This window comes from Micromys minutus, assembly GCF_963924665.1.
Source record: "Micromys minutus genome assembly, chromosome: 1".
NCBI classification, from domain to species: Eukaryota; Metazoa; Chordata; class Mammalia; order Rodentia; family Muridae; genus Micromys; species Micromys minutus.
The window spans coordinates 77081400-77153488 of NC_137969.1; the positions used below are offsets into that span (position 1 = coordinate 77081400).

At 41.4% G+C, this 72089-nt stretch overlaps 2 protein-coding genes across 2 annotated transcripts; both read right to left on the bottom strand.

Moving 5' to 3' along the window:
* Positions 1 to 9457: 9457 nt before the first annotated feature.
* On the bottom strand, positions 9458 to 27532 carry SELL (selectin L; the record flags this gene model as incomplete). The annotated part of the gene is made up of 9 exons (XM_080930728.1): positions 27438 to 27532; positions 26583 to 26661; positions 24039 to 24425; positions 23457 to 23564; positions 20585 to 20770; positions 18793 to 18978; positions 17307 to 17435; positions 12832 to 12850; positions 9458 to 9479 (listed from the first exon to the last, which is right to left on the bottom strand). The coding sequence occupies exons 1-9, from the start codon at positions 27438 to 27440 to the stop codon at positions 9458 to 9460; spliced, it is 1119 nt and encodes a 372-aa protein (XP_080786854.1). The 5' UTR covers positions 27441 to 27532.
* Positions 27533 to 32899: 5367 nt separating this feature from the next.
* On the bottom strand, positions 32900 to 39755 carry SELE (selectin E; the record flags this gene model as incomplete). Its single annotated transcript, XM_080939890.1, has 12 exons — positions 32900 to 32957; positions 33055 to 33076; positions 33847 to 33957; positions 34570 to 34746; positions 34841 to 35029; positions 35377 to 35565; positions 36481 to 36669; positions 36777 to 36962; positions 37636 to 37824; positions 38288 to 38395; positions 38843 to 39226; positions 39719 to 39755. The coding sequence occupies 12 exons, from the start codon at positions 39753 to 39755 to the stop codon at positions 32900 to 32902; spliced, it is 1839 nt and encodes a 612-aa protein (XP_080796016.1).
* Positions 39756 to 72089: the final 32334 nt, after the last annotated feature.

The window sequence follows — 72089 nt, forward strand, 5'->3', positions numbered from 1 at the left end:
ACGAGACCACATAGAGCCTCCAGCTCTTCCCCCATAGGAATCCTGGCTCTGAAATGATGTTCAGGGTGGAAAAGATTAAAGATGTTGCCTTCTCTGTCTATGGGGCTATGCAGTGCTTTCAAGCTCCACGGGATGTCAGCCACTTTTCTATGATTCTTTTACACATGTTCCCATGTATCCTTTATCGTGCTGTTACCTGACCCCTGGCTTCACTCATTGCCTGATTAATGACAGGCAAGTTTATGGGGCTCTCTTGTTGATGTCACTAATATGGTCCTCTTAAACCATGAGAAACAAGACATACTGTGAACTCTGAACCTAAGGTTACATTCCAATCTGTAAAATCCCCTATATCCAGGAATGGGGGATGAAGGCTATTTTAAGCAGCTTCCTGAGAAAGCTAGTTAGTGACCTGTTTGTATGATATGCTTACTTAACTGTTCTTTCAACATCTTTCAGGATGCTCATAGCTAAGAGACAACCGACTGCATTCAGTGCTTCCTCTTCCCTGCATCTAGAAATAGATTAAGTACAGCTAGTACTTTTTGGTCAGTGGTATTCACAGAAGAATGGAATGTCACAGCACAGCTAGCTACTTGTCTCATTGATGAACAGTAGATGAATCAGTAGCTAATCAGATGAACAGGATACCGTAACATAATGAATTACCACCGAGAAAAGATGAGTCTGTTGGCATGCTCTTTGTCAGCAGCAGTTCAAAGCAAAAAGCTAAATCTATTGTCAGTTTGCATTGGTTTACAGCACTGCACCAATGCCTCGAGCATTTGTTTACATTGCTCTGCTGTCTAGCTCATGAATCTGGAACAAACCTACCCGTTTCCCCGGGCCTCTCTTACGGGCATTGTCTTAAAGTGTTTGGGAAATGTGGAGGATAGTCATAAGTTAGTACACAGGAGAGCTAACCTAGGGAATTGTTAGGGCTTTGCCAGGGATTGCATGTCAGTGTGGTAGGAAGGGGAAATGGTGGCCTATAACCTCAGGGAATATTGCCAAATGTCCACCCCCTTCTCCCCCCCCACCTCTAAGAGCCTTAGAGCAGGAGTGCCAACACTTAGAAGAAAAGCAAACCCTAAGCAGCCTTAACTGTCACCTTGTGCCCAGAGGCAGTTTTCACCAATACCACCACCTTCTATTAAAACTACTTAAAGCATTTAAATCTTAGCACAAATAAATTCATCCATAGCCACAATCTGTTTCATAAATCAGCCAAATCACAACTGTTTGGGCCAATGCTCCCTCAAAAAACAAAATAACAATGGGTCACCACAGCCAAAGTCAAAGGAACTTCCTGAACACCTAGCTGACTGACTGTTAAAGAGTTTTTTGTTTGTTTGTTTGGTTGGTTTATGTTTTGTTTTTGTAGTAGTTGTTTTGTTGGTTATTTGTAGTTATGGATTTTGTGATAGAAGTTTCACTACTTACATTTTCATGAAAATGAGTCTAAATTGGGTATCAAGTTATATATGTTTATTGGATTTGACTGCTAATATCACTTTTGAGATTTTTCACATATAGTCAGTCTCATAAGCGAGGTTAGTCTGGAATTTTTATTTGTTGATAAGTGCTTATTTGGTTTTTGAATCAGAATGTTCCTGGATCATAATATTTGGAGAATATTCCTTTTTTGTGTCTAAAAATGTGAAGAATTCTTAGGAGACTTTTTTACTGTTGCTTTTTTTTAATAGGAAAAGCTTCGCTGTTATACTCAAGTTCTGTGATGAATCTGTAGTTTAAAATGTATATGTGTAACAATAATAATTATGAGAAAGAATCTATCGTATTAAGATTTAGAGAATATGGCAGGGCTTTATGGAAGGGCATCTGGGACAAGTGAGAGGGAAGAGAGAAAGGAGGAAAGTTAGGTAATTCCATTTGATATCAAAAGTAGTATTTTTAAGTAAAATAGAAAAGAAAAAAAAGGCTTGGCTCTAGTTTGACAAAGAATGGAACAATACACAAATGAAGGCTAGCATATTCTATTGCTAAGCACTTTGATGTACTGATTCAGTTTCTCTGCATAGCCCTGGCTTACCTGGAACTCACTTTATAAACCAGGCTGCCCTCGAAGTCAGAGATCTGCCTGGCTCTACCTCTACAATACTGACATTAAAGGTGTGCACCACCACCACCAAGCTTTGTAAAATGTATTCTATCTTCAATATAGGAGATGTTTTGGCTTCCTATTTCTTCAGGAGTATCTTTGAGAAGTGAAAATTTAACGTATTTGTTTATTTGACTGTTGCAGGTGTGTGTGCGTGTGCGTGTGTGTGTGTGTGTGTGTGTGTGTGTTTGTGTGTGTGCACGTATGTATGGATGTTTGCATGTGTGTGCATATTTATATAGAGATTTGAGATTGATGATGAGTAGCTTCATCAATCACTCTCCACTTTAGAGACTGAAGCAAAGTCTCCTGCTGAACTCATAGCTTAATTCTTGTGCTAGTCTGGCTAGCCAGCTGGATGGAGACATTTCTGTGTGCAGTGTCTCCTGTGGAAACAAGGATGGAGGAGGAGGAGGAAGTGAGAAAGGCTGAGTCACAAACCCAGGGAAATAGACTCCAGAGACCAGCATCGAGTGCAAATCTACTGTATTGTGCAGCAGCAATCATTGTTTATACAGCCTTTGGACCAATGGGGAATAGACAGGAGCTCCGGAGCAGCCAACCATCCCACGCACTAAGGGGAGGTGCCAGGCTGCCAGCACCAGAGGGGACTTCTATAAAAGTGAGAGAAGCTGCCCTTGCCCTGTTCCAGGCTAATTTAAGGATCCACTGATTTGCTAGGATCCTCTATTTTGTGCCACATGGTATGCCAGCGGACATAGTTATTATTAGGGCAGTATGGAAGCCTCCCTCATGGTCCTTTAGGTCCCACCCAGGGGCCATAGCACCCACAGTCTGTCATGATCATCCTGCTTTACTGATGGTTCTGGGGATGCTAACCCGAGTCCTCACAGCTGCACAGCAAGCACCATACCCACCGAGTCATCTTCCCGGCTCCCCAACATGTCTTCTTTACAGCTTCAAGTCTCCTGTTATAGTAACCCACCAAATCCAATCAATGCTGAGGGGCCATCCCCTGGGGCATGGGCAACCAGACAGTGGCCACCTCTCCCTACTCCCTCCCCAAGTGATGATTTCTTCTCTAGTAGCCACCAATTGCCAATAGTTTCTCAGCTAGCAGTGAGGCCTCAGGAGCTCCTCCTGTTCCCATGTTGGAATTTGTAATTGTCTTGGGCAATTAACCACAGTTGCTGTCAGTTCATGAGTGCAATGGCTGTGTCACGTTAGAGAACAATATTCTTCTTCATATCTGGCTCTTATATTCTTTCCACCTTTCTTCTGTTATGTTCTCTGAGCCTGGGGGTGTGTGCACGTATGAGTGCATGTGTGTGTATGAGTGTGCATGTATATGCCTGTCCATCTGTGTGCATACATGCATGAGTGTATACTTGTGTGTGTATGTGTGTTTGTGCATGCTTGTACATCTGTGTGCATGCATTTGTGTGTGTGTGTGTGTGTGTGTGTGTGTGTGTGTGTGTGTGTGTGTGTTTGATGCAGAAGTCCCATCTATGGCTGAGCATTCACAGTCATTTATTTTCACACTTTGAGCACTTATGGCATTCTCCCTGAACAGCTATCCACAAAAGCATCTGTTATTAATCCTACCTTACAAATGAAGAACCTGGGCACTAAAAGTAAACCTGAGTCTGAACGGAGCATGTAGAATGTACTTTTGCCAAAAACAAACAAAAAGCATCGAGTAGTCATTGTGACTCACAATTCACCTCAAATCCCAGAAGAACAAACCTTTATAGGATGGACAGGTACCTGTGATGGTGGGTGGGGTGCATGAGTAGAGAAGTAATTGTCTTGCAAGACTTGACCAGAAGCCACTTAACTCCTCATACCTCTTTCCCCTATACTCCAGTTCTTCCTCTGTTTAAGAAGAGAGTTCCTGTCAGTAGTGTGAACATGGGTTTGGGGTCATTGAACCCCTTTTGTTTTTTTCCTTTCCCCAGTGTGGCCACATCTCTCTCTCTCTCTCTCTCTCTCTCTCTCTCTCTCTCTCTCTCTCTCTCTCTCTCTGCTTTTCACTCTTCCTGGGAGAGGATCCACACAAGGTCTCTTATCTTGGGATAGTGCATAGGGTAGTGGAGAAGTCCAAGACATGTTCTCGGATGCCACAAACACAAATCTTTGAAATTAATGATGATACTTATTATATCACCAGCTGCTATTTATCTGGAGCTTTCTATTTTCGAGTTTCTTTCTTAAGTTCTTTGTATGTATGGACTCACCTAATTCACATAGCTAACACACAGCTAACACATGAAGTTAGTCTAAACTGAGCAACATTTAGTGATGTGAAAACTGGCAGACAGGGCTTCAGTAACTTGTTCAAGCCACATAGCACAGTGAAGCCTCAATGTTGCTCAATTTACTAGTAAACTTCAAAAAACATGAGAAAGAGAGTTGAGGTCCCATAGTTATTTTGAGTTAAAACTAGACCTAGTAGCTCAATGGTAAGGCACTTGTCAATCATGCACAAGGCCTCCTATTTAATTCCCAGGACTGAAAGAAAACAAAAGTGTAAGTTCTAGATATTCTCCCTTCCCATTACAACACAGAGCTCAAGAGAGGTCCTGTGCTGCTCAAGAGTATTTTGATGTGTAAATCTCCAGGGAAGCTCTGGACTTCTGCAGCATGAGTTAGCCCTTGAATGTACTGCATGGTGTAAAAATCTGTGGTTTCTTAATCTCCAGAATTTACATATTCTCAGGATGAAAAATATTAAATCAAAACAAGACAAAACCCCAAAGCACTTGTCTATTATTGCTATCAGCAAGAGAAAAATCTCTCAAAATAGTTTTCATTGGTGACAGAAGTTCGGTCAGAAATATTACTCAACAGCTGTTGCTAGTGCTCAGTTGCTGAGTTGTGGCTGGCTCATCCACACCATCAGCCTCAAGAGCTTCTTAAAGAAGAAGAAGAAGGAGAAGAAGAAGAAGAAGAAGAAGAAGAAGAGGAGGAGGAGGAGGAGGAGGAGGAGGAGGAGGAGGAGGAGGAGGAGGAGGAAGAGGAGGGAGAAGGGAGAAGGGAAGGAGGAGAAACTTTAAAGTCACAGAGCACAGCTTGAACATGTGTGAGTTCCTGTTTCCCTTAAATGCTTAAATATTAAGATGGAAGTACCACCCTGCAGCTTAATAAGTATGTCTATAATAGAAAACTATGGCAACTATTGATGCAGGTGTTTGCTTTCTAAGGAGAACCAATCTATCTAGAAGGTTATGACATACTCCACCGCTAGTAGTACATGATCCAACATGCTTGCTACCCGCTTGCTCTAAATCTACATGAATCTGACTTCACAGGCAAACATAGCCCAATGAGCAGCAGTCACTGCAGGCCTCCCTGACAGGGGCTGAGCAGTCTGTATCAGTGTCTCTATCTAAAATGTATTCATGAAACTTCAAAACCTGGCTTGTTTCCTCATAAGTGGGTAAAATTGACCACCACTCTCATTTTAAAGAACGATTTAGATCTGGAGCTCTTCCCCTTCCTCCTCCTTTCCAATTGTCTTTGTGAGTTTGCAGGCATTTGGGTTACATCCTTGACTCAATCCTGTATTAAGAATAAAGGAGATACATTCATGCAGAGGAAAAATAACAAAGGAGGGACTTTCCTACAAGATCTTTGAATAAGGGAAGATTTGCATAAGCCATATTTAACCAGAATCTTTGTTTTATGTTTTTCCTTTCTAAGGGCTTTGGTACACTCCCTCCCACTCTCCACCCTCCAATTAATCAGAGAACAAAGGATTCAGGATGCTCACAGGGACCTTCCTGGCTCATCATTGTAGTGCCAGGATAACTGCATTTAATGGCGTGCCTCTACTGCTTCCATTTCCGTTCCCTCTTAAACCATCAGATGTTTATTTTTTTCCCAGAATGCTACTGTGGCTCTGTCTTTCTCATGCTCTTTCTTTCCAAACACCATGGTACAAACTTCATGAGCTTTGCTTTGGAATTTCAAGCTATAGGATGATGTTTCCATCTCTGCTTTTCTTTAAGCCTGCAATATTTGTCTAATAGCTCTGATGTCAAAACTTGGTCTCTACCTAAAAACCTTGATTCTACTGAAGTCTTATCTAGAATCTAATTTTGACTGTGAATTCTGTTGCCCTTTGTTAAGTGTTTATGTTCTTAATGCACACTGGCTCATTTCCAGCTTCCTCTCCCTCCAACAGTGAATCTCTGAGAGCAGAACTTCTGTCCATGCATTGCAATGGAATACTTCTCTCTCTCTCTCTCTCTCTCTCTCTCTCTCTCTCTCTCTCTCTCTCTCTCTCTCTCATTTAACTTTTATTCTTTTTTCACACATTACATCTCTTTCCCCACCTCCCCTCTCCCCTAGATTCATTTCTTCCCCATTTCCCTTAAAAAAATGAGTCCTCTCAGAACCAATAGAAGGAAAGGGTCCTAAGCGAAGGCAAAAGAGTCAGAGACACCCCTGACTCCCATTGTTGTGAGTCCCACAGGAACACCAAGCTACACAACCATAAGGTGTATGCAGAGGACCTCGCTCAGACCCTCACAGGGTCTGTGTTGTCACTACAGTTTCTATGACCCCTATGAGTCCTGCTTACTTGATTCTGTGGGCCATTCTCTTGTGGTGTCCTTCACCCTTTGTGTTTCTGCAATCCTTTCTACCTGTCTTCTGTGGGGTTTCCATGGCGCTGCCTGGTGTTTGGCTGTGAGTGTCTTCATCTGATCCCATCAGTTGCTAGATAGAGCTCCTCTGATGACAACCTGGCTAGGCAGAGTCGATTCGTATAACAGAATGTCATTAGGAATCATCTCATTAATTTTTTTTCCCAGTCACATTTAGACACATGTACCTCCCTGGGAAAGAACAGACTTTGCAGGTGGAGTGGGATGGATGGAGATGGGAAGAGAAGGGATCAGGCATGGAGGGTGTGGAAAAGGATTCTGAGAAAGATGATTGGAATTGAGGAGCTTTGTGGAGGTAGTGATATAAAAGCCTGGCGTAGTGGCAACTCCCTGGAATCTATTAGAGTGAACCCAGAGAAGTCTCCTAGCAACATGGAATAGAGAGCACAAACTGGCCATCTTCTATAATCAGGCGAGGTTCCTAACAGTAGGACTGGAACAACGCTGGGGCCAGTGAACTTGCCCAAAAGCAGCTTCCCAGTAAACCGGTATTTAATATGATCTTGTCTGGCTTCTAGTATTTAGTATGATCTGATCTGGCTGGAATTAGCTCATTTCACTGGCAGAAAAATAATTTATCAATAACATTTTTTTCAATTATAATATTTTAAGTTTCAGTCCACAAGCAATCTCACATCCCAATAACCCTATGAGGTGAACAGGTAGGCTTCCTTATTTTATAGGCAAATAAACTAAATCTCATAGTAATAAATTCTATAGTCTTTGAGGGAGATTTAACTAATCAATCTAATCCAATTCTTCAAATTACATATTAACTTTATATCATGCATATAAGACTGTATTTTGAAATCTGTGTACATCATATACTCCAAGAAACAGTCATTTTCTTTCACTTCAGTGACCTCAGTGTTTGAACTGAATCAGCATCAGGCAGGGCAGTGAGCTCCTGTGTCTCTTCTTTGTACACTATACTTCTGCAAAGGATGAACCAGTCCTAAGCTGTGTGAGCAAACACACAGGATAAAGGAGCTTTTGCAATTACAATAGAATCTAAAGTGACTTTAAAGAAAAAACAGGATCCCTATTTTAAAAAATGCTTGAATAAGATGTAAAATGTGCATAAAAGCAGCATTGGTCATGAAATGGGAAAATATTTCTAACCAATCTCTCTCTCCTCTGTCTCCTCTTCTTCTTCCTCCTCTTCCTTCTCCTCCTTCTCCTCTTCCTCCTCTTCCTCTTTTCCTCACTCTCTCTCACTCTCATTTATTTAAGTCTCACCATTTGTTTGTCTCACTCTGTAGCCCTCCCTGACTGACCTGGAACTCACTCTGTAGACCAGGCTAGCCTTGAACACACCAGGCTCTGCTTGCCACAGTCTTTGCCTTCCAAGTACAAGGATTAAAGATCTGCGCCACCACAGCCAACCCTAGAGAGTTTCTAGCAATGTCCTGTCCTCCCACAGGAATTCAGGCACTGAACTTGACTGAATATTTGTCATTGAGCTGTATATTTTTCTAATTTATTCAGATGTGTTTTACTCGTTTATTGTCACCTCTCCAGTTGGTAGTGTGGACCTGGGAGAGTGGAGCCTAAAGAAACGAGACAGACCAAAAACCTCGTGCAATTGCCAGCTTTATTCAGGGCACTGGAAAGTTTCTATTCTGAGGGTATTCTCAAGAGTTAGGCAAAGCTGTATAAGCAAAGTTTGTGAGTTTCAGCTGTACACAGTCCTGAGGGCAAGGTCACACGAGTTTAAGCAAGATCACATGAGTTTAGGAAAGGTCACATACAGTTAAGCAAAGTCACATTAGTTTAGGAAAAGTCACATGAGTTTCAGCTTGTACCGTCCTAAGGGCAAGGTCACATTAGTTGAAGCCATATACAGTCATGAGGAAAACCTGTGCTGGAAACATCTAAATACTATTGGTAACTGATGGGCAATCCAAAGTAAACCCATTCCATTTACACCCGGTGTTATCACTAACTCTTAATAATCATCAGAGCACTGACTTTAAGAAACCTAAAGGGATCTAATAAAGAGAAGGGAAAACTCAAAACTAAAAAATCTCTATGCAGGTTATTTTCTCTTCTTTGATGTTTGGCAGCTCTCATCAGGCGTGATGTGTGGAATTTAGCCACCCAAGAAAAGTAGCTGGGGGAAGGTTCCTGTGAACAGCTCCCGTGGCGGCCACTCACAGATAGTGGGCCTCCTGAGAAAGCAGGACTTTCCCAACTGGAATAGAACACTGTTCTTTGGAGGTGGAAAGCAAAGATTTTTGTCAATATTATCATAGGATAAGTGCTACATGCAAGGAATCCGAGCTTCCAATCATACATGTAGCACATTTTCACTTGTTTGGCATTAACTTTGGTACTGAATTAAAATAGAAAACAAGAGTTAGGAAAGAGTAAAAGCAGCTACCTTTATATCCTACAGTAATTCTTTTGCTCAGTTGTCTTAGTTGGTCCTCCACATAAAAGGTAATAAAATACTGATCTGTATAGACACAAATTATGGGATAGGGTTAATGGGATGAATGAGCAGGAGGAGGTTAGGAGGAGCTGATGGTCATGTAGAAATCCTTCCAGATACATTGAGCAAACCCTGACATGGGAGATGCCTGTGTGCAAAATCTTCACAGAAGGAGTTGAAGTTATCTTCCAAGGTTTTTGTTTGTTTGTTTGTTGTTGTTGTTGTTGCTGCTGTTGCTGTTAGTACCTCATGACTTTCACAAAGGATGGATCAGTATGGATCATCATCCATCCTGAAAGAGAAGCAACAGATGGTAAAATTAAATCAAGGAGCTTTTCAAAGGGGCAAAACAATGAAGCTATTAGTAATACAGGTGAACATTCTCCTGTCAACAGACACAGGGAAATCACAAACACGGAAGTGCTGGCAATGGAAGTAAAGAGCCATTAACTCGAAGAAGAGAGGAAGGAACGCTTCCAGTTGGAGGTATGGACAAGATGTGGAGCACTGTAAAGAAACGCAGAAGAGACACTACAGCAACATTTTACACAGCCATGTGATACCACCCCAAGTTAACGTTTTAAAGATTGTTCTTGATTATCAGTGTGTGTGTGTGTGTGTGTGTGTGTGTGTGTGTGTGTGTGTGTGTGTGTGTGTGTGTGCTCATGCATTGAATTTCCTGGAGCCAGAGTTAGAGGCAGTTGAGGCACTCAGTGTAGATGCTGTGAACTGAGCGTGAGTTCTCCGAAAGAGCAGTACACACTCTCAGCAGCTGAGCCAGCTCTTCAGCCCCTCTCTCCAAATACATATCTAAAATGTAAATGCTGATTCAGCCTGAAGTCCTGATTCTCTAAGCAGTATGAGAACATCTGGTCAGAGTTCTGCAATTCTGCTAATTCCCATGTCGGATGTTTGGAGGGCACTGCATGCTGATTTTACAGTGGAGAGGTGGGGAGGTGGGATATAAAAGGTGAGACCAGAGAAAAATAAAAACTCTGGAGAAGAATTCTACTAGTCCTAATGCCAGTTCCTGGTGGAATATGATTTAAAGAGATGAGGACGAATTTAGATTCATGAAAGAGATGCCCCCGTGTTGTTCTATGATACAACTGTGCCATTCCTGGAACGGGTGGAAGAGAAGTATATTCCTGTGCCTTTGCACCTTTCAAAAGGAGAGCCAGATTCAGAGGCTCTGGTCTCATTCTGAACTGTCAGGGCAAACCACTGTGGCAGCTGCAAACGTGCTTGCCAAAGTAGAAAGAAAAACGTTTCTGAAAGCAGAATCTTGCACATACCCTCCTCTGAGGTTGGCATCGTATCCTGTGTCTTGTGGGTGTAGCTTTTACCCAGGTAGAATTTAGAAACCAGAAACCAAATGAGGTGATAAACAGAACCAGTTTGCAGAAGAGTCAAAATAACCAGCAAGAATCCAAACCACAAACACCCCAGGAGTCATTCATTCATTAGCCAAAAACTAATAGGAACAAGAACAAAGACCTGTGAGAATCAGCTTAAGTTAGAAAAGAAAAAAAAGTCATACAGCATTTAGTGAGATAGTGTTCACCACCACCCCCACTGCTTGTTCTAGAGACACACCCTATTTCTTCCACCACACCCTTCCTCAGTGCCTTCACACCATGGGTGAGTGTGAAAATAAATCATTTTACTAGAAGAGGAGGGGACCTGGTAGTAAAACCCCCAACATGGGGGAAAATGGAGGAGCCTGAGATCCAGAAGCACAAGAGTGGCAGGGATGTTGTCTCTGGATGCAGGTGTTACAAAATCTCAGCCTTTCCCTTCATTCCGTGACCTCCCTTCAGCCACTGTCCTTCCCCTTCTGTTTCTTTGCTGTTCTTACAAGGCCTGTGGTAAGTTATTTACCTAAGTACAAAGACGTTTTAATGTGATGTCCTCCATTTTTCGAGCCTAAAATTTTATGAATTAGGATCACCTTAGTTAATCAGTGAGATTAACTCTGAGAGCCAATCAGCTTCGAGGTTCTAGTACACCTAGCGAAGCGTTCAAGACATGTGCTGGCATGAGGAAGACCACCTTCCTTCTAACTTCCATTGCTCAGTAAACCAGGGGCTCTAGGGAGTCTACTCTTGGCCCTGGATTTGCTTTTAGATGCATCTTCTCATGCCGTTGTCTGAGTTCCCATTCTGAACTCTTCGATGTTTCTCTCCCAGATTCTGCCTTTTTTTGCAATGATTTTTCTTTTTATAGGCACAAAATTTATCAGTCATTGCTGTTTCTGCCTTTATTGTTCTGCACTTCTAGACGTTTCTATATTAATTCCACAATTAGATAAGAACTCCCCAGGGGTTAGAGTCAAGGACTTGGCATTGCTCTAATACAAAAATGTTCAATAAACAATGATTGAGTAATTATCAGTTACTCAAAGTCAACAAACTTAAATTTAATAGGCAATTTTAAGCCAATTATTTTTGACTAGCATCTCTGGCTGGCCACCCCATCCTTGAAATGAAACGGACTGCTTCCGTGCAGTAGCAATCAAAGTGGGTGTTTCTGTGGCCAAAACACTGCTCTGGGTAGAATATGCCAAAAGAACTTTCACTTGTCAGGAGGGAGCACAAAAGAAATCTTTACATCTTGTGGGTTTCCTGCTACAGAGACAGGGAGCTCAGTCCCCATAGAGACCCTTTTCTTACTTGGACCCCATCCACACAATTACAGTAATAAAAGAGTAAAAAGGCTCTATTGTCCCTGCGTCCCCAACTTTACTACTCTCCCCCCCTTTCGTGGCAAATTCTCAAGAGAGCAGAGCATGGTCTGCTTCCAGCTGACTGTCCTAAACGGTTCCTCATCCTTGCCCCAGCTGACCTCTGGCTTTATCTAAATAGCCTTCCCACTGATGTCCTTAATGCACTCAGTGGAAATCTGATGGTCGTTCCGGCTGCATTTGAGACGACTCCTACTCTCATCACCCCCAGTTCTTCTCCGTCCTCCTCCATCTGTCTCTCTGGTCACCTCCTTTCATTTTCCTTTTCTCCATTTCTGCCAGATAGACCAGGCACTTCCGCATGTCTGCATCTCCTCTCAACAGTCTGCATTATTACTCTACTGGAAGAATCGCAGTGCTGAGAACCAACTGGGGCAAACCCTTCTGCAGGGAAGTGGTGGGTAGGTTGCATGCTCCACTGCCTTTTCTCATTTCTGAAGGTCATTCACCCTCCTGAGTTAAGACTGAAGGCCTGCACCTGGACAGTTTTGTTGTTGTTGTTGTTTGTTTTAGTTTTAGTTTTCTCACAGTATGTTAGTTGTTGGAAATGCTAGTTGAATTGACTCTTTCTCAATTGTTAGATGCTGGTCTGTAAGCTAAGAAGAAACATAACAGCATGGTTCTAACCCTCAAGGAACATTTGGAGACTACCAGGGAACATTCCCACCATGTGAAATCTCCTTTCTTATTAGGCATATTTGCACATCCACCTGTTTCCGTCTACTAGCATCGAAGTCACAAAGATTTTAATGGAGACAGCACTCAATTCCCTTATCTGGAAATGCCATTTGTGTAAGTAAATAACTACCACTGGGTTGGTGTTCTATCTATACCGGGAAGCACCCTAAGGAAAATAGAGATGAGACAAACAGAGGTGCAAATGCGTCATTGAAAAACTTACCTTTCCTGAGATTTCTTGCCTAAACGTAGAAAAGAGAATAAAAAAATATGTATCATCAAAAAGTAAACAACTCCAAGTTTTTAAGCAAAGGATATGCCCACCTCCTTAACTGTCTTTGGAAGTACATTACACATTTGATAAGTGGGCACCCATCTGTGACTGAGTGTGTCTGGGATACCAGTGGGCACCCATCTGTGACTGAGTGGATCCAGGGTACCAGTGGGCACCCATCTGTGATTGATTGGGTCTGGGGTACCAGTGGGCACCCATCTGTGACTGAGTGGGTCTGGGGTACCAGTGGGCACCCATCTGTGATTGAGTGGGTCTGGGGTACCAGTGGGCACCCATCTGTGATTGAGTGGGTCTGGGGTACCAGTGGGCACCCATCTGTGACTGAGTGGGTCTGGGGTACCAGTGGGCACCCATCTGTGACTGAGTGTGTCTGGGGTACCAGTGGGCACCCATCTGTGATTGATTGGGTCTGGGGTACCAGTGGGCACCCATCTGTGACTGAGTGGGTCTGGGGTACCAGTGGGCACCCATCTGTGATTGAGTGTGTCTGGGGTACCAGTGGGCACCCATCTGTGATTGATTGGGTCTGGGGTACCAGTGGGCACCCATCTGTGACTGAGTGGGTCTGGGGTACCAGTGGGCACCCATCTGTGACTGAGTGGGTCTGGGGTACCAGTGGGCACCCATCTGTGACTGAGTGGGTCTGGGGTACCAGTGAACACTCAGAGCTGTGATGCACCTGCTTCTTGGGACCCCACCTTGACTGGATTCCCCACTGGTCAGGCCCTGTGTCCCATGCACATCTCTTCCTCTCGCCAGCCCTCCCTGAAGGACTTCAGTGTCTCTCAGCTTCTCTCATGTGAGTCCTAAGTTTTATTTTGGTCTTATTAGTGGGAATCAGCAGGGAGCTTTCTGCCTAATTTGAGCAGCATGTTTCCATGCATCGTATGGAATCATACATACAATTCACATGTCATAAAGACTTGTTTCCCCCTTGACATACTGCATGGAGCTGGATGTGAGTGTTGCTTCCACTGAGTGCGTAGGACTCTGGGACCCACATCCGTGTCCTGACATAAAGCTGGGCTCCCACTTGGCTGTGCCCACTCAGCTGGGACTCTCCTCCTCCTTACTCTTTAGGTAATGTTAGTTAGCGATACAATGTACGTTTTGTGAATGAATCACACTTTTTAAATAGGAGAGAATGTAAATATTGCTTAATTAGTGAAAAGTGAGCTGTGTAGGAAACAGTGGCTCTGGTGTGTTTCAGTGGCTGTAAGCAACTAGTCTAGAATTGTCCCACACAGATGTTAATGTTGGGGTTAAAAAAGGCATTTAAAATGTTTAGACCAAGCCCGGCATACAAAAGACAGTACTCAGTTGTGGTTTTGATATTTTAAAGCTCTAAAAAGTTAGTCTTTCAAAATTTAGCTTGTAGATGATATGGACCAAATATACGAATCAGGTAGAAACAAGCTTCAGGCCATTTGTTCATTTTCACAAATAAATATGTGTGTATGTACACACACACATACACACACACATACACATACATACATACACACACATACACACATACACACACATACACATACATACACACATACACACACACACATATACACATACACACAAATTACCTTTTCTGAGATTTCTTGCCTAACATATATTTTTTTTTTTCCTTTTAGGAACAATGAAAGCAAAGACAATAGATAAATAAAAATTGGAGCCACTGAGGGAGTGTCTTGTCCTACTGAGGAAGTGTCTTTTTTAAGAAAAGGGAACTAAAAAGGAATGCATTCAGGTTCATGTGCTGGACTAACCCTGTGTGTGGGGTCAGGTAGAGATTTCTTCCAGTTGAGGAAAAGCATTGCCTTATAACCCCGAAAGCAAGCACTTTTTAGGGGTGCTATTTCAGAGGAAGCAAGCACTTTTTAGGGGTGCTGTTTGAGAAGAAAGAGCCACTTCTGCCTTGAGTTCCTGCTAATTAGGGATTTTAGAGCTTGGCCTAAAACTGGCATTGCCTTGGAGACTGGGAGAAGCCAGGAGTACCAAGTTTCTAACTGAGCCCTCGGCCAGGGTACTTGTTTGTGGAACCAGGCGAAGAGGTAAAGGGAAGCTGCAAGCCAAGACCATTAGGACAGGCGCAGCCCTTGCACCAGGTCATAACCTCCATCTGAGAGAAGAAAGTCTCATCACCCTATTGGCCTTCATAATCTGAACTGTCACATGTCCCTTTCCCAGTCTGATGAACTCAATAAAATTATAACATGTTTGTGATACTGTATAGATATAGAATTATTATTTTCACCATGATTCTTATCAGTGTGTTGATTTAATATCTATGGATTTATCTTGGGGACCTAAACCAGTTTCTCTATAGAAAACAAAAGAATATTATTCATGTTGTAAAGAGCCAACTTCTGGCTAAAATGTTTGGAGGACAAAGCTATTTGCTTGCAAGCTTGAGAGACAAGTGGGTGTTTCACAATTGAAGACTATTGAACACAGCATAGTTACCCCGAGTTTTCCCTCCAGTGTTAACAAGCTCTGGGAGCTGCCACTCTCTTTGGTGGCATAACTGTCACTAGCCCAAGTACCCGTTATCTGTTTCCTGTTTGCCCCACTCTGATTCCCACAGCAGGGGCATGCTGTTTTCTCGTTATCAGTTTGAGATCGTGTACAGAAATGACTGACTCCAAAGTTAAGACTTTAAAAACAACCTACTGCTTTTCTCTGCTGGCGCACAACAGAGCTTTATCAGCTACCACCCACCAAACATGGGTGGCTTTAATTAAATTCCTTTGTGACTACAACTGCCTATGGGAGGGATGAAATTTGGGGATCGTTATCTGCCCATCAATAGAACTTACAATCCTTGAGGTTTCTGAGCTGACATCTGCCTTGCTCAGGGGGCATGCTTAATGACTGCCTTGCTCCAGTCAAGGCAGCAAGACAGTTGGAGTGAGGTTTTGAAGTCTCAATGGAAGGACTGATCAATGGTGAAGAAAAATGTCATTCTTGGTTTTGTTCTGGTGCTGTAAGCAATACTTAGTATAGTCCTGTGTGTTAGCAGTATCCCAGGTCCGTGGAATTTCTATGAACAGAAATGATCAGTGCTGACATAGTTTAGTGGTGTTCTTGTACACAGATAGTGTATCCTCTGTTGGATGTATGGATTGGTGGGAAATGAATTTATCGCCTATTTTTAAATTTGGACAGAAGGTCAAATCGTGGTGGAAGAGTGTTGGAGACTGGTAGGTGGCTCTCCTTCATTGCCAGTGTGGGTGAGCTGGGTGGCCTGGGTGACTGAGTGCACACTAGTGAATCTGATGGAAGTAAGTGGCCATCAGCTTATCCCACAGGAAGTAGCACAGAGGAGTCAGGAAGGTTATTTATAGTACCCGACCTTAATACAGGGGGATCTTCAAAGCTGCCAGGATATATGAATTTTACAGTTTTGAATAGATCGGTTAGATAAACATGGACAGATGTGACAGTGCACACCCCAAAAGTGCAGCAGACTGTGGGCTTGTGGCTGGTATGTTGATCTCACCTGAAAGCAAAGTCAAATTTAGGAAGGAGGAAGGGGGCAAAGAGAAGAATGTTCTGTTCTCATGTAATGTTTATACACTCCCTGTCTGACAGAGAGTAAGATTTGGAGGAAGCTCTTCAACCTCCCCCCTCCGCCCCATTCCCCAAGTTTCTGCCTTATTGGATATATGTATGTGTATGTCTATGCCTCTCTCTATATATAAATGTATATATGTGTGTGTGTATACATATCATTGGGATGTGTATATATACACTGTAACCTAGTACATTATATATGTGTATACAGTACATATGTACACTTACATATATACATATAAACACACATGTATATGTTTACACACACAGTTTACTAGATTACAGTGGTGACCTCAGTGAGTAGATTTCAGGGAGAATCCAAGGAATTTTCCCAAGGCCAATGTAATTTCCCAATGTCAATGCCCAGAAAATGATATAACTCTTAAAGAGATCAGATGTTTGATCATAGATCTTCCTAATGCTACTGTAGTGGTAAGATCAAAGTTGTACAGGCTCCTGTAAGACAGTGGCAACGCATATCCGTTCACACAGAAATAGGACCAAAGAGTCATTACAGTGTCTCATCTAGCCAAGTTCCTTATAGCAAGGCATCTTGAAAAGATCTGCCTAATGTGAAACATTGACCAGCTCTTTTAAATGAAGCTGTCTATAAGGCCCATTCTCTCTGGGGACTTATGCATACAGAGAACAAAAGTCACTTGGTACCTGCTTCAGTTAAATCTCTTGCACCTGATTTTCTGTGGGTCTCTCTCTCTCTCTCTCTCTCTCTCTCTCTCTCTCTCCCTACCTACCTCCCTCCCTCCTTCCCCCTCCCTCCATCCATATATATATCTTAAAAATTGTTTTACATTGATGTTATTGAACACACCTACCTTTTTTTAACCGCCTTGCCAACCAAATAATAAATGACAGCCCCGAGAATGCAGTGACCATGACGGCCACTGGAATGAAAAGGGGGTTATAGCTGCCTTCCTTGATCTTCGAGAAACTTCTGTTTGTCTCTGAAAGAGGAACCAGTAAGGCATATAGCATGAGCCACAGAATTATTTTCTTAGTCGAGCTCATGATTGTTGGCATTTTGGTCTTCTGACACCCCCCCCCAATAACATAGACAACAGATGAGGGGCATAGCATGGGAAGGCCTATGATATGTATACAACTGGCCTGGCCTCTAGCCTTCTGCTTATGGGATCACAGTTCTTAGATCTGGGACTCATGGGATTCCTGGGGATGAGTCTCAAACCTAGGACAAGAAGTAGTGGAGTTTTGTTCCTGGTCTTGTTTAAAGGTTGACTTCTGAGCACAGAAAAGGACTAGAAAGCCTACTGTACGTATAACTGCAAGGAAAATGAAAGGGTGATCTGAGCTGGGTAACTTGTTGACCAAAGGAAGCTGCTACTGTTACGACACTGAAGGTGGTACACAAAAATCTTATTGTTTATATGCCCAGGGTCTGCAATGATCTAAAGCAATGTAGTTGGACCACTGCCCTTTATTTCCACTCAAATCAACTAAAAGGACATTTCTACACATCCCTTTGGAAATACAAACCAGGTTGGCTTACAGCCTTTTATTGAAAAAAACAAATCTATCTTCTGATACCTGGAGGTGAAAGAATCTACTTTTACATATTGGCAACTGTTGGTTTGCTAAAGATGAGGAAATGAAAACTAAGTCAGCTGGAAAGGAAATAAATGTATTTGATGAGCCTGGCATACAGCCTTGCTGTAATGTCCTCTCTACCTCCTTCCTGCTCCCTGCCCCCACTCTACTCCAAAGACCCAGAGATCTTCTCTGACAGCTTCTTCAGGGCCTATCCCTTCTAGACTCTGTGCAGATGGTATACATTGGGCTGACATTGGTCACTGTTAGTTCATACACTAATGTAATGAGCAATTATTTTAACACTTTTTAATGTACTCTGGTGCAGGGAAGGTGAGGAAGATGTGGTCCGTCTCATGCACAGACAAATTTAGGAGGCATCAGTTTGCAATACTAGAGAACTGTCTATTTGTTGGGAATCAGGTAGTCACTGGTGAGCTTAGAGGAGTCATTTTAAAAGACTAACAGAGAAATAAACTTGTGGTAGAACAGAAAATATGGATCATACATAAATATGACAATGGGTTTAATCGTTAAAAGTAATAGGAGAGTTGGTGCTGAGAAAGAAAATAACCATGAAAGGAGAACCCAAGAATAGCCAAGGATTTTATAGTACACAACCGCATGTACATTTCTTTCTTAGGCCACATGTATTGAAGCAAACAGGACTTAAATGTTTGTTATCTCTTTCCTGCCTTCTGCTAGTCGATCATCTCCACATTTAAGCCTTCGGTATTTCTGAGCAAAATTACTCACTTTGACATATTGGACTAGGACTAGACCAGATGCCAGATGATCCGCAGACAGTTCTTCTCTCCCCAATTAAGTCAGTTTCTTCTGAGCAGGTGAAGGTACAAGCAGAAGTAAAACTGAAGTTGGCCAGGGGGTGACTGCATTCCATGACGCCCAGATCGGGTGCTGTCAGAGGCGTGCACTGCGTCACTTCAGTGAGGACATAACACACAATAGCAGTCAGTACCAAAGGCAGTTTTCACCTTCTTATTACCACCAATTCATCATACATCGTGATGGATTCCATTATGGCATTTTCAGAGATGGTGTATGCATTGTACTTTGGTTATATTTGCACATCCCCTTAGCCTCTCCTGTCTCCCCTCCCAGTCTCATTGCCAGTCCTGAAGCTTTCTGTTTCATTATGGTTTTAACTTTTGTAGGGGTGAGTACCTACACATATGTGTGTGCTGCACAGGAACGGGGATGGTAGGTAGTAATGAGTCATGTGACATGAACCAACCTAGGTCTTTGAGAGGAGCAAGTGCTCTTAAACACCGAGCCTTCTCCCCAGCCACCAATCACATGATTTTGACCAGAGCCTCCAGACTTAATCATTGAAACCATCCCTACAAATCTAGAAATTTCTAACTTGTAGGAATTACTTTTGACAATATTTTCAGTCTTGTGATATGGAGTAATAATTGATCAGAGATAGAGCCAACAAGGCATTGACAGCCCATGGTGGTACAGGGTAGCTGTTCCAAGAGCCAACAGTGCTGGAAATGTCATGCCATACAGCCTTAGACTCGAGGCAGACTCTGGCATGGGACATTCTCAGTGATTAAAAGGATTTCAGCCTTCTGTGTTTGACATCTCCTTAAGCAGCTTTGACAGATGGCCCCACTCCCTGAAGTAGAATGACCACTGATACAATCTATAACTTACTCCAACTCAGTTCTATGGTTTCAACAAGGGGTTTTGGCTTCTAGAGAATTGAACTAGGGTAGTAGAAATATAGATTTGTTGGCCTGGAGAGATGGCTTAGAGGTTAAGAGCAGTGTCTCCTCTTCCAGAGGTCCTGAGTTCAATTCCTAGCAGCCACATGGTGGCTCACAATCATCTGTAATGAGATCTGATGCTCTCTTCTGGTGTGTCTGAAGGCAGTGACAGTGCACTCATATAAATAGAAATATAAATGTAAAATTCCTATTTATAACTTTATAATTATGAACCCCACAGTTTTTCTTCTTTATCTATGTGCGGCAAACCCTGTCAGTCAAAAAAGGATGAAAACCTACTCTATCTCAAATGAAAACATTCAAGAGTTTTGCTTTCCGAAGCAGTTGCTATTCTCCTGAGAGCTCACACAGGAGGAAAACAAAGAAAAGATGGCTTTAAGAACCTACCAAATGAAACAACCAAGAAAGACCTGTAATTCCCCTGAAGGAAACTGTTGGTGCTAAGTTGGGTGCCACATAAGATGGGTGTCAGGGAAGGAAAAGAAGCAAAGTTCAACTGGGGTTCATCAAGGTTTTATGTGATGACAATGAGAAAAAAAATACAGAGTATAACTTTAATGTATTGCTAGAAATCATATTATATAATGCCAAGTGGCTTTAAAGACTTTTGGTTTGGTTTAGAGTTTTGAATTTCATTTTAGTAAAAAAAAATCTTGATAATCATCAAACTACAACCCAAGTTGGGTTAAATTATGCAGCAACAGAAGAAACAGACTTTTAGGCAAGACTTCCCTGTTTTCTCACACTATAAGCACAAGTTTGCTACAACAAAGATCCACTCTGAAGTCACTCACCTTGGCAGATTGGCTCTAGAGATGACCAGTTTCCAGATGCTCCACACTGTGTTTCTGCAATCCCACGTAGCGCTCTCCCCTCAGAACAGTTGAAAGCACATTGTGACTGAAAGCTGAAATCTCCCAAGGGGTGAATGCAGTCCATGGTACCCAGCTCAGGGGTCTTTAAAGGCTCACACTGGACCACTTTCATGGAGAAAGAAGAAAGGTTGAGAGGAGTTATGAGGATCCAATGGAGTTGGGTCTTGTTTCTGCTGCTTGATAATTGTTTGTCTCTATTGGGGTACAAAGAAGTATTCTGAGAAGAAATGGTCTCTGAAATATGCTTTGGAGAGAATCAGGTGTGTTGCCCACATGCAGAATGAGAGAGAGAAGGCCATAATCAAAGCCAACAGAACTCAAACTGTGTCTGGTAAGTAGAAAACTGCCAAAATGCTCATATTGCTATAAAGACAATCAGGGCAGAATATGGGATGTGTTTAGAGAAGGAGGAGCAAAGAAAAAAATACCCATTCTTTTCATTGCATTAGTGACCCTGTGTTATGTACTGAGCATTATTTTGGAACTTAATGAGCTCAAATTTGACCAAGACAAATGGTAGGAACAAACTAAAGAGTGAATAGTCGTATGAGTCTGGTGTTATTTTTAATTGGTCAGCTTGCCTGCTGTAAGGGTAACTTCTTTGAAGGGAGCTAATTCAAACTTCTGGAGCCCATCTAGTGACCACAGCAGTGACAGGGGAAAGGCAATGAGGGTAAATGTAGTAGGCAAGTAGGAGAGAAACTGGAGAAGTAACAAGTTATAAAATGTAATTACCAAGGGAACTAGCTGAGAAGAAGGGGCTTAGCAGATGTGGGATGGGGAGAGGGGGTAAATATGATCACCACGCATTATATGCAAGTGTGATAGTGCCACAGGTTTTAATTAATAAAAAATGTTTTATTGGATTGTGCAGGCATGGGTGTTTTGCCTGCATGTATATGTGTGTACATTTTGTGTGCCTGGAGCTCCAGGAGGCCAGAAGATGGCATTGTATCATCTGGTATGGCATTACTGATGCCCGTGAGCCACCATGGTTACTGGGAATGAACTCAGGTCTGCTGTAAGAGCAGCCAGTGCTCCTAAGCTAACCCATCTCGTCAGCCCCATAAAAGAAAAAGAATCTTGAAAATTGAATTAGCAATGTGTTATCTTACACAGGTGTTGGAGTAGGTGACAGTTTCACACCAGAGCCATTCCACGTGTCCTTTCCGTGAAATGTAATTATAGCCACAAAAAGGAGGAAAAATAAAAAAACTGGCTGGGGACACTTGAGTTGTAGATATCCAAGACAACATCCTTAGCATATTTTGAGGTCATGGCTAAAAACAGATTTGTTAATCCAGAGATCACATAGATATATAAATCCATAAAATTCAGAAATTTTGAAGAAAGAAACAAAACAAGTCAAAACAATAGAAAAGACAGATGCTGAGACTAAGAGTTTATGGGCTTGGATAAGTACAAATAAAAGAACCCAAGAGAAGCCACTGTAGTCAACAAGACGATCAGAAGCCAGCTGGTGGTGGCGTGAGCCTTCAACCCCAGAAGCAGGTGAACCTCTGAGTTTGAGGCCAGCCTGGTCTATAGAGGAAGTTCCAGAACATCTAGGGCCACACAGAGAAACCCTGTCCTGAAAACTAAAGACCAAAAACCAAACCAAAACAAACAAAAATGACAGTCAGAAATGGATGTGATGGAAAGCAAGAAAGAAAACATGATGTTTAACGGGGAGCAAACTAAAGGGCAGGCCAGCAATGAAGTTCTGAGGAAGAGTCGGTTTTAGAGATGAGTGAATTAGTCAGATCTAGTCCAGCTGGTTAATACTGAAATTCATTTTAGTTTCAATCCTTTATTCCTTAAAGACATTGCTTTTCTTCTTCTTATGATTTTCTATTGTATGCTGCAGACACATCAAAACACATTTTGAAACTCAGCCAGTCTCAATCTGAAGTCTCGATTCACCTTTCTGCAGCAGTTGGCTGAGCCCAGGTCTGTCTTTGCAAGTGTGTATTCTCTGATTTCCAGCTCTCCCACTAAATCTCTGAGCGACTTTCTAGGGTTCTGATGACCCTGCCCTCTCTTTCTTGGCTATCCTCGCAGGGACCCTCAGTGTTGGCAGTAAGGATACTGAGTGGCCACTCATTGCAAATAAAGGACACACATGTTTTAGAGGATCTTACCACAAGCTTATTCCTGCTCATCTCATTTTCCTTCAAACTTTATCCCTGAACATATATAGTTTCTATTAACGATATATCCCATAAGTACAGAATTTATAATGATTTGCTTCAGTATTCTCCAGAAATACACAGACAAAATAACTGCATAGGATTTATTATTGTATAACTCTGACATATTCTGTGCAACAGATATAAGTTCTTCTTTTACTGTTCCTTCTCACATCTGTCTGCAGAAAAGCAGGAGTACCTTCCAGATGCCTCATTCTCCTAGTGGGAAATGGAATTGTTTCTGTCTGACCTGATAGTTCTTAATCCTGCAAGCTCAGTAGATTATGGCATCCTTGACAGTAGGGGTCTGCCTCACCTGATTTCTTACTGTTACCTGCTCAGCTTTGACAAATCTCAACACGTTGCCCCTTGCGGTACTTCAAACCACTTGTGAGGTAAACTGAAACTGCATGCTGACTTGGGAAATCTTTACAGGAAGATATCATTGTGAAAGCTTAGCTTTCTGTCCTAAACTTCCCATTTCTTAGAATTGCTAATATTGATTTGTCCCAAGTGGTATCAGTTTGTCCCAACAGCTGCTGTACTAATGACCACAGGCAGGAAGAATCAACCAACCAAACAAGTAAACAAACAGGGCTTACCATACTGACACTGGGGCCCATAATACCCCACGTCACAGATGCACGTGTGATTGTTGATAGTTTCCACACACTCTCCATGGCCATTGCAAGATCCTGGCTGGCAAGAGGCTTTAAGCAGATTATACACAAAGACATTTTAATGTGATTACATACATAGTACCTGCTTCACACAAAGAAAGCTTTTGTTTGACACTATTATAATCAACAAGAAAGATTTGCTTAAGTTTTTATAACTTTTTTTCTGTAACACATACTACAATTTTTGTTTTTAAGTATACTAGCCACTTGGCTATAGACATGAGTTAACCCACAGGAACTGTCTAGCCGATTAGGAGGTGTTAGAGAAAAGCCCTGAAAAACCACCCTGCTCTCAGTTTCCCCTTCCTGTCTGTCACAGAGGCACGGGCTGTCCATCCCTATTCCCCACATAACATGCTCACAAGCTGGAGAGAGCTTCGTTTAGTTTTTATGTACTCACAGACCGCCCAGAGGTGCTATGCCTACAGCTTAGTTAGGATTATTTTAGAATGAATAGGAGCCTCTGGTGGTCCCGGTCAGAATAGGGCCCTAGTCCCTGCCCACCTGTGTAGCAGAGAGCTGCCTTTCGTTTGTGGCAGGCATCATCGTTCCATTTGCCAGAGTCTCGTTCCCTCTTGATATAGATCTCCACGCAGTCTTCCTTGGACTTCTTGTTGTTGGGCTCCCCGGTCCCCCAGTTCTCTGCTTCTTTAGTGAGAGTTTTGTTGGTTCCCACCCATGTCCACACTCTTCCAATTTTCCTGATTCCTATCCAGTAGTGAGTAGGATTTTTGGGTAATGTCTTTTCCAAATACTCAATTTCTCTCTTATTTTGTATGGCAACTAAATCTGTGTAGTTTTTCTTGCAGAACTTTCTAGCATTTTCCCAGTTCATAGATTTTTCGGAATAATGGTAAGTCCAACAGTGAGTTCCATAGTATGTCAGGAAATCTGAAAAACAACAGCAGAAATATGATGACTCACAGTGTGGTCTAGAACCAGGCACAGGTGCAGGCTGCCTATCACCAGATAAGGGTCCAAGAGCCCAGGAGAGGCAAGTGTTCCTGGGTCACAGCATTAGGTGTTGGCAGCCTTGAATCAGAATCTAGTCTCTCTCTCTCTCTCTCTCTCTCTCTCTCTCTCTCTCTCTCTCTCTCTCTCTCCCTCCCTCCCTCCCTCCCCCCTCTCCTCTCTCTCTAGATATAAAATTGTTTTTTACTCAAGAACTATTACATATAAATATTATTTTAGTAGATTTATTTTAATGAAAAACCTTCCTCAAAATTATTTGAAGTGTAATTTATCCAAAATACTTCAGAAATGTGTGTCACTGTCTCGCTTCGGCAGCACATATACTAAAATTGGAACAATACAGAGAAATGTGTGTCACCAAGAATTTATTAAAGTATAATATAATACAGCTTTAAAATTCACACTATAATTTTAATCCTAGGATAACTTCCTAAAGGCCAATATTTATTACTGTTGTCATGGTACACATAGAAAATTTCTCATAAAATAAAATAAGATCAGAAAGAACACTGAGATAATTTTAAATACTTTATTGTAACATAAACATATGTTATTGTAGAAGACGCTGCTCTGGGAAAGCCTCAATACATAGACTAATTGTTGTATATCTAAACTCATAGTTTAGAAAGAACAAAATACATAAAGTTGATGCAAAAGACACAAAATCGATTTCATCATGCTCTGCATACAAAGATACTTAAGCAATGTCCAATAAATACCTGGGGCTTCAGGCGTGAGGGGTTTGAAGCAACCAAATAAAGCACATGCCTGTACACAATGACCTTGATGAAGTGGCCATTCTAAGAATGGTATGATCCATGTGAGCTATGATTTTACAGTAAGGTGAAAGATTTTATAGCCATCAGCTTACTGAGGTTTTACTTCATAAGATGAGTACTATAAAGACATAACAAAAATACCTTCTAAATATTATGCTTAAGCCCACAGTCCTGAGCTGCCCTCAACCTGGGTCACAAAAATTGCTTAAGGAGGTAGCAGTCGATGGAGAGATGCACAGCTGTTAAATACTCAATGGAACACTTATATTAACCCCTCAAACACCAAGGCTCATTGCAGGAGGAGAGCTGTGGACCGCTTTCTCTGGACATGACGTGGTTAATGAGGCCTTGAACTCACAGCAGCCTGATTATCTGCAGCTGCATAAAACCTACACAAGGATCAAGTGTAGGTGGGGTAAAGGATCTCCAGGTCCCACCCCCACTGAAGAGCTGTTGTCAGTTAATAGTTTCTCGGGGAGGGAGAATCATTCTGTTTGAAGGTGTGACTACAGCAAGGTTTCCCATGCACCTGTGGGTGGTCCACACCCATGCACACATGAACAGTGCTAACTGGATTTAGTAGGTTATCAAAAACAAAATGAAGAAAAAAAAAAGACAGACAGACAGGAAGTTAGGAGGGGTGTTGGGAGAGAGATGGGGTAGTTGAAGGGGGAAATGATATATAGTTATGGTTGTATTTTACTGTACATGTATAAAACTCTCAAAAACAAAGAAAAATTTAAAAAATACAAAGGGTGTATTTACTTGTTCTGAGCTGAAAATCCAGGTGAGAGAAGATGGAAACATAATTTTTCTCAGACAATGTTTAAAAATGTTGAAATTCATTGATGAAGAGTCTCTAAGGCTTATGCATAAAACACATAACATCAGAAAACACAAAAGCCCCTAAAATGAAAACAAAACCCCAGCCCTCAGGCAGCCCACGCTCTAGGCTGTGGAAGTTTATTTGGGGCACAGCAAAGTATTAATAGAAAGTAAAACGTAAATTACCATCACAATTCCTTATTAGAGGTCTGTCAATTAACTGAACTGCTTCCCGACAGAGGACTGTTGTGCAGACATCAGGATTTGGGCACTTCACTAGAGAATGTAGAATGCTAACCTGGTATTAGGGGGACTCAGAGAAGTGCTGAGGGCCAGGGGAAGAACGAGAGTCCTTAAAAGAATTAAGAGCCATCTACCTGATTGTGTTCCCTGCAACTATACGCTTTCAATAAATATTTAAGAAAAGAACAATCACTGCCTATAAAGGCTTAGCCCAAAACAAATGACATACCACAGCAGAGCAGGGTCCAGACCCACAGCCTGAGGATTCTCCATGAGCCCCGGGTGCTCTGACATCTCCATGGAAACCCCTGCAAATGAAGTGCAACATATTTAAACTCTGAACTACAAACTTTTATCACCGTGAGGCAGTGACCTGCAGTTTCTTCAAATCACAAATAAAACCCATCAGCCCACTATCCAAGGTGAACTATCTGAGGGACATGGCTGAGAACCATGGTGTCAAATTCATGACATACTGGTGCTCTGCTGTATTTATTTTCCTTCCAGGTTTCAGCCCCAAGTTGTTGATCATTATTGATGTGATGTTTGTCTATACTTTAGTATTCTTTGCACCTACTGTTTGGTTGAGCTTTAAATCAAACCAAATCTTATTTTGTGTGCATGTTTTTAATGCTCTTGGGGTCTAGTGCCATGCCTCAAATACATGAATGAATGATACAGCCAAACTCCAGAAAAGGCAAGCATTGTTTGTTAGTTTTTTGTTCCCAATAAAAAGCGATGTAAAACAGTAAGGAGTAATACATTTTGAGTAACTCAGACAATAAAGCCATGGGTTTTCTGCACATCTTAAAGCTGTAGTTTTGGAGATGTATCACTCCTCTGGGAACCACTGTCACTTCGAAGCTCTAACCTCAACTGTGTCTCTTTTAGCATTCCATCAAAGCAAACACTAAGGGAAGAAATCAGCAAGAAAGAGTCTAGAGACCTTTTCTTGAGACAGCGGTGTTGTTTCTTTGTTTCTCTATTTTTTAAAAGCTGAAATGACAGCTTCTTTCCAACTGCCTCTTTAACCCCAAGGAAAATTTTGAACATTTAGAGATCTCTTATAGGCTGGGATGCTCACCATGGCTTGCTGGGTCTCTCTTCAGGCCTCAGCTTCCTGCACCTGGAGCTCTGTGTTCTTGCACAAGGAGGGTGTGTGTGCTGCACTCAGAAACAATGTGCCGAGTGTCACCAACAGGGCTTGCTTTCTTTCATTTCTCCTACCCAGCCTCACATTCTCCTCCCCCATTTCTTCCCCTTTCTAGTCTCTCTCTCCCCACCCCTTTCCTAAACTCCACTTAATCATTTACCAGTGAGCACTGTAGCTGACCAAAAGCTATGCCCTGTGCCCAGGGTATCCCAAGTCTGGAGGGAGGACAAGAAAGGGAGAGATATTGTAATTATATTATAATCCCCAAAATGAAAAATAGAAAAATATAAAGAAGCAGTGGCAACTGGATTCTTCTCCACATCCTCCCAGTCATTTCTGGTTACCCATGTCTCATTCCCTCCCCTCCTCTCCCTTCCCCTCCCCTCCCCTCCCCTTTTCTCACTACTTCCCTTTGTCTTTCTTGTTTTGTTTTATAAACACCTAACTGTGGAATAGCAAGCCCTGGCTGTACCATAGATAAAAATTTATTTCAGAACCAGGTACCCTGCTGTTGAGCTTCAAGAGCTCTCTGGAAGTCTTGACCCAACTCTGTCCCTCTCCCTCTTTCCTTGCTCACTTCCTAGTATAAGTCCGTGTTAATGGCTCTTCTGAAAGTAAAATCCTAAATAAAATCCCCAGGCTCTAACTTTTGCCCTAGAGAAGTTTGGAGACCTAGAAATATCTTGAATATGAGATGTGGAGAGAAGACAGTGTATAAAGTTTGAATTCAGCCAATCAAAGGCAATCAGAAGCAAGTCACTGACAAAACAGTGTTTGCACGGTAAGAAAGTTAACAATAATGACACACTGTGGCATGTGTGTGCCAACACACACAGACATAAATATAAACAATAACACCAGAAGTTAGCAGGTCATATTAATTACCTTTTAAAATCTAAAACGCCACAGAGAAGAAACTATTACTAGTCTTATTTTTAAAATATTTTTTGTCACTAAGTATTTTCATACTTTTGCTTAGTCTTCCCCAATCTCCTATTGCCTGTCATCCCTGGGAAACTTATTAAGATGTCTCCCAACTTCATGTATTTGCTTGCTTTTCTATAGTCTATGGAGTCCAAGTAGTGTTGCCTGTTGGAATGTTTACTGATATTTCTGGCTTAACTCTTTCAGATAACCATAACTACCTCTACAGTATTTTAGAGGTTAAAAGAGAATTCATATGACCTGCCAACTTCCAATGTTGCTACACTGTTATTACTATTGTGTGTGTGTGTGTGTGTGTGTGTGTGTTGGCACATACATGCCATGGTGTTTGTCATGTTAAGTTCATGGATATAACAGCTCCATCAATAGCTTAGGAGGCTGAAACAATGACTGGGCTTTCTGAGAAACAGGAAGTATGTATGCACGTGAAGGACCAGGAGACCTAGTGATGCAATTCATCTCAGGAGCCACAGCGTGAGAATCAGGATTATCAGCATCCTAGACCAAGGTAAAATACATCCCATAGCTCAGAGTGACTAATAAATTAGATGAGATCTGCCCATATCAGGCCCATGTATTAGCTCTACAATAGCAACAAGAATTGTATATTGGTAGAGATGAACCTCAGTATGAATCTAGTTTGGGGGGATTTCGTGGTTTGGCTATGTTTGGGACATGGGAAGTAACACTATTGGGAGGTGTGGCCTTGTTGGAGGAAGTGTGTCACTGTCAGGGTGGGCTTGAGGGCCTATGCTCAAGCTCCATCCAGTGTGGAAGAAACCCTCCTTTTTACAGAGGTAGAACTCTCAGCTCCTTCTCTAGCATCGTGTCTACTTGAATTCCGCCATGCTTCCTCCATGACCACAATGGACTGAACCTTTGAAATTGTTGTCCTTTATAAAAGTTGCTTTGGCCATGGTGTTTTTTTACAGCAATGAACCCCTAAGACAGGGGATAATTAATCTCCAGTGAACTAAATAAATTAAACAAACGTGAACTTTTTTGAATTACAGCAACTGATACTGAGGCAGCAAAGACTTCATTTCCTTGGTCTTGGTGATTCTTTTAGACAGTTATTATGTTTGGTTATCTTTCAGAATGGGCACATGAGCCTATATGTATATAACTTCACATACACTAGAACACTGATGTCCCCAGAATAGACCACTGTAAGTATTAGCTAGAATGTGGGGACACTGGAGTCCTTCTCGCTGCAGTTGGAACTGTAAAATGGAACAGCCTCTTTGGAAGAGAGCTGGAATGTTCCTCCAAAAGCAGAGCAGAGGTTCTGAGCTACCTGCCACCAGATATATGCTAAAGACAATGGAGAAGGTTGTACCTCAACCATGCATGCCCTCAGGGCTTCATAGCAGAATCTCACAGTAGCCAAAATGAGGAAAGATGCTCAGAGACAGTGGCCTGAAAAGTTCAGACACAAAATCTGGTCAATCCATACAAAGAATATAATTCCTCTGTGAGTGGAATGAAGTGCTAATACAAGCTACAGCATGGAGGACCCTAGAAAGCAGTATTCTAAGTAAAAAGAGCTAGGCAGAAGGTCATGTGGTACTTTTATGTCTGTAAAATGTGCTGAATAGGCAAACCCATATACAGAATGTAAATTAGTATTGCCATGGAGGGAAGAGAAAAGTGAAGGAATTGCTAATTGACTGGGTTTCACTCTACAGCAATAAAGATGTTGCAGAGTTAGGTATATGGTTGCCTGATATTCCATTTTAAAAGAGGGAATTTTGTGCTGGTAAGATAACTCAGTGGGTCAAGGCACTTACCACACGAGCCCGCAGTGAATAGAGAGAGAGTGGATTCCTCAGAGCTGCCCTTTCCACATATACACACTGACAATTCAGATGCATGCAAGCAATCTGGATGCACTAAAAATGTTAAGAAGGCTCAGATTCACAAAGTAGAAACATATTTATTGCCAAACATTATACTGACATATGAAGACAGTAAGTTTAATATACTTAAATAAATACATACTCTTACACCATAAAATATTTTAAATTATAATTTAAAATACTCTATTAGAACTCGGATACAGAGCACATTTATATCTCACACAGTAATTTCTGATACAAAATATACAACCATTTACATTGTGTAGTTTCTCTCTCTCTCTCTCTCTCTCTCTCTCTCTCTCTCTCCTTCCCTCCCTCCCTCCCTCCCTCCCTCCCTCTCTCTCTCTCTCTCTCTCTCTCTCTCTCTCTCTCTCTCTCTCTCTCTCTCTCCACCCCCCCCCCCGCCTCCCACTCAGCAAGGACCTTTTAAGAAATTTCTTTAATATGTTAATTTGGAATGTTATGTTAATATGTTAATTTGGACACTTCTGGCTGCAACAGCTCTGGCACTTACTGGCCACTTGTTTGTCATTGCCAGCTACAGGTGAAGCTGCTTAGGAATTTTAATCTCTGTAAAGCAACATAATCATTGTGCACACAAGCTTTCCCCTTCTCTAGAACATATGAACCAAAACAGAGTAACTGTGCTCTCCAAAAGTCCACTGCCTGCGTTGATCACACGGTGAGCCCTCATCATGGATTTAGAATCAAATACAGTACACCAAAATCATACATTTGTCATATATAAGAACCACTCTTTTAGGAATCAAAGCACATTCACATTTTGACAGGCTCTTAGACAAATACTTCAAATGTACTTTTTGCTTATCATTTATGTTTTTAATCAAATCAAAAAATTTGGCTTCAAGGATGTTCTTTCTTCTAGAAAATAAATTGTGGGAGGAACCCCAAAATATATAAACTCTCTCTTTGCTTTCTGTTCTTTTGCTAGTACCATGTCTTAAAACCAGCTACAGTTAAATACTCAGGATTTCACACTGATTAATAACATCTTGTTTTGAAATTTAGTTTACTGAAGATATGACGTTGGGATTGTCTAATTAAAAAGAGATTTAGGATGACGTTTGCCTAGTGATAGGCCACAGGATTCTGTTTTAAGTCCTTTTGACCCTTGCACTGAAATCAGAATAAGGGACATCATGCTGGATTCAGTGCCAGGACACAGAACACAATGTACAAGAATATTTCAGAGGTCACTGAATCCCATGGGGATAAAGCCACCAAGTGTGCCCAGCAGTCTTAACATGTAATGCTCATCAGCTTTGTACCTTGTACCTCTATCGACACTCCTATCCCATAACCCGAGACTATGGCAAATTTGCCTCTTCTTTCCAGGATAGAAATAAAAAATTGTTTGTTCAAAACTGCTGATAAATATTATTTACCCCTGTGATGGCAACACTGGAACTGGCTGTTGACACACTGTGTGGGGAACAAGAAAAAAACCAAAGCAACAAAATTCCAAATTCTGTTCCCAAATTCCAGAGTGACTAGAAGTCAGAATGAATTCTGCTGTTCCAGGCCCTGGCTCTATTTGCTTTGTTTTGAGGAGAGCACCTCCACCTTTCTGTGGCAGCATGTTCTTGATACTGCCACTAACTGGGGAAGAGGAAAGGAAGTCATTCTGGTAGAGGGCTGGTCTTGTCACTCAGTTTTGATTCATGGAGTCAGGATCCCAGCTTTTAAGCAGGCAAGAGAGACCAGGATCCTGTACACAGTTCATTTTTTGCTGTCTTCAGCATCTCATTCTGTTTCCCATGATGCATTTGTGTTCCTGCAAATACAGGCAAGTATGAAAGCTTTCCAGATATTCTGCATGTTGGAAGCAGCAACAAAGCACATCAACTGGCAGGCCATCTCTTGGAGGTGGTCCAGTTATAAACTCTCAGTGCCATTCAGTTACAATGGGACTAGTCTCTATGACACTGTAATAGTAGATATAGGTCAGTTATACCTGTTAAACCCTATGGAATATACAACCCAAAGAATGAACCCCGGTGCACCTTGGGCTTTAACTAATAATGAAATTCAACTACATTAGTCATCATTAAGGACTATGCTAATGAAGAAAATTAAGGAAGGGAGTTGAAGAGGCAAATTGCAACATCTACTTTCTTTGAAGAACATAGAAGAAAAACCAACAACTCTGTTCATTAAAAAAAATGTATTTACAAGGTCTAGAACTTCCAGATATACTCTCAGAAGAAATGTAGACATTGAGAAGCACAGATTCCAGATCATGCTACTGCTGGTATTTGTAGCTTTACAAACTCAGGCAAGTTCCTATATTCTGTGCCTCATTTTCTTCATCTCAGAGGAATAAAGATGAAGTCTCTCCAAGTCCACAGCTTAGATTCATGCTTAGGAATCTAATTGCTAAATAGGGCTAGTATTCACACACACACACACACCACGGTGGGGGGGGGGGGAGAAACAACGTTCTATAAATTATCACCAAGATGGGGATTCCCTCAAACCAGTGGCAGGTTTGAAGATGTCAAGGAGAAACAAGGAGATTTTTTTTCCTCATTAAAATGACCTGCCAAGTCATACCTGCTTGTTTTGAACTTAGATGGTGTCAGAAGGCACTTGATAGTTTCCAAACGATTGAAGGCTTTGGCAGCTGCTGCAGAAACACAAGAAAAGGATGTCAATCACTGCTTTGCCACACACAGAGGGAAAAATGTATTGAATACCATGCTTTCTACAAGAATTCACCTTACCTGGCAGGAACAAATTTTTTTGCTGTAAGAGAAAGAAAACCATTAGTTTGGATGAATGACTTTTAAGCAAATCTGATTAATTTACTTGGCTCTTATACTCTCAGTATTACAGGGCTCTGTACTGAGCATTGGGTTATTAAGGTCAAATGCAGAGGATGAAACATCCAAAGCCCACAGCAGCTTCCTGATACCAGGAAACAGCTGCACACTCATCTTGCCTGATTTTTCTCCCAAGTTCTAAGAAATCCAAAATCCATACTTTTACATGGAATTCGCCAATGTCTAATTTTCAATTTTTAATTCAAAATGTTCAAATAGTCTGTAGGCCAAAGGAACCATGGGCATGTTTTTTATTCCAGTGTGTGTGTGTGTGTGTGTGTGTGTTTAAGATAATATAACAGAAACACACACATTTATAAATTTAGACGATTTCAAGCAATGTTCTCAGTTACTTGAGAGCATTTCACCTATTCTTCCAATAGAATTGTGGTATAAGTCTACAATTCTGATTGAACATCTCCGAGGACACCACAGAACTTTATGTGAGTTGCGCCCCCTAGAGTTAAGCAGTGTTAGCACTTTCGACAGCCAGTTGAGTAATAATTGCTTGTCCTGAAACTTTTGCTTGATTCCGTTGCTATTTCCCGGGGCTATTTAATAAGCAGGTTCTACTCTCTAGACTCTAGCGAAAACTTTCAAGAGGTCATAGCTCATCAGTGAGGGGGAAAAAGTATCCCTATAAATACACGTACAATTTTCAGATTCCATTTTGGAGTGGATGCCTGCATTTACCTTTCTTCCGAAAGTATCTCATCAGCAAGTAGAGCAATGATGACGATGTCAGGAGTGAGGTTCCTGCCGCAGAAAGTGCAACTGCCAAGGGACGGGTGGGGTTGGCTGGGGCTGAGGAAACAAATTGGCAGGAGAGAGTGTAAGCAGACCTTGGCTTCGGAGTCTCTCAGCCCTGCCATTTGCCATTTTCTCTGTATATTCATTACTATCGGCAGAAGAACCACAAAGCAGAGATGGCACTGAAGATGTAATCAGTTCCTCTCACATCATCCAGTGCTCCCAGGTAGAACACAGCCTTGTAAAGCTCTTTGACACTACGTCACCACACCTCAGTTAACACTGAACTGTTGCCTCCTCTCTCGCACACTTATGTCCTATTCCTCCTTTAGTCTCTAGATCTCCCCCTTCCAATGATTGGAATCCCACTATGAGGGAACAGATAGAGGTATAACGTGAGAGAGAGAAAGGGAGAACAGGGAAGGACCAGGAAATACATCACGGTAACAGTGGGGGTCAGTGGAGAGTATTGGAGAGGAAAGTGGGGTGTCAGAGAAAGACAGAACATTCTACCAGGCCCACTGACATCATTTTCTGCTGTCTTCCTATCCAACTCTATAACCTACCATTCTTATTTGGACATAATGGACAGTTAGCTTCCTTAGCAACATAACACCCCTTCTTCTCTCCAGTCCCCAAGGCAACCACCATCCATCAATGCATTACCTTCACAGGTAGGCAGTATCCCAGACCAGTGTCCCGAGGCACCACATGTCAGAACTGCAGATCCATTCAGTGTCCAACCATCAGGACACGTAAATTCACATACTGTCCCGAAAACTGCTGACCCACTGCAGCTCACGTTCATCTTTCCTGGAACTTCCAGGCTAGAACATTGTACCACTGCAAAAGATATGTCGATAGCAGAGGTCAAGAAAACCATTCCACAAAACCACTAAGTTGCTGTGTGGTCCTGAGAGGCTAAATTCAGTGTTACCTTGGCAGGAGGGGGCTTCATGGGTCCACTTTCCCTGGGCTGTGCACTCGAGCTGAGCTGATCCATGCAATGTAAAGCCCTCATTGCACTGAAAGGCACATGAGGACTTGTAAGTGAATTCTCCAGTAGTCGCATGAGCACACTGCATGAAACCATTCTGGGGCTGAGGGACATCATCACATTTCACAGCTGGAAGAGAGAAGTCATCCCGAGGCATAAGCACTGGGCTGCATCAGAGAAGTTCAATAGCTTCTATCTTACAGTAAAAACCAAAGTATGTCTGCAGGGGCCAGAGAGGTAGGTGGCTGGGGGGGGGGGGTAAAGGCATTTGCTGCCAATCTTAGCAGCTTGAAGTTCATTCCTGGGACCCATATGATGGGATCTTCATGAAAATTGATTCCTGCAAGTTATCCTTAGACATCCACATATGGGTCTTGGAGTATACACACACACACACAGAGAGGGGGGGAGGGAGGGAGAGAGGGAGGGAAGGAGGGAGGGAAGGAGGGAGGGAGAGCTTTCTAAAGAAAAAGTACCTGAACATGAGGGCTTTTTGCTGTCCCACTCCCCTCTTGGACCACACTGAAGCCTTCTTGATCCCTTCAATTCAAATCCTTCTTTACAAGAGAACTCACAACTGGACCCACTTTGGAAAGCTGTAGAAGCACTGGGAAGACATTCCATGTATCCTTGATGCGGTGCAGATAAGGCTTCACACTGGAAAGCTGAACGAGTGAGAAAATACTATGGTGAAACTGGAAAACATTGGTCATTTAATGGCCAAGTTTCACTGCCACAAAGCTATACATAAAAAACTCAAGATAGACATCTTTATGAATTTCTGGCAAGACAGCCATATTCCCTATTCAACCCAATCTATTTAGGATAATGCTGACTAGTACAAGGCAACTATTAGAGGGAATATGGTCCTTCCATGCTGGTCTAATGTGCAGAGTAAGGGTAATGGGATTTTACATCACCAAAGAGCATAGCACAAGCCTTAAATGCTTCCAAGTGGTGCCCAAAAAGGAAAGAGAAGAAGCCTTCCAGGCAGGGTTTGTCTGCTTTTAGCTTGGGTCTGGCGTTGTGACTTTTTGCCGCTGAAACTCATTCAATACTAATTTTGGCTCTACTGATGACAGAACTGGACAAGGATTGCTGCACATTAAACATTCTTGCCTTTGCTGTAAAGGGAATTAAACTACATTGCTTCTGTGTCCGTATTCAAAAAATCCCTGTAGGTGACAGACATCAAACTGGGGATATTACCACCACTGTTATCTCTGAACTTTAGAAGCAGGTGCTACAATGTGAGGCTCAAGCAGTATTTTCATTATGCTGAACTGTACATTTCAAATAGGATTTTTCACACACCATAAATTCTTCTTACTCTTTGTCAGTGCAGTAAATTAATATTATTAATACACTAGTTTAGAAACAAAAGAAACTCACTTCCTTATGTTATTTGCATATGGTCCTGCTTCCTGGCCATGCATTTTTTTTTAAATCATTTTCAGAGGTATTACTCTTGTCCTCACAATTGATATCAATGTGATGTCATTGTCAGTGGCCAAGATAGAAGATATCAGCTTTTTTTCTTTTAGAAATGAGGGTGTTAGAGGAGACAGTTTCTTACTTACCTTTGCACACTGGGATTTGTGGTCTCCACTGCCCTTGTGCATTGCATTCAACCTGGGCTGCGCCCTGCAATGTGAAACTTTGCTCACAGGTGAAGCTGCAGGAAGACTTAAAGGCAAGTTCTCCAGCCGTTGAGTTACTGCAGCTCACAGAGCCATTCTGAGGATGAGGGATGGCATCACACGTCACAACTGTAACACAAGCACCCATTCTGATTAGTAAAGCTGGATTGCCCATTTCAAGCCTCAGTTAACTAAGAGACTAATGATGAATCTCATCCCGGAAGAACTCTATCTACCTTCGCACGATGGCTTTTCGTTGTCCCAGATACCAGATGAGGTACACTGTAAATTCCGAGCTCCAACTCGCCTGTACCCTTCATCACAGTCAAACGTGCATGTTGTGTTCCATGGGTAGCTCCCAGGATTGGAGGAGCACTTCCTGACTCCATGGGCAGGGTGGGTCAAAGCGTCACATTCAACCACTGAGGAGATGAGAGAAGAGAGTTTTACTCAGAGAAAATTACAGTCGTTTTCATTTCCTCTTAAAATAGGGTTTATTAAGGCGAATCCCTCCTTTGAAGGGCAAACTTCTGTTCCACTTCTTGATAACATACAGACCCACAACGGATGCTTTAGTGTTTACTATACTATTCACTTTGTGCTGGGTGATCTCTGATCTATTTTACTCCACACAGAAACAGCAAAAACGAAGAAGACAGCAGCCTCTACACCAAGATCCACGACTCGGAGTAAAGGCAATATTTACATAGAGAAGACTTGAGCAGTGGGTCCTTTCCATTGCTCCATAGAACTAAGATTTTTATGCAAAGAGAAGCTCTGTGATCAATACAGAGCTACACAAGGCCCCACTGCATGGGAGAAACAAACAAAACATCCAAGAGAAAACTGAGGCCGTCTAGACATGATTTCACTGTCTAGACACCTTCCTTTACATGTCACCAGAATCTCAGAAATACTCATTTTCAAAACAATAACAACAACAACAACAAAAGTGGAAAAGAAATCCTATGCTAAACCAAACAGGTACCAGACAGAGGAGAAGACATCTTCCACAGAATAGGGAAAAGTTACAAGTTGGACGAAATCTAAGGCAATGAGGAGGAGTGGAAAAGTTTGATGCATTGGGAAAGTTACCATGGCAGGCTGGAGCAGGCACACTCCACTCTCCAGAGGACGTACACTGCATGGTGGTCTCCATGCTGTTGGGCCAGTAGCCCCTGTTGCAGCTTAAGGAGCAGGAGGAATTATAGCTAAAGAGGCCAAACGGGTGGGTGCAGTTCAGAATTCCATGGTCGGGGTGGTCCTGTGCTTTGCAGGTCACAGCTGAAAAAAAAAAAAAAAAAGAATCAAGTCACACTTCTCCTCATCTCTCCCCTTGCATATGAGAGGATTACTGGTCACCATAGTTACTGCCCATTGAATATTTTCTGTGGTCCAGGCTCTATGGAACCATTAGATGCTAGAGCTGTTTCTATTATTATCTTCAAAGTTCTCTGGAACCTAAAACACTAAGCTAGAGCTAGTTGCCACATGACATTATTTAGTTTCATGACAACTGGAACAGTCAGTCACCCTGTAAGGCTCCTTTGTCAGGGTGCCATAAGTCTTAAGAGTAGTAAGTCTGGAGTTTGACACAGGAGCATCTGATCGCACAGTCTCGGCTACTCTATCACTCTTACTCAGTGTATTCAGGTAGAGGAAACACGGGGGCCTGACTGACAAGCTATCTGGAACACTAGAGGGTGTTACCATCTTTGGAGAAGGAACATGTGAGGTTAAGACTTACCTTGCTCACAGTTGGGTCCCAGGAAGCCGGGGTGGCACTTGCAGGTGTAACTGTTGATGGTCTCTACACATTCACCATGACCACTGCAGGATGCATCAGTACAGGAAGCTACAGAGAGCACAGTCCATATGAAGACGGTCAGTTATTATGGTGTTCATCATGAGTTTGTTTGTTCGTTTTTAATTTAGAATCAGTGCAGTCCAAATAAAACCAATGACATTAGTGCTTGAGATTTTGACTGACATGCCAGATCCAAGTTCTGTTCTATATTTTGATGGTAATAAATGCACATCTTACAAACCAACAACTAAAACACTTATTTTCTGTGAGTATATATACTCTGTGTATCAATAGAATTTTATACATGAAAGTATGCATAGTTCTTGTCTTTACTCACACAAATCACTCAAAAGAGATGTAATTACTATTAAAATATTTTATACTCATCTATTTAAAAAACAGAAAATGTGTAGAGAAACCAAATACTTTACACACTCTAAATCTATTGGGTTGCCTCCACACGGAACTGCCTTCCTCTGTGTAGAAACTTCATACCTGTATAACACAGAGCCAGTTTCTTTTTGTCACATCTCTCGTCATTCCACATGCCCGAGTCTTTGGGTCTTTGGATGTAGATCTCTACACAGTCCTCATTTCTTTGCTTGTTGTTTGGTTCACCTGGTGCCCAGTTCTTAGCTTCCTCCGTCAGAGGCTTCTGGGTCCCGACCCAGATCCATACATTATTGACTTTTCTGATTCCAATCCAATAATAACTTGGTGAATATTTCAGATTGGAATTTAGGTAGTGGATCTCTTCCTTGTTCTGAATCGCCACCAGATGTGTGTAGTCCCGCTGACAATACGCACTGGCTTCATCATATGTCATGAGCTCACTGGAGGCATTGTAGTACCAAGCTACACTCTCTCCAATAAGGAGAACTGGATTGGGTCAAGAAAGAAATAGCAACGTTTAGTCCTGGATTCTGTTGTCTTGCTTTTGGCTTATAGGGACTTTTTGTTTGAGTGTTGGCTTGAACTATTGCTTTTAAAAGTAAGAAGAAGAACATCTAAAGGGGTTAGCATTTCTATATATCACCATGTGACTGTGCATTCTACTGGTGCCTTATGACAACCACAATGTTATACTCCAACATCACAGTACAATGGAAGTCAGAGAAAGCAAACTTCACTGGATGCTATGTGACACCTGTTTGAGCCCCTTTCAGGAACCAAATCAATGACTCTTCACAAAGCCTAAATAGATCACTTAAGATCCATCCTTTCCACCACAAGGAAAAACCCTGCAAGGATAAGTCAGCAGTCCTGCTAACCACCATATAAAGTACAGGGCAGCCCCACACAAAAAAAATACCCTGTTCTTAAGAGTCAGTGGGGTGAGAGAGTCCCTGGTCTCCAATGACTCCAGCTTACCAAAAGTGAGAGCAGAGAGAAAACATGAGGTCTTCATGACTCTGGCTCTTCCGCTCATCCAGATGCTACACTGGAGAAACTTCCCTGAGGAGAGAAAGTGCAGAATTAGTCACAGAAAGAAATTCTAAGTGCGAGCTACTCACACCCTTCTATCATAGCATTTAAGTCAAAGCTGTGAGGTTTTAGAATCTTGTACCTCGTCCTTTATTTCTCAGGCATCTGGCATGGAGAATAAATGCAAGCTTTACGATTTCCATCATTTTAAATGAAGAGAAAAGGCAGGTTTTAATTACAATGCTACAACAGTTTAAACATATCTTTTTTATTAGAATGCCTTTTTGCATATGTGCACACACATATAAATCTATGTTTCGGATCCAAGGTTCCTCCGGCTCGGAACCTGCACTTACTATTCGGTGGGATGTTTGTTCGGATGTTGGATTCCTTGGGTGTATTGTTCCTGCTGTTTTCTCTCCTTTCTAGCAGTTTTGATGTGCAGTTGAGGTCAGTCGGGGACCACTGGGTACTGCTTCTGCTGGAGCCTCTTTATAGGGGAGCTGGCTTCCTGTGAGTCATAGGACATTATTCTCAAAATCTGGTAAAGAGGAAATCCTCGACCACATCCAAAAAGTTTTCTGGGAATATCCACTGAGTTAAAACACTTTCACAGTGATGTCAGAGACTCTGCCCCTCTAAACTAATCTTTTTACTGGGCATCCATGTGGTTTTTTCATAACTAGATTTCTAGCGTCAACAATGGTGATACAGTATCTGTAGCAACACAGTGCCTACTTAATGATCTAGACCCTGATTATAACCTCTAAGGTGCCAGTGCTCCCTCTGTGCCACACTTTACTCAAGTTGTCATGTTCATCTGTGGTGTTTTGTAACTATCATTTGTGAAATGTGTGCCCTATCCTTGTGTGCACAGGTGAAGGAATTAAGGAACTATCTATCTATCTATCTATCTATCTATCTATCTATCTATCTATCTATCTACCTATCCATCCACCTATCTATCTAACCAGGTTTTATTTCATCCAACTGCACAGAGATACATTGTTGAATCCCAAGCCGCTGTTTTCCAGGTCCCTGTCCCTTGCCCAGATCACATGACTGCGGTTGTTATGTCCATACTGAGGTCTCTGCTCTTCCTCACTCCCTAGTCTTTGCCTTCTTCCTGAAGCTTCTTGATCACTGAAGTTCTCTACCAAGTGGTGTGAGGCTTGGGGGCAGGAAAAAGGCCCAGGACAGTAAACAACAGGGAAGGGAGGCCATGGGGAGAAGCATGCTCAGAAATAGGAAGCAAGTTGGAAAGGAAAAATAACAGGCAAGGCGATTGAGCCCTGCCTGGAAGGAGTGGCTGACTCTAAGCCACATTTGCCAAAAGATCCTGATCAAAGGCAAGTTTTCTCTAAGGCAAAAGATCAAAATGTGTCTTCTAAGACTGTACTGAAAGAGCTTTAGGTAGAGACCTCAATATGAGAAAGAAGGGTAAGAGCAAGTGTAGGAGAGATCTGTGAGTAAGGGAGGGCCATGTACATTCTGTCTAAAGAGGCACACAAACATAATTAGAGGTTACTCCACACCCACTCACCCCAGCATCCTGCATCTCCTCCAAGGTATTTCCTATATCTATATCTGAGACTGGACCTGAAACCTGTGGGTGGACACTGGGAGCTGAAAGCCTTGCTCTTGTTGTTCATGTTGCCTGAGAAGCCATAAGCAGACCCTCTGAAGATGCTCAGGACAAGAGGAGGGGATTATTGACAGCCTTCAGTAGCTACCTCCTCTGGCTCATCCCTCATCTGGACCATCCTGTCCAGCACTAATGAGAGGCATTCATTTTTCCAGTGGTTGTGGATGGTAAGTTGAAAAGGAAATTAGATGAGACTCGAATAGTTGGAGGGGATTAGATACTAATTCCCTTCAAATAATACAAACCTCATAAAAAAACAAATGGCTGAGAGGTACCTGAGTCTGTACTAAGTCTCCATTCTCTGAAGATATAGCCAGTTCTGAACTGTTTAGTTTTCAACCTAGGCTGATATAGACCCCTTAAAGATCTCAGACTTGGGAGAAGGAATGCCCTGCATGGACAGGATCAGTCAGAGTAAAGAAGAGGATGCTTACACAGGCACACCATAGGCTGATGCAGCAGGTACCACTTATCCCTGCTCTGTTGACATTTCACTTCAAGTCCTTTCTGCTTCCTTCCACACCCTAAACACTGAAGATTTAACCACTTCAGTATTCCTGAGGGGTGGGGGTCTGACATAGGATGTGGAGTCCCTGAGACAAGTGTTAGAATTCTAATCAAGAGTGTCCTGTAGAGATAGTGGACTGTGGGGTGATGTGGAAAGGAGCCCTGGCCAGAACCACATATGACCAGTAAAACAAAGCTCTCGGTGTGTCAGTTTGTGTCTCTACTGTCACTGCTGAGAGGAACTGGCAAATACAGGCAGTGTCCTCTCCTTTCATCTCCTAGAGTGGGGCTCCCTAGTTTCCTCACCTTTGCAAAAGTCCTTTATAATACCTCTTCATTTTGGATTTTTAAAAGCCTCAGTAATCCACATTTCTATTTTGATGACATCTAGATTATCTTTATAGAATGGGTAGAGGAAGAAATCCTAAGAAGATCCAATCTTATTTACAGCTATGCAAACATTTCTCTTCATCTACAACCAAATGATAAAAACAATCATGAATGTTAGTATACCACCACATCACAGAGAGGCATTCGTTGTTTGATCAAAGCATAAGTACATTCGATATAAAGCTGGTCTGGTTATGTTGTGCTTGGCTTCCCAATGATTCACTTGAGATTTGTAGACCCCTTCAGACAGCCAGGTTAGGCGAGAGCAGTGCTCCTGACTGTGCTCATTACACCCACGAGAAGACGCAGGGTTCTCAGACTGAACTGTGCAGAAGAATCCCTGACTTCCTTAATACAATGTAGCTGGGTGTGGTGTCACAAGCTTCAAATCCCAGGATCCATGAGGCTGAGGCAGGACTGCCAACTCAAGGTCAGTTTGGGATGCATAGTCATTTGAAAGCCTCTCAGCATAAGATCATAAGGCCCTCTTCTCTCTGTGTCTGACTCTCTATGTCTCTTTGTCTCTGTCTCTCTCTGTGTGTCTCTGTCTCTATCTCTGCCTCTCTGTCTGCCTGTCTGTCTCTTTCTCTCTTTTTCTCTCTCTCTGTCTTTCTCTCTCACACTCTCTCTCTCACACACACACAAATGCACCTGCATACACACGAGTTGGGGAGTTGAGTATTATGGTAAATATATGTAGAACTTGTTGGAGACAGAAGGATCATAGTTCAAGGTCATTCATAGCTACGTAGTTTGAGACCAGTCTGGGTTACACAGGAGTATGTCTTAAAACAAAGAAAAAATGAAACCACACAAACAAAACACTCACAAAATTCAAACAAAAGAAATTGCATCCTCACCCCACATACCCCAACAGACCTCTAAACTCCCTGGAGCCTCCAGTCTCTTGAGGGTTAGGTGCATCTTCTCTGACTAAACCCAGGTCCAAGAGTCCTCTGCTGTATATGTGTTGGGGGCCTCATATCAGCTGATGTATGCTGGCTGGATGGTGATCCAGTGTCTGAGAGATCTTGGGGGTCCAGAGACTGCTGGACCTCCTGCAAGGCTGCCCTCCTCCTCTGCTTCTTCCAGCTTCTCCCTAATTCAAACACGGGAGTCAGCAGACCCCTTCTGTTCATTGGTTGGGTGCAAATATCTGCATCTGACTCTTTTAGCTGCTTGTTGGGTCTTTTGGAGGCAATCATGTGAGTACTCCATAGCCTCAGGAGTAGTATAAGGTCTTGGGGCCTCCCCTTAAGATGGGATGTGGAACATTTAGTAGGTGGACCAGGAAAGAAATAAAATATGAAGTGTACAATAAGTAAGTGAATTAATTAATGAAAAGAAATACCTTCCTTAGGTATAAGAATTCTGACCAAACTGAAAAGCTGATGGACAGGGATGCCTTTTGACAGTGCTGAGCAACTAGAAAATATGCTTAGGATGAGATGCCATTTGGAATTCTTACATGTGGGGAGAAGGTGGCTTATTCTCAAGGAAAAAAAAAACTGTGTGTGTGTGTGTGTGTGTGTGTGTGTTTGTGTGTCTGTCTGTCTGTCTGTTTCTGTGTGTGCATGTATGTGTGTATGTGTGTGTCTGTCTATCTCTTTCTGTGTGTATGTGTACTGTGTCTATCTGTGTGTCTGTGTGGGTATATGTCTATGTCTGTGTAAGCCCGTGTATGTGTATGTCTATGTATACGTGTATCCCTCTCTCTCTCTATGTGTGTGTATATCTGTTTGTCTATCTATCTGTGTGTGGGGGTGGGTGTATGTGTGTGTCTGTGTATTCCTCTATATGTGTGTATGGGGGTGTGTGTGCTTCCCCCCCATATATATGGGTGTCTGTATGTGTGTGTGGGCGTATATATCTATGTATACACATGCGAATGCACATCCACTTGCTTTCTCTTCCCCTCAGGTTCAGACTATACTAATCCCACTGTTAAAGCTTCTAAGAGTGATGATGACAAACTTCAGTGTCTTAATATGGCTTTGCTTCCTGTTTGGCATGGCTTTGCTTCCTGTTTGGCATGGCTTTGCTTCCTGCTTGCATGGCTTTGTTTCCAGCTTGGCAGCACCTTATCGCCAAACTTCCTAACTTTCTGCTTGGGGATTAAGGGATCACTAATGGGAATATCTTCTAAATGAGCCAACTCTGGTGAATTCCCCAAGTGGAAGAAACAAGGGAGGGTGGTCTGGTTAATTAGCTGAACTCTTCCTGAATGTAGCCAGGCTGCCTTGTGACCGTTGTTTGCAGGGGTGATCGAACTCTCAGGATGGAAGAAAAGCCCCCTGGTCTGTTTTCTTTGGCTACTTGCACCCCTTGTTTTAAAAGTTAGGGTTTTTCTCAGAACTATTTTTAGCTTTGTTCTCAGTCCTTTCCAGTAGAAAAACCCCAACCTGGTCATGTTTAAAAATGTAACTTTGATTTTTATTGTTGTCAGAAGATGCAGAAGTTCCAAGTAACTTAAAGCGCCACTAAAAGTCCAAGGATAAAGGGACAATTTTCCTCAAAACTAAAAGTAGGTGATTTGAGAAAAGAGAAATAGAAACATACCTCAAGTTTCTAGGTCTCTCTACACCCGTATCAGTCATAGGAAAATCATAATAATATGCTTCCTTAGGATGTTCTCTTTGTGGATGTGGATATTTATATACAGAGTTAATGAATGATTACTGTGACTACTGCTTTACATATATTGCTTTGTACTTATATCACAGCCTGAAAGGTAGACATTAAACCCATCTCACAGGAGACAAAAGAGAAAACCAAAGAGGTTAAAAACTTGTCTGTTTTTTTGTTTGTTTGGTTGGTTAGTTGGTTGGTTTGGTGTTTTTCTGTTTTGTTTTGTTGTTGTTGTTAAACTGGCAGAACTTGGGTTCAAATCCACATCTGCATCACCCCAAAACTTGGATCCTTCCAGTAAAGTCATACTCACTCTTGAGTTCTCGCCTGGAAAGTACACCTTTGTTTTCATACAATGAAATGGTCCAGGAGCTTACTCCCACCCTAGCTCTGTAGCCTGGCATCTCAGGTTACGATTCTGCTGAAGAACGCAAGTCATAATGTGGTAGGAATTACTTATTAAAGAGATGATGCTGAGAAGCCCTACAGGGTGGTAAAGATGCGAGACAGGGAGGAAAGAATCTCACAAGAAGGTGTATTAATAAAGGATTTATCAAAGGGGACAGCCAGAGCTTGGTGTTTACTACAGAACTGTGTGTGAAGCAATACACAAAGCCTCACAGTGTCTCTCTACCACTGGTTGAAAGACAATCCTGGGAAGGCAGGATTGACTCTCCTGCACTTCCATGTGGGTGTCCGTGGCTAGAGAAAGCCGTTTACAATAATTGTTCACACTTATGCTCCCATGGGACAGTATAGTATTGCATGCTATACTGGGATGATGTGGGCTTATTCAATTCATTTAAAAATGTTTATTATAATTTATTTAGTTATGTGCATGCCCACATGCACACATGAATGTGCAGGTGACATAGCTTAGGTGTGGGAAACAGAGGACAACTTGAGAACATACACTCCTTACTAGTGGGTCCTGTGACTCAAACTTGGGTCATCAGGCTTGGCAGCAAACACTTTTGCCCTCAGAGCTAGCTCAGCAGTCCAGCTTTTAAATTTTTTTTATTGTTATCTTAGCAATTTATTACAAACTTTATGAATGTAATAACACACATTTATTATGAATAGAATGAATTCTCTCCCCTGGGTTTATGCTGCCAACATCATGGTATCAGACAGCTGGGCTCTTCCTGGGAGCCTCAGAAATTAATCTACGTCTGAGCCCAATCAAACTGTAGGCAAAATGGAGTTTCTTGTGGACTTGAGGACTGTTGGCCAGAAGCTAAGAACACTCTGCTCTACCTGGTTCATGCCTCCTTCACTGTCTGTTCTAGTCTATGTCTGCTTCAGTGGTAAAATACCCTGCTAAAAGGCAACTGAGAGGAGAAAGGGTTTAGTTCAGCTTTGAACTCTGGTTCTGGTCCATCACGATGGGGAAGCAGAGGCAGGGGCTTGCGGCAGCTTTTCATATCACATCCACAGCCGAGCAGAGAGGAAATGAATGCACGTGGGCTTACTGTGCAGCTTCCTTTTTTGACTTTTATGTAGTCCCGAACCCATGATATGGTACACCCATATTCAAAGAGAATCCTCCCATTTCGATTAACATAGAGAAGAAAATCTTCCACAAGCATGCTCATAGGTCAACCTTAGCTAGACAATGCCTCCTTGGGACCCTCTTTCTGGTGATGCGAAGGTGTGGTCAGTTGGCAAAAGTGGCCATCATGGCTCCCCAAACAGTTATGTATGATCAAATCCCTTGAAGTGTGTTAAAATTCCGAGAAGAGTAAACTCGGACTTCCCAGCAAACAGCAGGTTCTAACCTTCATGCCTTGAGCAATACTAACACAAACGTAGGAAAACCTTCAGATAGAAACACGGGCATCGGGCCTACTCTGGAAACTCCAAATGCACCAGCCACCCTGGCGCTATCTGCAAGAGTGATGTCCTGTCTGCAGACAAAGTCACCTGTGATGCCAGCTACATCCTTAAACACCTTCACCAGTGTGCCCGGCTGAAAAGCTGTCTCTGTGTGATAGCACCACAAAGGTTATTAAATGAATCAGACCATGAGTAACATGCTATATTATCCAGAGAGGAGACCGTGGAAGACATTGGGCTGACATTCAAAACAGAATTTCCTTGCTCTCTGGGTGTTGACACTTGACTTTTGATGTTCAGATATCCCTTTGTGTTGTTGAATAATGTTGGTTTTGGAGAAAAAACAGACTTATGTCTCCAGAGATCCCCCTGGGAATGTTACAGGAATAGAGACGACAGTTTCACTAAGCCAGCAAGCCCTCATTTCTGCTCCTAGCAGATAGGAAGAGATGAGTAATACCTTTTAAGAAATTCAGCTTTCTCTTTTTATCTCATTAAAAGATGTCTCTGGTCCATCTGGCTGGGAGTAATAAGGGCAGTGGTCTTTATCTGTTATTTTAATGAGTGGAATTTTTCTTTTAACTAAAGAATCTCGACAGACTCTGAGATATGAAACATTTTTTTTCAGACATGCCTGTGCTACCATGCCTACTCCATGATTGCTTGTGCAAAGTCAGCAAGCCTCACGCTGCTCAGGAATAGTAACTCGGCCACATGGAAATACCCAGAAAATCAAATCTAGAGTACATTTCATTGGGCTTTCTTTGTCTAATAGACTTCACCAAATCTCTGAGCACATCTGTTGCTGATGCTTTCACTGGTGGCATCAGCCTCCAGCTTCTGTCCTTTAACACAGGCTCGCCCTAGTGTATCTCCCAGGAGCTCTGGGCCTTTAGCTGCAAACCCAGGTAGCACCACTGGCTGCTTATGTTCTCAACTTCTATCTGCTTGAACTAAAAAGACACCCATTTCTCTGCACTTCCAGCAAACAGATGGTCACGATTAGACTGTCTGCTAATAATAATTTATATCAATCCAATAAATACAACTTTTACTTTTTATTGTGTTTCTCCCTTGAAAGAACCCTAATACATTATATGGACAATTTCCCTTCACATTGTCATTCTATATATAAACCAACAATGTAAGATACGTGCACTGGGTTATTCATTATGGCCTAATTTTAGTAGCAAAGTATTGAGAACAGCATAATATGAATATATAACATTTTCTTCTTTTCATAACACACACACATATACACATTATATGTGTAATTAAAAGAAACATCCCTAGAGAAAATGGTTTCCTCACTAGCCAAGAGGTTTCCAACCACACATTTTCCTTTCTGTGTACAAAGTACAGAATTAAAGATCCCATCATCCTAATGTTTCTATAAGCATCGACTCGCCTCCAAAGAAAAATGTACCATTGAGAAGAATACATAAAACATTTTGTTCAGAATAAGATTCTTTTTCTACTTACATAAGCAGGAATGAGAGTTGTTTTCTTGTTATTTTCCACCGATCTTGCAACCTTTATGCTGGCTAGGACAGTCATTCTTCCCCTTTGCAAATACCATGTAAAAGTTCAAGGTAAGAAAACCTTGTTTGGGAATCTGTTTTGCTGACTGATGGAACGTTAAGGAACATTTGCCTTTTCTTCTTGCAAAGTCCAATGTGATACAATGAAAAATTTTCACAGATAATTATTTTTAGGACCATTACTCTTTTGGATAGAAAGCAATCCCTTTGTATATTTGAACAAATTAATTCCAGTTGAGTAGTTTTTCTCAAAATGTTGTGAATACAGAAGTTCCAGATCAAAGGCTAACTTTTAGTCTGGACTGTATCTGGCTGTATCTGGTATCACATATGCAGGACATAATGAGGGCAAACTATTTAAAGGGAGTTTGTCTTTAAAAGCTTTTCAACACACTCTTTCGTGAGGGAAAAATCATCAACCATCACTGATTTTCTCAGTTCTTTCTGTTGCTGTTATAAAAACAGAAAAGAATTTTCTGATGGAAAGCAGCTTAAGTGAGAAAAGAATTTATTTCAGCTTGTGGGTTGTTGTTCATCACTGAGGGAAGTCATGACCAAAACCTGAAGCAGAACCATGTAGGAACGCCACCTGCTGATGACTTCTGGCTCATTCTTTCTTGTTTCCTTACTTAGCCTAGGGAATGTTAACATTCACAGTTGCCTGAACTGCTCTATATCGTTAAAAGTCAAAACAATCCCTCACAGAGAAACCTGATGAGACAATTATTTAACTGAGATTCTCCCCCACCCCCTGGTGATTTTAAATCTGTGTCAGATTAACAGTTAACTGTTACAACTGGGGCAGCTGTAAACAGAATCATCTCCCTAACAGTGAACTTGGCAATGACTTGTGAAAGAAAAATATGTTTAAATTTTGCCTAATCAGTTTCACTTCCAGGAGTATGTAGTGAAGATGCACTACTAGCATAAATGCACAAGTTATTCCTTATGGATTGATTTTAATAGCAAAATATTGAGAACTTAAATGGGTTAAATAGGTTTGTTGAAAGCAGTATAGAATGCGGTACTATTTGGTTCCATTGTTAGAAACAAATCAAGTAACCAAAGAGTAAATTATATAACACCTATATGAGAGGGGGTTAAGTTAAATATAAATCTACTTGGTCTTATTTTTTTAAAGTGTGAGGAAGAGGAATCAGAAAAGAAAAACAAAAAGACAACCAGTAACACTGAATGCAAACAGAAATAACTCATGTAACAGGATGTCAAAACTTTTGATAACATAAATCCAGGAGGAAAAAACTAAACCTAAACGTCAGTGGAAAATAGTTTCTTTTTATTGGATATGTTATGTATTTATGTTTCAAATGTTCCCCCCCCCCATGCCCTCTTCCCCTGCTTTATAAAGATGCTCCCACTCCCACCCACCTACTCCCACCTCATCGTCCTGGCATTCCTCTACACTGGGGAAATGAGCCTTCAGAGGACCAAGGGATTCTCCTCCTATAGATGCCAGGCAATGATACCCTCTACTGCATATGCAGCTGGAGCCATGCCCTCTCCCATGTTTACTCTTTGGTTGTTGCTTAGTCCCTGGGAGTTCTGAGAGATCTGGTTGGTTGATATTGTTGTTCTTCCTATGGGGTTGCAAACCTCTTCAGCTCTTTCAGTCCTTTCTCTAGCTCCTCCATTGGGGCTCCTGTGTTCAGTCAAATGGTTAACTGCAAGCATCCTCCTCTGTATCAGTAAAGCTCTGGCAGAGCCTCTCAGGAGACATGCATATCAGGTTCCTGTCAGCAAGCACTTCTTGGCATCAGTAATAGTGTCTAGGTTTGGTGGCTGCATATGGGATGGATCTCCAGGTGAGTCAGTCTCTGAATGACTTTTTCTTCAGTCCCTACTCCACTCTATGTCCCTGTATTTCCTTCCATGAGTATTTTGTTTTCCCTTCTAAGAAGGAGTGAAGCATCCACATTTTAGTCTTTCTTCTTCTTGAGCTTCATATGATCTGTGAGTTGCTTCTTGGGTATTCCAAGCTTTGAGGCTAGTATCCATTTATCAGTGATTATCATGTGTGTTCTTTTGTGTCTGGGTTACGTCACTCAGGATGATATTTTTTCATTTCACCATTTGCTTAAGAATTTTATAAAATCATTGTTTTTAATAGCTGAGTAGTACTCCATTGTGTAAATGTACCACATTTTCTGTATCCATTCTTCTGTTGAAGGACATCTGGGCTCTTTCCAGATTCTGGCTATTATAAATAAGGCTGCTATAAACATGATGGAGCATGTGTCATATTATATGTTGGAACACCTTTTTCCTTAACTATAAACAGTACTTATATTCTAAGAAAAAAGTTTCAAAAGCATCTTAAACTTGAACTTGTGTTATTTTTGGTAGTATCATTGATACACTACTTTGGGAAAAACATTTTGTGTATTATACAATTGATTAAATTACAACACTGATGTTGTTTAGGACCAATATCACTGTTAGTGAAGATAATATAGACATGTATTTAATAAATGCATAAAGTAACACATAAATTCATCATTTAAAACACACACATGAATATATATCTTAGCTCTTCACAATAAAATACTCTCACTTCAAAAATATGCTGCAAGAAATGAGTTATTTCCTATAATTTAGTTTACAGATGCTGTCATCTCTTAACTGGATTAGAGTCTGGAGAAACTACTGGCTCCAGGTCTTGAACGTGAAGAGTCAGTACGCCTGGACCAGGAGTGAGGAAATGCTCACAGACTTATGGAATAGATGAATGAGATACATGAAGCCATCCAAAATGACCCTTGATGACCATATTAGAAACAATTTGAGAGTCTAAAGGATTATTAAAAATAATAGATGGCTAAAGAATAAAAATCACAAGTATACAGAAAGAAAAGACACTAGTTTCTCTGAAGACTATACATAGTAAACAGAGAAGAAGCTCATCCTTAAAGGACCACAGTAACCATCAGTTCAAGAGTCTCACTAATGGTTATATTACCATTGCACAAAGATGGTTGGGTAGTCAGGTGTTCATAGACTTAAGAAATTACTCTACTCATTACTGTTACAGATGGAAAAGGGTCACATAGCAGAGAAAGCTAGTCAGTGCTCAAACTAGTGTCACCAGTAGTGGGTCTCACTGAGTCACATGTCTCCTGATAAGATGCATGGAGGATGGAACACCATCATTTCCTTTTGTGCGCTGCAAAGCACCCAGGGAGTTGGCCAACTTTGCTGTAAGCCAGCATGCTTAGTTTTGATTTATTGTGTAGATCGTAGGTTCTTTGTTTCTTTGACAGTTGAGTAATTCACTTCAAGTAATTAATTTTTATGTTTTACTCATTATCTGCCTATTTTAACTTAGGTATTTCCCAATGTTCCTAACTTACTGAATTCTCTTGTATATATATATAAAAAAGGAGAAGAAGAAACAGCAGAAGAAGAGGAGGAGGAAGAAAAAAAGGAGGGGGGGTAAGGAAACTGGAAAGATGGCTCAGCGGTTAAGCCCACTGACTGCTTTTCCAGAGGTCCTGAGTTCAATTCCCAGCAACCACATAGAGGGTCACGGCCATCTGTAATGGGTTCTAGTGTCCTCTTCTTCAACAGCGTACTCATATACATAAAATAAAAAAAAAATTAAAAGAAGTATGGATTCTTTTGAAAGTATCCTCACTGGGATTTGTAGACTCCTTTTGCCTAATAACATGTTTATAGCCTTTTTATTCAATAAGGTGATTCTTGGGGAATTTATCCTAGGAAATCATTTACTAGTCACAAAATGCTATTAGCACAAAACATAATTTGACTAAGATAACCAAACACTAGAAACAACCTGAGGCTCCAGAAGGGAAATCATTTACTGTGCAACTACTAAATTCCTAATTATGAAAATAATGAGAACAGAAGATGGTTACACTGTTACACTGTAAATCCTAAGCACAAAGTTGTCCCTGGGTGAATTTGGTAACATTTGATACATCATTTTAATTCAGACTGCACTTATCTTTACCACCTGAAGGGAGGGTGTCTTCTGCTTGACAGCTCTGTTTTGTTGTAGTTTTGACCATTTCCTTGTATGTAAAACGAGAACTTCAATTCCATTCCCAATAAAAACAATGTTAATTTTTTTTTCATTAGCTGGGCATCATGGAAGTAATCCCACCACTTTGGAAACTGACATAGGACTTATCAGCTGAGTTGAGGTTCTCAACCTTCCTAATGCTGGGACCCTTTAATAGAGATCCTCAAGTTGTTGTGACACCCCTGCCAACCATAAAAAAAATTTGGAGTTACATCATAACTATAATTTTGCTACTCTTATGAATAATAATGTAAATATATTATAGGCAGGGTTTTAGATATGCTACTCCTGTGGAGGTGACAACTGGCAAGTTAAGAACTTTGGAGGATCACCTGTCCAGGGCTACCCTGGTCTGCATAGTAGATCCTACCTCAAAAGCAAATAATAAAGTTCATTTAGCTTTCAACACCCATATTTGCAAACTTCTTGCATTTGAAGGGGAACAGAAGAGACCTAAACTGGGGAAGTGTTCTTAATGAAATGAAAGCTGGCACATTAGTTTCAACAGATGTTCTTATTTTTCTTTCCTTTTTTTCATACACATGTGTGGTGTGCATGCATGTCTGTATGTGTACAGGTGCAAATATGCAGGGGGTACACACACACACTCAAATGTACACACAGACTTGGGGGCCAGAGGTTGATGTCAGATGTCTTCTCTGATAGCTCTCCCCCTGAGGCTCAGTCTCTGGCTGTATTCATAGCTGACTAGCTGGGGTGGCTGGGATACTAAACTACAGTTGTTTTGCATACAGACCAAGGTCATTATCTATTGAGCCATGTCCACAGCCCAAATATTAAACTCTCACAGAATTGTCCAGTCGGCTCCCCAGATTTTTTTTTGTCTACTAGCAGTTTTGAGATATGGATGGATGGATGGATGAATGGATGGATGGATGGATGGATGGATATGTCTATAAAAACAGGATAATGGTCTAAATAATGAGATAATAGGTTATGCTTATGGGATTTGTACAAGGTAGTCTAGTAGAAATTTGTCAATAGCTAAACAAACTGCTCACGAGCCCGGAAATTCCCTTTAATTCTTTAGAAATACTTATGAGGCTATAAGTTGAAAGTTGTTTGTTGAACTATTGCTTGCAATGTGAAATGCAAATTTAAGATGCACCTGAATAACAGTTGGTGGCTTGAATGAGAAATGTCTCCCATAATGGATTTGGACACCTGTGCCATGTGTCCCCTCCTTTGGGGGAGGTATATGACCTTTAAGTGAGATTTCTTTACTTTTGAAATTGATTTGTTTGGGAGGCCAATCTCTTATCTAAAATTATTTTTTCCACATATTTTTGGGCTCTATTTTATCTGCCTGGACCTCTGTGTTCATCTAGTTTCTGATTGACATCAGTCTTTCTGGAACTGCTCAAAGTTTGTTCTAACACAAAAGTATAATTTTTCAGGATCCAGCATTCTCATATACTTGATATCTATAAAGAATCTTTCCTACTATTTTGTTTACCCATTATAGAAGGGAATAGATATATATATTTGGCTTGAGGTCTTGATTAATTCACTCCTTTTCTTGAAGTAAATGTATATAGTTTATCCCATAAAATTTTATTGTAGAAAAATCATAATTGTATATATGCTTTATGATCTGCATATGCATGCATTCAATAAAACTTAGAATGTACAAAAAAAACCTGAGGAAATAAACTGTAAGTCCTAGTAGGTACAGGAGAACTCATGGAAAGAAAACTACGAGCTTTCTGTTGACTCTTCCTGAAAGGCACAAAACTTACAGGCAAACCACATATATTCAGAATATGAAAAATACAAGGTATCTTAACTAGGGACTTATTGCTGGGAAGAGACACCATGACCAAGGCAACTCTTATGAAGGAAAATATTTAATTGGGCCTAGCTCACAGTTTCAGAGGTTCAGTCCAATTATCATCGCGGCTTCGTGTCCAGGTAGACGGTTAGGGAGAAGGAGCTAAAAGTTCTGCATCTTGATCTGACTGCAGCTAGTAGAGACTGTCTCCTCTGCAGGCTTCCAGGAGGAGAGCCTCTTCTCCACTAGGCAGAGCTTCAAGGCCCACCCCCACAGTGATGCAATTCATCCAGCAAAGCCACACCTACTCCAACAAGACCACACCCCCTAATAGTGCCACTTCCCATGGGCCAAGCTTATTCAAACCACCATACAAGGTATGCTCAGTAAGGAAAGAAAAATCACTTCTTCACACTTTACCTCCATATTATGGGTTCCACGTGTGTGTGAAAATTTGATTTCCCTTGCATCCAACCTCTCTACTCTCCATATTACATGATTTTCTGTTGTGCTAATTTGAACTTGCTGACTTTATTATATTAATCCAGTGATTTGATCCAGTCATTAGCAAATACATATATATATATATATATGAATAAATGAAACACCAAACAAAGCCCAGCACATTTTTATCTCCATTGTGACCTATACTTTTCCAAAGAGGGATGTTGCTCCATCATCTGCTGATTAGGGTTTTTCTTCAGGATCCAGGATTTGTGATTCTTTGTTCAGAATGTTGATCTTAGGACTATTCTATCAAAAGTGAACCAGAATTCCTGAGCAGACATGACCTTTGATGGCATTCTTTGGGAAAGGCCCTTAGCTAATTTTGTGTTTCCAGAGTTCCTGTTTATGTTAGTTAGCATCCTTTTGCCTAGACCAGATTGCCTATAGGCAAGTCTATAAGGCACTTTATTTTTTTTTTTTAAGAAATCCTTTTTTATTCCTTGTAAGTTTCATTTACATCATGCACTCATCCCTCCATGTCTGCCCCGTTAGAGAAAATAAAACAACACAAAAGAAAATATCTGTAGAAGCTGTGGTGTGTCACAGTGTGCCTCCATGTGTCACGGTGTGCCACGATGTACCACTGTGTGTCACAGTGTGCCTCCGTGTGTCACGGTGTGCCTCCATGTGTCACGGCGTGCCACAGTGTACCTCCGTGTGTCACGGCATGCCACGGTGTACCACCGTGTGTCAAGGTGTGCCATGGTGTGTCGCAGTATGTCACAGTGTGTCATGGTGTGTCACATGGTGCACCCTTTCATCCAGGCAGCTTCCCTTGCAAATGTTCAGTGCAATGAGCCATTGATATGGTTTGAGGCCTCTGGCTTGTTCCACACGTTCAGTACTGGAATCCTCACCTTCAACACTAGGCTCTTCTCGGATACCCTGTTGTTGCCTTTTGTCATGGAGACCCTGCAGCTTTGGATCTGCAGACCCAGCTCTTTCACACACTCCAGCAGCTCATAGATGGGGCGGATGTTGGGACGGAATAACTCAAAGTCATAGAACTGGGTCTTGTAGCTGAATTGGTCTGCCTGCCCACTCCCCTGTACCCATGCTGGCATGCTCTCCTACTGCCCTGAGTGTGGCAACTCATGAGGGGTGGGGTCAGCTCTGAACAGCCCTTGGACATTAACATGGTCTCAGGTATAAGCCCATGTCAGGGCCCTCCAAGTGACCTTTGGTGGTAACATGGGCCACAGACATAGACACAGACCCTGTTCTACTTCAGGGCAGCATTACAGGCTAGGACTTCACCATGGCCTCAGTTGGCAGGAGAGGTTATTCACAACAGGCTGTTCCTCTCCACCCTCTTGTCTCCAAATCTGCCTTTCTTCATAGTGCACCAGGTGTTAGGATTTTACTGCTGTGAACAGACACTATGACCAAGGCAACTCTTATAAGGATGGCATTTAATTGGGGCTGGCTTACAGGTTCAGAGTTCAGTCCATTATCACCAAGGCGGGAGCATGGCAGCACCTAGGCAGGCATGGCACAGGAGAAGCTGAGCGTTCAACATCTTGTTCCAAAGGCAAACAGGAAAAGACTGACCTCCAGGCAGCTAGCCTGAGGGTCTTAAAGCCCACTCCCACAGTGACACACTTCCTCCAACAAGACCACACCTACTCCAACAAGGCTGCACCTCCAAATAGTGCCACTCCCTGGGCCAAGCATATTCAAATCACCATACATTGTATTGGCTAGAGTCAGAACTCAGAATGAATATATATTTCATATATTGAAGTGGCTTATAGGCCAACTAATCCAACAATGGCCAGTTGTGAATGGGAAGTCCAAGAATTTAATTTCACTCAGCTCCACAAGGCTGGGTGGTGTCTCCAGTTCGGCCTCCTTTCCCAGTGCACAAACCACTAGGCTTCTCTTCCTCTTCCATTTCTCCATCACCTACTGGCCTGATTCTTTCTCTCCCACTTCTCTTCCACCCATGGACTTACTTCCCTTTGTGCCGTGGGTGTGGCTTGAGGTGTTGTCTTGGTGCTTTCTGTCAAATCCATGCCCCATAGGGCATTTTCTTAACTAATGATTGATATGAGCAGGTCCAGCCCACAGTGGGGCAGTACCACCTGTGGGGATGTGGTCCTGAGTTGTAAGAAAAGCAGGCTGACGAGCAAGCCAGGAACACAGCACTCCTTCATGGCTTCTGTTCCTGCCGCCAGGTTGCTGCTTCTGCTTGAGTTCCTTGCCCAGACTTCCTTCTGTGATGGACTGTGACTAACCTGGAAAAACAGCATTCTTTCCAAGTTCTTTGTGTTCATGATTTTTTTTCATAGCAACAACAACCCTAACTATGACAAATGTTGAACAAAATGTCATTACCAAGTGTTCTGTAGCTTATTTCTTTGTTCAGGTACTAGAGGGAAGCCTGGTTGTTCCCAAAGTTAGGCAGTTATGTACAAAGCTGTCATAAGTACGTGTGTAGAAGTTCTTGTGTTAACACAAGTTGCTTTTTCCCTCTCTCTCTTCTGTGGGTAAATATCAAGGAATTAAGGAGTTGGATGACTGAGCAAGAGTGTGTGTAGTTTTGCAAGGAACTGCCAGACTGTCTCCCTGTTCTCACCAGCAACAAGTGGCTGCGTGTGTTCCTTATTTTCTTACTCTTTGATGTCTTGAGTGTTTTGAGCTTTAGTTGTTTGATCTAACTTCTAGCTTTTCAACAGAGAAGAGAAAACATACATAACAGCAGAGCTGCCTTCTATTCACAACCCATCAATCAGTGAAGTGCCCTGGCCGTAGTAGAGTATTTTCAAACTCTGATTCTCTCCTACAACAACAACCTGTTCACTTCAGAATCCACTCCCGACTGACGGGAATGAGGATGATTTCTATTTCTTGCTCCCACTGGCTATGGCTTTCTCAAGTTTCAAGGATTCAAACAAGAGTGGCCTTTCCTTTACTGTGTGGACTCTTGCTATGCTTTGCATTCAGACTGTATATGGAATCTGGGCTGACACCATATGTGTCATAATCACCACATGAGTTAGGTGAATGGCTTCTCTCCGGTTTAATAGCTACCCCAGTAATACTCCTATACCATTAACTCCTCACTTCCTGCCCAGTCGCTAAGCGGTGAAAACTGAGGTGGACCCTGAGTTTTCCATTCCCCTTATCTTATTCTCCTTATGGGCATTGTATGCTTCAGGGGGAAAATTTAACAAATTGGCTTAGCTTGCAAATTTTTAATTCCCCTTCACAGTTCACAGAGGATATAGGACAGAACACCCAGCATCCGGGTATATATTTCGCCATGTATAGAGTAGACACTAAATTGAAGGTATGTATTTGGCCATGTATACAGTAGACACTAAATTGAAGGTATGTATTTGGCCATGTATACAGTAGACACTAAATTGAAGTGTACTTGTTTCACTTAGTTGGCAAGATATAAAGTGTTTTTGTAAAAAAAAAAAAAGTAATGAATGTTTATTCCTTTTAATAGCCAATAAAAATGGACCCCCCCCCAGAAATATTCAAATCCCAATCTTTTAAATTTAGAATAGGTTATATTTTATAGCAAAGGAGATTTTGCTGATATAATTAAGAATATACAACTTGAGACTGTGAGACTTTTCTCGATTATCCAGAGCCAATCAATCACCTGAAACCTTAAAGCAGAGAACCATTCCTTGGTGGTTTAAAGAGCCATAAGACAAAGGGAAAGGGGGAGAAATTTGAGTTGTGGGAATGACGATTCCTGATGATACTAAACCCAAAGATTAAGGGAGGGATCACACACAAGAGGTGCAAGTATTTTCCATCACTGGGGAAGTCTCCAGATAATGACAGCGTGGAGACTGTCCTGTAACCAGATGAGAGGAATTCTACTCATACTTCAAATGATCAAAGGATCATCCCCTTCCCTAAAGAAAGGACACTTCAACTTTAGCCAAGGGAAACCTAAGTCCGAATCTGACATGCTGAACTTTAAGATGGTCAGTGTTGGAAATCATTAAGTTTGTGGTAATTCATTACTGAAGCAATGGAAATCTGCTGCTGATATCTTGAAGAAGAACAATGACATTTTATTTCTGTTACTGGAAAAACAGTAAAGAAACAGCTACTCTATAAAGAACCAAGGAATGCAAAAAAGGACCTTGTCTAACTCCAACAGGGCAAACCAATACATTTATTTGGGTTACTTAAAGGAGTGTGGGTGACACTTAGGTAGGCATAGTGCCAGGATTTCTACCCCTTCATGAATGAGTCATCTTATGTCACCCCAAATCAATCTTTCAACTCATATATACTTTATCTGCCACCCCTCTACACCACACACACACATACACACACACATACATACACACACATACACACACATACACACACACACATACACACACACATACACACACACATACACACACACACAGACACACACACACATACATACACACATACACACACACATACACACACACACACACACACACACACACACACAAGCCGCATGCAGCCTGCACAGAAGGGAATTGCAATTGAAATGAGGGTCTGATGCCTGCTCTCTTCTTCCATTAGGAAACACTAACAGCCTCATTAGCTAGCCATTAGCATTACTTTGCTTATTTGACTGCTGTGGGCCAGTCCTTCTATAGGTCACACAGAAATCCTGCTTCATGATGGAGACAGCCCTGCCATACTAGACCATGGCCATAGCCAGGTAGAAGTAGCTATCCTAGAGAAAGAGATGGAACTCTTCTCTGATAGTTTTGCAAATGCTTAGGCTAAAGCCAGACATGCTTCCTAGATTACTTGGTTCTCAGTGAAGCTATTTTCTTCTGCCCTCAAGCCTCATTTTGTTTGGATGTCAGTTCTGTGCATAGAAAAGTCAAAATTGACGTCTGGACAGCTGGGAAGAAAAGGCAAGGGTTTCAAGGTAATTTTTATCACAAACAAGAAATAAAGGCATAGGATATTATCTCAGCTTCTCATAGTTCTCAGCCTGTGTTATATGAATCTTTCCCTTTTGAGATGTTAGTAGTAGCCATAGTAACCGGAAATAGGATTATAATGAAGTAAATAACAGTACAAGTGACTCTGTCTCCTGAGGTTTCCGATGTCCCATGGCGACAGTCATACAAAGCCACTTGGAAATGAGCTTAAATGGGACACTTCCTGAACATACGACTTATTTGTTGGGAAGCTAGGCTGGCTTCCTCACCTACAATCATGCCAAGTAGTTGCGCTGCACAATCTCCAAGGACATGCTATTAATTGACTTCTTTCAGCACAAATAACATCTTAGTGCACATTTATGCCAAGAGCAAAGGGGTGACTAGCTTGTATTTCACCTTAAAGTGAGATTTGGCCACTTGTTGAAAAGGAAGAGAGAAAGATGTGATCCTTGGGAAGTCACTGGAGTGATGGGAACTCTGGAGTTATACCATTACCTTAATCAGCAACGGTGGGCTCCTTCATTCCAGATATCAACTGATGGATATCAGGTCATATTTCTCAGAGTTTGATTACAGGACAATTTGTTCCTTGGATAAGAAGGATATAGTTTATAGTCTGGAATGATGTGGTTGACTTGCTTAGTCAAGCAGAGTAAGTAGCCATATTGAGTAATGACTATCAAATTCCATTTTATTAACAAGAGCTCAGAGCAGAAGCAAGTACATGCTAGTCCACCTCAGAGGCAGCTGATAATTTTCTACACAAGTAATCAATGCAGACGCCTAATAACTGACCCCATAAGTACAATTACTATAACTATATCTCTAGGGAATCTTCTACACGTTGTTTTAAGAGTGATTCCAACACAGTAGTCTGTATTATAGAAGATCAATTGGCCGTATGTTCACACAAATTAAACATGTTATTACAACAATACATTAAAATTTATCTGTACTTTTTACCCAGACCCAGGGGCAGGGCCCTGCACAGAATAGATTTCCCTTTCCCAGGCTGCTACCTAAGTAAAGATTGAATTCACTTGGCAATCTGGGTCTGTTTAGGTGTGACGGGCTAAGGGCAAAAGTCACCCAGCTGTATCTTTTTTCCGTGCCTTACCCATTAACATGCTCTAAAATCTCCAGCTTCACTTTACAAAAATATGCCACACTGGTGATTTTTGTTGTCAGTATTGGATACTTATAAGTACGGAAAGATGATTATTAGAGTGTGGATATGAAATGCTCTCTCTATTCTCATCTGTTTGCCCTATTTGGTGAGGCCACAGACTTTTGAACATGGAGTCTAGGTGACAGAAAAACAGAGGATAGGGCTAGAGGATGATTCTAAACCTTCCCGAAGTCCCAGCACTAACATTTCCTGGTCTGCTGAGACAGAAACTAGTCACCTCAAGCTCCTTCTACCATGGAGCCCCACCCACATACCTTCCTGTCCTGGCGGACTGTGTTCTTTCAAAGTGTGAGCCAAGAGAACCTGCTCCATAAACTGCAAATGTCCTTCAAGCGTTTGCAGTATGAGCAAGACCATTATCGGTTTGTAGTTGTAATGGGAGTCCTCGGAAGGAGGACAAATGATAAATGGCATATGAGGTGGTTCTGGCCCTGTAATCAGAATCGACAGCTATATTAGAAAAAGTATCATCTGCTACATGAATATGTTTTACATGTCCTAAGTCTGAGGTCTGAGTAATATCTGTCAAATGACATTAGAGGCATTTTAACTCCCCGAGGATTAATGCTACCAGCAGATGGCAGTACCGTGAAGGAAGCAGAAGAAGATTAAAAAGTCCAAGAGCTCCCTGAGGGACCTGGAAAGAAAGCATCAGAGGCAGGAATGAGGCCTACATGTTGGCTTGAACGTTAGCCAATATTAATGAACCTGACAAATTAGAATGAGCAGAAATATGAGCTACTAAGAAAGGTTGACTTTGTTGTTCACACAGACGTCTGAAGGGAGAGAAATCATTGGGAAATAACATTAGTAGAGTTGGGTTTAAGAAGTCTTGCAGTTTCTAAAAGGAAACAGTTTGAGCACAATATTCATTGAAATGCTCACTAGCAGAGATGCGTCTAATGAGAAATGATCAGCTGCAGTGAGCTTGGTCTGCTCACCTGTGCAATCAGGGTGGTCTAACACCTTTTCTGGAGTTTGTATATAAAATGTAAACACCTCTCCTTTTGAAAAGCCAGCTGTAAAAAGCATTAAAGGAAATCTCTATAGGCTTTTTAGTTGTAATTTTAGGTAAGGGCCATGGAGCATCTTTAAAAAGTTTCTTAAAGGAGGAGCTTCAGGATAATAATTATCTATAGATTCCGAGAAACATGTTAATGCTACCTTCTAATTATTACCAGTGTGGATCCTAATCAATCTGCATTGTATCTAATAGCTCAATGGTTTCTGTAGGCTTTCTACCAGTAAGGTGTTTTAAGACAAGTCCTTCCCATCAATATCAAGTCTATGCCTTGTAAGTAGGGGTGACAGATCACTGTAGAGAATTATAGCATAGCATCCAGACTCCAACAAGACTGCTATTTACTGCTCTTAAGCAGACTTACAGTGAGAGAGAAGAGAAAGCAGCACTTAGAGTAGTCAGGTTTAAGACGAATGTACACATGTCAGATGTGGAAAGTACTTTGAGTAAGACCCTAGGATCTGCCCACATGTCAGAAAATCTATCAAAGCCTAGCAGTATCTCATTTGACTTAAGAATTACCAATTTTGGAGTTCATGCAGCTGTGAAATATGTTAGTAGCCACTCATTAGCTTTATTGTAGAGAACACCTCTGCCGTGGGAGCTATAGCATTTGACTGGGTTGTTATTCTATCTAGAACTTGAAGACCACTTTTGCTAAAAAGTTCAAATTCTCACTTGAACCTACAGACATCAAATGTGTAAATAAAGCAAAATAAAAAGTTTAACACATCTGCCTTCAAATTGTATATTCCCTTTGCTACCTTAATCCTGTGTCAAATCTACTGCATGTATCAGTTGAAATATTTTGTCTAAGACCATAAGGCAGGGTTAATTTGCTCCCTTGTTCATTTGGCCTGGTGTGGGCACCTTCAACCCCATCTGTAAGCTTTCTCAGCAATTCTAACACTTGGCAGCATCTCACCATCACCATAAGGGGCAGACCAAACAATGGTGTCAGCACATCTGTACAATAGGGTAACTCAGTAGCTCCTGAGTTAGCCTACCAAGGACAAGGTATTGATGCTCACTCCCATGAAGGAAGACATCTTTCTTTACAAACTGACTAATGAAAAGTATTAGGAAAGTGAGTGGAGTCTACCTGCCTTCTTTCTTAAGCCAGCAGTTTGATCTCTTTTTCTAGTCAAGTCCCAATAAAGGGAGCTTCACCTACTTCCTGTAAAGCATTCTGCTTGGCTTCATTTCTACTGTTTTCCTTCCATACTGGAAACTTTCCATTTGATACTAACTGCACATAGTCAGACAGAAAAGAACACAAACTGAATAAACCCTGAAAAGGTATCTTTTATCCGCCTGATGTTATTGTCATCTTGGAGGCTTAGTGCCTTTGTCTGCTAACCTAAGCCTAGTCCTGGAAGCTTCCACCCTCTGATAATCTTCTCTAGGCCTAGAATATTTTTAGCCCCTGAGATTCACAGCTGAATAAGCTCACTCTTCTAGTTCTCTCTGAACTCTGTTGGATGTTTTCATTGAGCTGTTTTGTCTCAAACTCCTCTCCAAGCTGACTGATTCAAATTGGCTTTTGACTTGGTTGCTCTGCTTGGCCTCACACTAACTTTGGCAATCTGTACTAATCTAGATTGTTCTGTCTTCACCTGTGTCTAGCTTGTTCTCTCTACCACTGTGCCACTGTCCCAGTAAAACTGTCCTCTCTCCTTTTCTTTCTCTGTTCTGCTCTCTCTTAAGCAGCCTTTTCTTTTCTGTTCTTGTGAGAGTCAGGCACATCTTATTCTGTCAAATCTTTCTCTGATTTGTCACTTTGTCTGCTATTCAATTAGACATTGCTTCTACACATGGATGCTTCCTTCTACAAACTAACTTTACCTTCATTGTTTGATATTAAAGGTGTGTCCTAAGGAAGTGTCAGTATTCCAGACAGAGGGATTAAAGATGTGTGCTAAAGCTGAGTCACATTACAATAAGAAACAGGTTTTTCCAGTTAATAACAAATCTTGGGGTTCATAGTGTGATAAAACATCCTGCAACAGAACCCATTTTTGTTGAAATTCCAGAAAACAAAAAACTAACTTAGAATGGCAAAAGCAGAATATAGTGTCTCCGTAGATGATTACATTAAAGAACATGTCAGTAAGAAACCAGCGTGTGAGAACTTTTGGGGCGGTAGATCTGTTTATTATTTTCTTGCTCTGTTGTTCATGCCTGTTAACATTTATCAAAGGATATAAAAACTAATGAAGGAAGGAAGATTCTAGATTGTCTTTAGAATTTAGATTTTAAAATTATTAAAGGTTTGGGAGATTGCACATACATGAAGAATGTGTGGACAGGAGCCCATAAAAGCCAACCTGGGTTTAGTGTCAGCCACATTCACCCACTCAAGTAAGATACCAACGTACCATTCTCTCAGTTGCAGTCCCATCTCTACTGCTGGCTGCTAGCTTTCTCAGGCCAGCATTCTTCCCAAGCTACAACTAACATAATCTCTTCTTTTCTCAAGAGTGTGCACATAGTTTTCTTAACTCCAATTCTTCATTTTTATTTTTTGAGACAGGATCTCACTATGTAACCCTGGCTGTCCTCAAATTCACTATGTCGACCAAGCTAGTCTCAAACTCATGAAGAAGATCCATCTGTCTCTGCCTCCTGAGTGCTGGGATTAAAGATATATGTCACCATGCCCAGCTTTACCTCACTTCCTTCATCCTTGAATACATTTCACCTTCTGAATTAATTTTCCCAAAATAAAATGTTCAGCATAGTATTGTGCATCCACAAATTCTAGTATTTCCCTCTTGTTTATAGGAAGGAAAAGAACTCCTACTTACTAGCCTGGGCATGGTCAGACTTCAAGATGATCTAATGGCTACATTCCTATCTGCTCACACATCAACTAATTAGATTCTGATATTGTCTTAGAAATGGTCTTTTGAAGCTTGCTGACTAGAGACCAATTCCTGGACATGATGTCTCCTTAGAAAACTTATGCCGTGATGGGCTAAGGGGCACAAGGGCAGAGGAGCAAAGAATCAAACCCATCAGTTTGCATAGGAAACACCTTGCGCAGCCTAACCTTTTCTACTTTTATTGCTTTGTTAGTCACTACAACTATTTTTGATTGCTATGGTAATTGACTTAAAACAAGCCTTCATTAGGAATCATCACACCATTGTCTCGCTAAAAACCACCAACATTTTTCTTGTTATTGACAGTTATGGAAACTTCTACTTCCAAGAAGACATGGAGACCTCTGAACTTTCTAAATGAGTTCTTTCTGTATGAAGAGGAAACGGCTGGGCAAGATGACCAACCATCAGAGAAAAATGGTGTCTAAGTCACAGTTTAAAGTCAAGGAGAAATGCACTGGATAAAGGAAGATACAAGGAAGAGAATGAGAAATTGCAAAAATCCGAGTACAGGAAATGTCAGTGCATGGTCAAAGTCAAGAAGGGAAAGGGGGATTTTGGTAATGAAATATAAGACTAGGAGGAAAAGAAAGGAGCTAGCTGGTAAGCCCTGTGATATACTTTAAATAGAGCAGCAGAAAAGTCTTTCATTTGGTCATTAAACAAACATGGATCAAGAACAGTTTATATACAAAGATGTGGGGAGAGAACTTTTAGGATGAGTATAAATACCCTTAGGTGAGCATGTTGGTTCATTCAGGGGTCAAGAAGAATCTTAGTTGCTTACAGTGACATAAGCCAGAGGGGAAGGAATGATATATATTGAGACTAGAATTAAAACCAGGTCCTGATAATATAGTCCTTTATTAGCCATAATAAGAAATTGGATCTTATCTCCAGAATATTTGATAAGATATGTGTTTGGGTTGCAGAGATGGCTCAGTGGTTAAGAGCACTGACTGACTACTCTTTCAGAGGTCCAGAGTTCAATTCCCAGCAAACTACATGGTGGCTCATAACCAGCTGTAATAGGATCTGATGCCCTCTTCTGGTGTGTCTAAAAACAACTACAGTGTACTCATATAAATAAAATCAATACTTTTTTTTAAAGATATGTGTGTGTGTATGTTCTAATTAGAGATAATACACCACATGCCTTCCTGGTGTCTGTAGAGGTCAACAAAGGGGGTCAGAGTCTCTGGAACTAAAGGTATAGATGGTGTGAGCCAAGTGCTCTAATTCAAACGAGAGTCCTCTGATAGAACAACTCATGCCTAAAGTGCTGAGCCATCTCTTCAGCCCTTATTTATATTTTTGAAAGACAGTTATGGCCAGGCATGGGGGCGGGGGCACATGCCTGCTGTAATCAATCTCTCACTCCGTGAAAAGGCAGGAACATCACTGTAAAGTTGAAGCCAGCCTGGGCTAAATAGCAAATCCTGGGCCAATCAGGGATACATCATGAGGTTGTGTTTCAGTAAAATAATGCAAAACAAAAAGAATTAGTTCTGGAGAATTAATTATATATAGGAAATAGGAGTTAAATACATTATGGATTGTTTCAATGGGCTTGAGAAGCTTGAACTAGGAATGTAACCATATATATAAATTAAAGTGGCTCATACTTAAGATGCAATTTTTTAGGTAGAACTTAAATTATTGCCTTACTAATCTTATATAGGAATATGAAGATGGAGGCATTGACAATGCCTCCTACATCTGTGCCTGAATTAATTTTGAGAGGCCTTAGATCTCCATGTGGAGATTTAGTCAGGTTTTTCTATATCTAAACAAGATTGTCTAAGTCTAAACAAGATTTTTATCAACTGATGTGTATGAGTTATGCTAAGTATAAAGAGAAGGGGAAAGATGTTTATTTGAGAGGTACATGCCTTGTGGTTGAAGCCGGGGTGAAGATGAGCATCTAAGTAGGTAAAGATAAGAAGGAAGGAGGGGCCAGAGGATGATGCAGCTTCGAGGTAGAATGCATCCTAGGATGCGCAGGCACTAAGGCAAGAAAGTCCAAGGATTCATTGGTATATTTATAGAGGTAATACAGGAATAATAAAAAGCCAAGGAGGTTGAGGCTGAGCAACTGCTGAAGCAAACAGGGAAACCAGATAGAGATATCACCACAGAAGACAAAGGAAAAGAGAGCTCCAAAGAAGTAGTCATTGACTCCTGAGTGTTTCCATAATGTAAGTTTAGAATAACCATGGGATTTGGAGATATAATGGCTTTTTCAGTAAGCACTTTGAGTGGAGTTATGAGAGAGAAGCCCAATTCAAATATCAAATAAATCATGAAATTAGGAAGTATAAGTTGCAAAGCAACAATTCTTTAAAGACAAGTCTCTCTCTCTCTCTCTCTCTCTCTCTCTCTCTCTCTCTCTCTCTCTCTCTCTCTCTCTCTCTCTCTCTCTCTCTCTCTCTCTCTCTCTCTCTCTCTGTGTGATAGAAACAGAGATAGACAGAGACAAAAACACAGAGACACAGAGCAAAATAGAATCTTGAATGTCATGTTTCTCTAGGAAAAGAAAGAAAACTCCCTTGAGAACAGGCACAATCATTTATGCGTCGCTCTATTCTATCACAGCATCTGGTGTCCAACCATTCTCTTCTGTGTGTCCACAATTCCACAATTGCCCAAAGCCAGCTGGGTAGATGAACAGGTGAGAGGCTTGTGATTTGCCAGGGTGTCAACTGACAGCAGACATAAACAAACTGGGAGATAAAGGCTTCAGTTTTCCTACTAAGGTTGATCCCAAAGAGAATGAACAGCCAGGACACTGGATATGTGCCTAGAAATTGGCGGCAATTATTGGCTTGAAAGTTTAGCATGGGATCAATGTACTGATGGGGTTTTTTGTGAGACATTTTTTGATGTTTTTCCACTTGTAACTAATCATCTTTAAAAACTGCTTTCCATTCAGCACAGAAAACTTAAAATCTTTAGAAAATCCAAGTTCTAATTGAGTTCTTAGAATGAATCATTGCTGCTGGTACCGAGGGAACCACTGTAGTACTGACAGGCGTAGGTATGGGGGCTTGCTTTCAGGAGATAATTTCCACAACAATCAGACAACAGTCTTCAGTGACTAATTCAGTAAGACAAAGGGTCTTAGCGGAATCCTTTGTGTGCTTTAGTTGCCTCTTGACCTTCTGTTCTTGAAACGGCCACATTTATCCACCACCATGTGACTCGGGGAAATTTTACTGTCCATTTTTATAAGCCCTGGTGGGAATTGACATGGGAAATACTCTGAATGGAAAATGAGAAGTTAGTCCTTCTCAAGTAGAGCCCCCTTTCAAAAGAACGACTGCAGAAATGTCATACAAGTGAGATTAATTCTTTGGGATTTCTTTGGGGTGAAACATGTTAAACTTCACACCTTGTTATGATAAATTAGAAGATTTTAAAATACTGAGTTTTTAAACTTAATTAGGTCAAGAATTTCCATAAACAATGTTGAAGAGCAAATGAAAAACAGAAAAAAAATAATCTATTATACACATACAGGTATGTGGTCTCACACATGTTCACAGATGTACAAAGACCAGGTCCAACCTCTAAACAATGAATGTTTCCTATGTCAATATTCCCTGCCTTCTCTTCTCCATAGACACCACAGTGTGCCTCCTGGATAAACTGTACAGAGTGGGGGATGTTATTTGAGACATTAAGTCATAGGAAAGTGCTAGTATCTAAATATAATCGTGTTTGCTAAAGAAACCCAAGGTAGAACACTGTCTGGCCCCACAGCAGGCTCTGCACTTCATGTCAGCTGTGGTGGGTGAAGGCCAGGGTGGTGTGTGTGGACAGGGAAGTTTCTGGGCCTCCGGTCCATCTCTGCATCCACTTCCACCACAGTAAATCTCACAACACTAACATTCATTCACCATGTTAGACTGAAGATTAGAAGTTGCTTTGTAAGCCGCCAATCATACTACATATTAGCTTCTTTTCTTAAAAATGCAAGAAAAAGAAGCTTGCAGTTCACCCATCATGAATTAAGACTGGTGACGGTATGTGTTCAAGAAACATTTCCTGTGCATCTATCTCTTCTACACATGAGACTGAGAACAGGATCTTAGCACACATTTAGCCTGTAATTTCATGTAATCCTCTCAGTAAACCTGTGAGTTTCATTTTATGATCTAACTAGTGCTAGGTCCAGTTAGATAGTTAGAGCGGCTACAAAAAAAAAAAAAAAAAAAAAAAAAACAAACAAAAAAAAAAAAAAAACAAAAACTCAAGGCAGTACTTTGACGAAGGCGCAAAGCCACGTGTCAGCCCACGTGTCAGCAATGGGGAATCATTCCTGTGCTTGCTGCTTCCTCGGGTGGAAACTGGGAAAGGGAAGGGTTATAAAACCAAGAGAAGATGGGCTTTCCACAGAAAGGGAACATCTGAAAAAATTGTCTGCCTTACCCGAAATTATTAGCTTGAAAAGGCACTGGGTGGGGTGGTGGGGTATTCATTAACTTTCACAATTGAGGAACAATAGAAGTCGCTTAAGGTCAACCAGACATCTGTGGAGCATCCAGAGAAACTGAAAAGCAGAAAGATACCAAGAAAAAACTAGTGAGCCCTAGTTACAATTTGTGATTTCCATCACACACATACACACACACACACACACACACACACACACACTTCTTTTCTGCAAGCTCTCAAATCCTAAAAATATTACATGAATGAAAAAGCAACATTATTAGGGATAAGGTCATTATGCTATTTTTATTATATTTTTTATTTCTCAGCTTTCTTTTTTCCATCTATCTATCTATCTATCTATCTATCTATCTATCTTTTAATCGCAACATTTTGCAGACTCAAATCATAAAAAAGTCTATGCTCAAAGTGTTTCTAATGTAATATTTGATGATATATTTTAAAATTTAGTAATGCTTTATTTTATTTGATTCAAACTATCACTGGCATCGGAAGATTAACCCTCTATGTGCTGGGCTAGAGTAATGCATGACTGTGTTTACCTTTTTGTACTCTAAAGGCAACACAGTGACAGCCTGAATGGGCTATGTCATCTGTGAATGGGTGTACGATTTCATAAAGAAAGTAAAACATGTTGCAATGAGAGTTTTGAACCATTTGCTTTCTTTGTCCAATATTTAAGAGATATGAACTTGACAGATCTCTTGACGGCAGACATGGTAGTATAACAGAATGCATTCCGGATTGTGACTTATGCTTTTAAACTACCAGAGAGAAGGATTCGTGGTGAAATGAAAATGACTCCAGTAAATCTAAACCTCGTGTATGTTTTTAATAGGGAAGAAGTTGGGTCACTCTAAAATAGACCCTGTATAGTAAAAAAAAGCAGTATAACTGGTTGCTCTGGTTTTGTAGTTTTGGCACGGCACCAGCTTTTGCAGAATCCCCACTGTCATCAGTTAATTAACTAAATAAAGCATGAACAACATTTCCTTGTTTAAAAGAAGAAGAAAAACGGGTAGTTATACCACCAGGCTGAATTAGTATATTCAGTATTCTAGGTATCTCATCTCTTATCAAAAGAATCTGTACATTCAGTGTGATGTCTACATAGAGAACCGCAATAAATCGGTGTGGTGAGGAATAAGCCTGACTGTATAGTGACTAACAAATTCTCTAAAAAATATGTGGAAAGGAAAGGGAGGACACAGGACTGGCGAGAACGGGGTGAGAACGGGTTCCGACTAGCCAGGGGGCAGAGAGATCTCAGGGGAGCACTCGTAAAGGCACCTGCCCAGCTTGATCCAGGGACCCAGGAACCCAGCATCGGACCCTCTGTTCCCAGCCCGTGGTTTCTCAGGTACACAACAGGTGCTCGGACCATCCCCCACCAAGAACAGCAGAGATCCAGGGACACAGGCCAGGTACAAGGGAAAGGCAAGAACCAATCACTGACAATAAGATGGAAAGAGGAAAGCGAAAGAATGTACCCCAGGGAAACCAAGACAACCTGGCAACACTAGAACCCAGCTCTCCCATCACAGCAAACAGCGGAATGCCAAACACTCCAGAAAAAAAGACTCAGACCCGAAATCCTACCTCAAGATGATGATAGAGATCCTTAAACAATAACGGGAGAAAAAGCATAAAGAATTAGAAGCTTTTAAAGAAGAAACAAGAAAAACACTCAAAGAACTCAAAGAACTAGAAGAAAACAGAAACAAATAGATGAAGGAATGGAAGAAGGAATTTAAAATGGAAATGGACACAATAAAGAAAACACTAAAAGAGACAGCCCTAGAGGTAGAAGTCCTAAAAAGGAAATCAGGAGTCACAGATGCAAGCATTTCCAATAGACTACAAGAGATGGAAGAGAGAATCTCGGGGGCTGAAGACAACATTGAAAACATAGACAAAACAGTCAGAGAAGATGCAAAAACCAAAAAGCTCCTAACCCAAAATGTCCAGGAGATCCAAGACACAATGAGAAGACCAAACCTAAGGATAATAGGAATAGAAGAGGGCGAAGAATATCAACTAAGAGGCACAGTAAATATCTTCAACAAAATTGTAGAAGAAAACTTTTCTACTCTTAAGAATGAGATGACCAAGAGCATAAAAGAAGTCTACAGAACTCCAAATAGGTTGGACCAGAAAAGAAATTCCTCTCGACACATAATAGTCAAAACACCAAGTGCCCAAAACAAAGAAAGAATACTAAAAGCAGTAAGGGAAAAGGGTCATGTAACATATAAAGGCAGACCAATCAGAATCACACCCGATTTCTCAACAGAAACTATGAAAGCTAGAAGAGCCTGGACAGATATCATGCAGACCCTAAGAGAACACAAGTGCCAGCCCAAGCTGCTATACCCAGCAAAACTATAAATCACCATAAATGGCGAGACAAAGATATTCCAAGACAAAACTAAATTCACACAATATATGACCACAAACCCCGCACTACAATGAATTATAGGTGGAAAACCCAATACAATGAGGGCAACCACCTCATAGTAAAAACAAGAAAACTTCTAAGCAAGAAAACCAAAAGAAGAAAGACACACAGACACAATTCAACCTACCAAAGCAATAATAGCAGGAAACAGCAACCACTATTCCTTGATATCTATTAACATAAATGGACTCAACTCCCCAATAAAAAGATATAGGCTATCAGACTGGATACATAAACAAAATACAGCATTTTTCTGCATACAGGAAACTAATCTCAGAGACAAAGACAGACACTATCTCAGAGCAAAAGATTGGAAAAAAACCTTCCAAGCAAATGGCCCCAAGAAGCAAGCTGGAATGGCCATTCTAATATCGAATAAAGTAGATTTTCAACCAAAAGTTATCAAAAAAGACAACGAAGGAAAGAAAAAGGAGTGAGGAGGTTTGTCTGTGAGGTCAGAATTGCCTTAGAAAGGTATGTGAAGTAAAACCGT